This window comes from Echeneis naucrates, chromosome 16, assembly GCF_900963305.1.
Source record: "Echeneis naucrates chromosome 16, fEcheNa1.1, whole genome shotgun sequence".
Classification (NCBI taxonomy): domain Eukaryota; kingdom Metazoa; phylum Chordata; class Actinopteri; order Carangiformes; family Echeneidae; genus Echeneis; species Echeneis naucrates.
This window is the reverse complement of record NC_042526.1, coordinates 2,390,404-2,462,492: the sequence shown is the minus strand read 5'-3', so window position 1 is coordinate 2,462,492 and position 72,089 is coordinate 2,390,404. Positions and strand designations below refer to the sequence as shown.

General features: G+C 44.2%; 1 protein-coding gene across 1 annotated transcript; it reads right to left on the bottom strand.

Annotated features, from left to right (window-relative positions):
* Window positions 1-14,996: 14,996 nt before the first annotated feature.
* mgat4c (mgat4 family member C) lies at window positions 14,997-64,449 on the bottom strand. The gene is made up of 5 exons (XM_029523558.1): window positions 64,378-64,449; window positions 55,153-55,224; window positions 17,249-17,400; window positions 16,523-16,670; window positions 14,997-16,330 (listed from the first exon to the last, which is right to left on the bottom strand). The coding sequence occupies exons 3-5, from the start codon at window positions 17,375-17,377 to the stop codon at window positions 15,174-15,176; spliced, it is 1,434 nt and encodes a 477-aa protein (XP_029379418.1). The 5' UTR covers window positions 17,378-17,400; window positions 55,153-55,224; window positions 64,378-64,449; the 3' UTR covers window positions 14,997-15,173.
* Between the last annotated feature and the right edge of the window lie 7,640 nt (window positions 64,450-72,089).

Below are 72,089 nucleotides of genomic sequence, written 5' to 3'. Positions count from 1 at the left end.
ACATAGACATCTTCAGGCGTTCCCCTCGATCATCTGCTTCTCCTCGATACGACTGTTGCATGTGAAAAAAATCCATCCAGCAGATTTTCAACAAAGCAATCACCAAACGGGCAGATCACAATCTTGGCTCGTGCCTCAACGCTGATTTATTGATGTTTAAAGTCGTGTCTGCTCTTTGAAGTATGAACTCGGTTGAACATTTTTCAACAGTCCCAAATTTTGACTCGGGTGTTTTGGTGTCATCTTCAACCCTGAAAACTAGAAACTCACTTTGAGCCTTCCAGTCTTACCCTTCAGATTTCTGATTCATTGTCAAGTATTGCTTTACAAATTAAACAGCACCTGCTGTTTATTCCGTTGGCCAGAGAACCGGTTTGATTTCTGTTTTTAAGAAAAGAATAAGCATTTGAGTATGTTTCATGAAAGCGATTCCTTTTTTTTTTTTTGCTTTTGGATGATCTGTGTGAGCTCATCCCTCCCTGAAGCTGATTAGCTACAAATAACTTTGTTTGTTCCACACACAAAGCTTCGGCAACACTTGTCGAGATGTGCGAGGTGGCAACCCAACAGGCACGAAAAAAAAAAAAATCTGTATTTCACTCACGCTGCGACCCAAATTTAAAAGTGGTCGAGCTCACTCACCAGTCTGAGCACAGTGTGACTGTTTTGTACGCCTTACATCTGTATGTTTTTAGCTATCGATAGTTTTGTCCGCTCAGCCAAATGAAACTTTAATTAGACTGTACTTCTGAGGCCTAACTAGAGCGACAAATTAAAAACCCAGCACATTAACTCCACATCCTCCAACCTGAACGACCCTGCAGGTCCGATTTGACCTTTAGTGTGAGTCTTGTCATCATAGCCACGACGATGAGCCGCGGCCTTAACTACTTTCATCACCATGGTTACTGTGGTCAAGGCGATGGCGTGCTAAAGCAGTCACTTCCTCAGCATCGGGTGACTTTTACGATAATAACCACGGCGTGGTTGTGTTTTGTTTGCGGCGCTCATCCATCCCGATGCTTTCCCAGGCTCGTCACTCAGGAGTACGCTCCACTGGAGCCGTGACGCCGCTTCCTGTTTTATTTTGGCACTCATGTTCTGACTTCCTGTTCCCCGCTCCTTGGCCTAATGTGCCTCACCTGTGTCTGCCTAATCACCTTCCTTTGTCTGCGTGTGCCTGTTCTTTCATCGTTGCAGCACGCCTCACGCTGCAGCACTCTTTGTCTCTCCTGTTTGGATTTTTTGGACAGTCCGTTTGTGTTTCTGCCGTGCGGACTGAGTTCTGTGGACCGACCCACTGCTGCCGCTTTGGTAACGTTGATTAAGATTTGGACTGACTGCTTGAACACAGAGAGTCAGAGGGACATACTGCTGTCTCCCTGCCTGTTCTTCACAAGAACTAAAAACGCAGAAACGAGAGAATAATAGTATTAAGCATCATCATTAGATTTTATTCTCTTTCAGGAAGGCCAGTGGGGTTTTAAATGAACTGTGTTGAGTCAGAGATGAAAAGCCTCTGACATTTTCTTCGTTGTGTAGGTGTCAGGGATATTTTAGAGTGAGCAGTAAAATGTCTTAATTACAGTGTTAGATCACAGAAGAAGCAGCAGTAAAGTGGCGTTTTGTGCTTTGCTTAGGCCTTTTTTAAAGATCAACTTCAGCTACAAAAGCCACTACATTCATCTCAAACAGCCAGCACGATGAAAGACCAAAAGCGTTTTTTCTTTTGGAGATGATATCAAGCCAAACCAATATTTTGGCTCTTATTGGGGTGCTGAGGTTTCTCGTCTTACTCCAGTTACTGGCGATGAACCGCAGGCCTCGCTGCGAACACGTTTCAGCGGCGCTATTTCTTTGGATGAGAAAGGTTACGATGAAAACTTCAAATGTAATTTTTCTATTTATTTATTTATTTTTCAGATGGAGAAATGAAAATTGCAGCCACCTCCCTCCCGTCGGGGTGACGGCCCGAGATCTCAGAAGGCAGACAACTCCGAGCACCCGCAGGTGAAACTTAATCTATCTGCCTCTCTAGATACCTTTTTTGAATTTCATGAGTTTCAACCTTTTTAATATATAAAAAAAAAAATTAACTTTAAGTAAGCTTTCGAGTGACTGTGTCAAATCAATCAACTCTGTTTTCCCAGGAATATTAAGCAAAAAGCAAAGGCATCAGAGACACAGAGATATTCAGGTCTGCAGGTGTCGACACACTTAAATCATATCTCATTTAATCTCTGCAGGCTGAAAAATCGTCTGTAACCATCAGAGCTCGTCTTGCCTTTTATTCGTTGCAGGCATGAATGTATTCATACAGTCATTGTGGGGGAGAAAAAGCAAAGCTGCTGTTTAAACTTCCCCTCGGGTGCGTGTTTTTAAGTCAGAAGCTGCAGGAAGCTTTGGATGACTCCAGCTGAAGCTGTCAAATTGTTCATGTGTAAAGAAAAGGGCAAATTTTGCATAAATAAAGGTAAAAAAGAGGGAAAAAAAAACTCCATAGGCAGCCTCCACTTGTTATTCGCCTCATGGACGTGACCTCTGACCCCTCCCCCTACAGTGCATGTGCTCATGACAGGCAGCGGATGGCAGTGTTGTTTAACTAGTCCGGTGGACCTGATCTACAGTGTGACTGACTGCGAGATGTCAGGACAAATACGTTTCCCCCTGCAGGGAGGAGAAGGAGCTTACTGAGGGAAGAAAACAGCCAGAGAATGGCTCAAGCCCTCAGGAAACCTCTTCCACCGGCTCCACAAAATGAGGACTTGTTACCTTTGGTCCCGCTTCAATGTCAACAAATGATTTCAAAAAGCCAAAAAAAAAAAAAAAATCTTATCCATCTGCAATTTTTCTGCTTGAAAGTACACCAGTTTAAGTTTCCTCTGGAGGGAGCGCACTGCTACAACAGACTGTCTGTGTTTGGCTGAATTTTCCTGTTCTGTTAACTTTTAGGGATTTGATGACCGTGAGAGGAAACTTTGGGCAAACTTATCACAGTCAGGTCGACTTAGCTACAGTTTGTGGCACCAGGAGAAGATGTTAGACTTTAGATTTTTGCAGATAAGTTTCAGTATTTGTTTCCCATTTTGCAGTGAGCCAACACTGATTTCGAAAGCATGTTCATCCACCAATGATGCCGGTGAAAAGGTCACTGTAATCTGTAGCTGTATGTTTGACCTTTGACTGCGAACACATTAAAATTCCTCAGACCTTTTTAGAATCAATTACTTGTGTGCATGTTTAATTAGAAACAAAGCAGATTTGTGGACTACGATCATTTTTGTGACGTTTCCACTGTGAAACCTCAGAACTCTTGAGGTGCATCCTACTTCTGAAAGCTGGCTGAACTACACGCCCGTTTAACGTCCAAATGTTAATTAAAAAAAAAAAATCTGGAGAAAAATAGGTTATGTCCTTGTGGAACAACAACAGCAGCAGCAGAAGGAAAATTATTAGCAGGGAGCGTTTTTGTTTCGGAGCTCGTCGTTAACCAGCCAAAGGCGCCACAAGTTTTGATGATTCTCAAAAAAGCCTGAAGGTCGAGTTAAAGGTGAGCAGTCTGTCAAATCTCAACTAGGAGATTCTTGTTTTTAATAATTGTAACCCAGACTGTCCAAAAGGACTGAGTCATGGCTGGGACAACAGATCCTTGTGGCAGCAGATGTTGGCGGTTTGAATACTCCTAAATGTTTGTGGTCCAAAAAGAAATGACCATGTGGTGAAGTATTACTTTCATAAAGAACCTCCCTGACACCTTTTTCAGGAGCAGGACGCCCCCCCTTTTTCAAACACCTAACCTTTGCTCTAACCTGTGTCACACCAGCAGGTGGCATTGCAGTACAAAACTAATCCAAAATTTGGTTGAAAAGTCAAAAGAGCCCAAAAAAAAAAAAAAACAGCAGGTCTTCCAGGAAGAACTTTTTTTTTTTTACTGTTGCACCAAAATAAAACTGAATCGTCTTTGTGTTCTGCATGTACAATATTCAGACAACTTCCTTTTTTTTTTTCCCCTCTTCCTCAGTGTTTTCCTCAACTAGATCATTTTAACCACGTTCTGCAGCCTGACATATTCAGACAGTCCATAAATGTGACACGGCGAGGCTTCAGTCTATTTCCGTTCGACTACAGTGTCGGGGAGAAATACAGTACGTTTGCATTGGATCGGGCCCAAAGCAATGAGCTCTGGCTCTGACGCTTCACTGTTATGCTTGCAGACTGCGCAGAAAACGGCTAAAATAATCAAACCTCTAATGGACGGGCCACTTTGTTCCCATAAGTAACTTTGGCTTTATATTTCTGTGAATAAATATAGCAGGAGATTGTTGGGTCATGAATAAATGACCTGAGGTCATACTCCACGTTATCGGACTTTAAAGGTCCTATTATGTGTTTTTCTGGTGTTTTATTTTGATAGGATTAATTTGGGGTTTTAAGCAGCAAAAATGCTCTCTCCTGATTGGCTGACTCTCCCCGAGTGACTGAATAAAAGCATAGCAGATTCACGTAAACACTCGCAGACCACCCAGACGGTGGGGCTTGGGGGAGGGGGCGTGGCTACAGGTGTTTTGTTGTGACATCACAAAGTGCCAGAACACCAGTTTCTGAACGCAGACTGTTTCATTGGATACTTTGATAGTTTCACTGCATTAATCTACACCAGATTTTTTTAAAACACAAAAGCAGAGATGGAAATCTCCTTTCATACAACATAAGACTTTAAAATTACTCTTCTCGGGGTGTCGGATGAAATGGAAACCCACCAGAGCAGGAGGATTTTAGCTTTGCCCTTTACAGCAGCCCTGAACCTGCTGTCACTCCCGAACAGGCTGTCATAAGCCGACTTAAGGAAACAGCGACTTTAAGAATTTATTTCATTGATACTGCAGACTTTAGTGGGTTTTTAGTGGCAGCCAATTTAAAACAGGACAGCTATGACACACTGCTGAATACTAGAAATGACGTTTCAGTGTGATTGTCGGGCTACGCCAGCGTTAGCTAGCAAGAATATGCTATTAAAAGGCCCTTAAATCAATTGTCGTGATAAAATCTGCAGGACAACAGAACATCAGATCGTCTCCTCGGAGAAAAACAGACTTTAACACTCTGCCTTTGCAGAGTAAAGGCCAAACATGTGAGGACACAACAGGCCACACATGAGGGGAATGCAATTCATCATTATCTGAACATCAGAGCAGATCTGTCAGTTTTTGCAAATTCGCAGGCCGCCTCAGCAGATGTCTATCAATATAACGACTCCTGTGACCCTGAAAAAGTTCAGCCTTAGTACGCCGCCCACATCCACAGGACAAATTACACCCTGCGTGAATTAATTCAACTCCATTAAAAACCTTCATCGACATCTGCCGCTGCAGCCATGCTTGGGCCCGCTTGTCTTGGCCTTTCTCCAGCCATACGCCTCTTCAATTTAACTCCAATTTGGAGTTGGTGGATGTTGGCTGACAGTTTGAAACTTCTCAGAGGGATGAGCGCCTTCGCTCCCGCTAAAGGAAAGTCATTCTCTCATCTGGACAGCGTTGCAAATTGCGTAAAAAGCCGCTCCGATCAAGATAATGGCTTGTGAAGGAATGAGATTAGCTCCCTTTGTGAGAAATCTGATTGTGTGGATGGGACAGTGGCATAACAAGTGTGACCTTGTTGCAGGGGCTGACCAGGAAAGTAATTAGGCCTCGCATATGGGGAGCGTTACCGTAGCCTTCAGCGGTGGCAGTGAAGGGACAGGCCGTGTCCGAGCTGTTTATTGTCACAGGTAGGACTGTCATTGTCAGCTGTGAATAATGGCCCGCGGTTACCAAGTTAGACAGCAGATAGAGACAAAGAGGAGCCATTCTGTTCACTCAGGCTGTTTTAATTCCAAAATGGCAGCAGCGCTTTGTGATGTCTGCTGATAGCGCCGCCGCTCACCAGCTTAACCACGGCGTTACCGAAAAACAGACCTGGATCTCTGCAGTTTTTACAGATTCAACAGAACTGAGGTCACGACTGTTGGTGGTATTAAAGTGGAATTTGATTTCAGCGCAGCCACTTCCTGTCCCGTTTTAAATGGACATGATATATATACTTTTTTACCATTTTGAACTGAAATCGATTGTGTACAGGCACGGATTCAGATCTGTTCTTAATGAGTGCTGGTGGTGTTGTATCAGAACCTCTGGTGGTGGGATCAGCACCTTTTTCTTTACGGAGACATTACGCGGCCTCAGAATTGCTGCGTGGTGATTTGATGATGGGTATATCCACCACCGAAGTACAAATCCCAAATAATGATGCTCTTAAAACTTGACCCTCTTAAAGACATGGCTCTCATCCCGTCTGATGATATTGTCCTTTACTGGCTTCATTCCAAAACAAATGTTACTCGTTCTAATCCTGGAGCTTTTAAAGAGCCGATGTTTTACACTTTTTTTGTGTTATATTTGAAGTTTAGATACTCATAAGAAGAAGAACAACTCAGTGAGATGGCCTAACTGTTTTCCAAGATATCAAATAAAAAAAATATATATACACAGAAAGCCAATTGGATGACATAGTAGTTGCTACTGCTTGTGACTGTGACGTCACAAAGTTACAGAAGTCCTGACAGATCACCTTAAAGTAGTTTCTGAATGTGTGTTTCTCTGTGGAACGATTTTGATACCGCTATTAATATAGATAATTGAAAAAGAATTGGAAAGGTGGAACCTCTCATGTTTGGGAGCCTGAGGGGCAGTTTTTTTTTTATTTTTTTTAGCTTTGATCATGGGCTGTGAGAATAACACAATACCTCGGCCAAGCATGTGCAGTCTCAAATTAATCGTCATGATTATTTGTCTGGAGTTAATTAAACACAGCCCTGCTTTTGTTTCTTTGTTAATTGTCGGTGTCAAAGCAGTGATGATGTCCTCCGAGGCATCTTGATACAGAAAAACAATTAACCTGGGCGGGGAGGGGGGGGGGACTCATCTTGCAGAAGGGAAATCATCGCATCATCTCCTGTTTTCCCCACATCATGACATTGTGTCACGTTATCGCAAATGAAACAGGCGAAACGTGACTGTGTGCGCTCTGACTGCCGTCCCTGCGCACGCCGGACTAAGTTGCTGCTGACTCGGCCTCGCTATCGACTAAAGATAGCATCAGTCCTGCCTGACATGTTGATCACTATTGAAGAAGGGAAAAATCAATCCCCCTCACCCCCCCCACTACAGAAAGGAGCTAACAAGAAGGCAACGCCAGACGGAATCAATGTCTGCAACTGCCATTCGCTCTCTGAATCAAGGTAGATATTTGCTCTCACGGAAGCAGCCCCAGCAATGATGGGTCATTTTGGCTCCTGAATGTAAAGCGAATAAAACAACATTCACCCCAGGGGTGCGTGTCCCTGTGTCTGTTGTCTACTATCCTGCTGGATGTTGCAGCGTGTGCTTGTTTTCAACTACTGCACGCAAGCTTCTTTCATATTTGCTACTTTACAAATCCCGCAATATTGCCAACTTTCATACCGTCAAAGTTTCCTCATTCTTATTACGCTGGGTCTAAATGTGGGGGCTGATGTGCCTGAGGTTTTTTATTTCTTTTTTTATCCTCCAAATGAGAAATTAAAACAACCTTGACTTGCTGCGAAGAAGAATTTTTGTTTTGTGTTTGCAAAGAAACCAACAAGCCGACATAACGCCGCCAGAGTCGCTGGGCTTTTCAAAACGCTGATAAAACGAGTTTGCACGTCCGCGGGCGCGCATGAATGAAGCCAGTAGGTCCACGCTGTGCATTCACACTTTCACCTTGTGTCGTACGCTTGCACAGCGCAGGGCTGATTGGCAGACACGCCACGGCGTGCCCTGACATTATAAACGGGCTTCCAGAAGAAGGCGAGCCTCGGTAATGGTTGTGAGGGGAGGAGGGACAAGTTGACGGTGCAGCCGGGGCCTTCAACTGGCTGATTGTGTCTCTTTGCATGCCTGTGATAATTAAAATGACTCAACTCCCCCTTACCCTCCTCATACACACACACACACATGCAAACTCTTTTGCAGTCACAGCGGTGGCATTGCAATAACAACAGCAAGAGCAGGAGGTGTTATTACTTGTCCTTCAGCTGGAAGGATCCTTCAGCTGGAAGGTTTTTGTTCTGAAAGCTGAAAAATCAGCTGTCCAGCCTGGGTGGTTTTTTAGCAATGCCCCCTGGGAGATGAGGTAACTCAGCAGCACATGAAGACACCCTGACATGACTCTTTAATTAAGGCCTTTACAATTTTGGATGACATGCCCGGGAGTCTGAGAATTACTGGAGGGGATAGATACGACACAGGGCCAGGCAACATATTGTATCTTGTGGTGAGCTCATTTTGTCTCATCAAATTCAAGGCTTCCTTGATCTGCCAAGACATTGCCTGGCTTTTCTTTTTCGGCTGTTTCAGTTTGCCTGATCACAAGACTCAGTGTAAGGTAAGCGTGGCATTTAGAGGTTTATTTTTAAAGTCTTTCTCTTCTGAGAGAAAAAGATAATAATCCCTGGAGGTAACAGTAAGGAAACGCGTTCACTGTGGCTGCTTTGTTTCCCGCACAATGAACCAGATTGCTATTTGTTCCGCTGTTGTTGATGAGAGGACTTTTTGTTGTTGTTGTTGTTGCCGTTGTTGTTTAACTGTTTGTCTGAACATATCAAGGTGACTTCACACATTCTCATATTTCTTCACTTCTTTTGGGTAATTTGTTGCGGATGCCTCGTAGAAAGAGCCAAGTGGTGAACCTGCCGGTGCAGCCAAACTGCAGCTGAAGCTTCTCTTGTGTTGTGACAGCTGCTGCCTGTGTGATGTTCCACAAAAAGCCCCCCGAGACACAACCTGTTTCAGTCTGGCTGAAGATTCCCAAGAAACAAGACAAAATGAGACTTGGCGAATTGTTTTGATTACTCATTCCTCCTCTGTTCCCAGGCTGGGTGAGGGAATGCCGAATTGAAACTGGAGGTGGGGGGGGTAGCAACACTTCTCCCTGTGGCAACAATAAGGGACAGATGGGAGGGTGGTGGTGATGGTGGTGCTGGTGGTGACAGGGGAAGGGAGGAGGTTTGCGTATGTGCGCGCGGGGAGGGGGGTCACACCTTTTGTGAGGCAAAGCAATTGGGAGCGATTAAACCCTCATTCGCCGCAGGGACGCTCCACTTTGAGGCGGGAGCCAGCTCCAGCAGCGCCGCAGCACCGCTCCTTTTATCTCCACTTCTCATGAAGACCCTGTAAATGCCAGGGGAGTAGTTAAAGTGAAGCACACCGCGTTCTGCCGGGATGCTTCACTGTTCGCCGTCGAATATCAAGACGTGCAAATGAAAAGAATTTCTTGGGCTGTCTGGATCATCAGTGCAGCTTAACCCACCTAATTAAACTCCTGACCTACAAAATGACACTTCATCCCTTTTTCCTTTTTTTTTTTTTTTTTTAACCAAGTGCAGCCACGCTCCTCTTCCCACAGCTTCGGGTTGCCACCAAACAAACGATGACTGAACGCTCCACAGAGCTCTCATCCTCCTCACCCTCGGCTGTTTTCACCCTAGATTTGGCAGATAAGAATATATCCTGTTCCTTTCCAATCATGATGCCGGTTCCATACCCAGCGGCCCAGACCGGCCCAGGCCTCTCTGTATTTGCTGTAACTGGCTACTCATCAGCCTGAGAGCTCCTGAACAGCGGAGGCGGCCCCCCTCTCCATCACTGGTAGACACACAATCACAGGTTCCTAACCAGGTTATTACAGCTCATTCATCACCTGCGCCTGCCCTGTTGTTTTCCTGCCGTCAGCTCAGCTTCAATACTTTTACATCCCTGTTCTTAGCCACTCGTCTGATCATTGCACTTCTTCCTATCTCCACCAATATGTAGTTTATCCCCCTGCCCCCCCCCCCCCCCCCCATCCCCATTCCCTCCAGCCTGGCTTTGATGTTGCTCTCGTGTTTGCTTGAAAACATACTTCACCTGTACTGTAAGAGAAGATGGCCCCCCCCCCCAAAAAAAAAAAAAAAAAAAAATCAAACAAGCCATGCCTGTTGTTCTTTTGATTTTCTGTTCACAGTCCTGCTGCTTCCTAATGGACAGACGGTGGATGTGAGGTGGAATTAAACCCAGATTCTCAGAGGAAATCCACACAATCCCCATCAGCCTGACATCATGTGGTGGTTCGTCCTCGTGCGTAGGTACGGGCCAGCAGCACCATGGCAACCAGAGTAATTGATTGGCCGACCCCCTTGCTGTGCTCAGTGCAGGTGTCATTATGTTGGAAATCATTTTTTTTGTCTGTAGTTGTTACCCCACACCTTTCGTACTGTGCATCCGCCGAGGTCTCCTCAGATACCCGCTGCACCCTCCCTTCGGTTCTGGATGACTTTGAAGGACGAGGTGGGCACGACTGTGACAAAACACTTCAACTCCCTGAAACGATGTTGGAGCTTTGAAAGGCTGAAACCGAGTATGAAGCTCAGCTCCATTTTTTTTTTTTTTTTTTTTATCAAAGCAGTCACTGCAATGACTGTAATTTAGCTTTTAAAGTGTTTACACGTTAATTCAACATTTCCTTCTGTCGCTGTTGTTAAGTTGCAGTATGCCTGATGTGCTTCATCAAGCGCTCGGTCGGTCACATCCATCCTTTAAACCAACGGATGGTTCCTGCATTTGTAGACTGTTGAATGAAGTTGAAAGCTCCAAAAAAAAAAAAAAAAAAAAGCCATTTTGGAGCTTGTTTTGTAACATACAGTGTGTCATTTACTGTTACTTTAATATTTCATATTCAGAGCTGCTAGGCTGCATGTTTGAAATGCTCAGAGGTCTCAGGGGAAGTTCATCAGTCGGCGTAGCAACACTGCATTTCGTGCCAACTGACGCACAAAGACTAAACACTATAACTCCAATTTTGTTCGGCGTAAAGATTTAAAATGGAATAACTGCTTGTGCGGATTCATTGTGTGTCAAACTTTTTGCCTGTACTCTGAGTAGAATGAATGTTGTTCAGGTTGAGCCAGTCATAGTAAATGTTGTGAGACACCTTTTTTTTCTGTGTCATAAAGCTTTATGCATTTCACATTGTGTGAAAAGAAAATTTGACAAATGTCAGGTGTGTGAATTAATAATGAATGTCGTGGGAGATCAAATACGGCATTGATGCACTATTACCTGCCCCGGTGCCAAAAAAGACCGGCTGTCACTTGAGAACTGTTTATTTATTTACACCCCAACTTGCATTGAATAACCTGCTTTATCACCTACACTCCTTTTTCTTTTTTTTTCTCCAGAATCGTCTGTTTTCGTCGACAGCCGCGTTCCCAGGTGTCTTACTCTGCACTCAAGGTGAGAAAATATATGACCCCTCTCGACAAACACGCAAGGAGCACGGAGCATTAAACAGTAGAGCATCCCCCTAAGCATCATCCCCACACTTTTATTTAGTATGCGGTAAAAAAAAAAAGAAATAGAAAGCATATGAATGGTGAGATGAATAATGTATGGCTTTGGCTTTGGGCTGTAACAAGATCAGAGTGAAACAGGCCTGCAAGTTTCAAGGAACTGCTAATGTCAGTTATCTTTTTTCTTTTTTCATCTGAAAGTCGTAGTATAATTGTATGTTCTAAAAATATTTGGAACGATGGTACAAATTAATATTCAGATGAAGGAAAAGAAGTGCTTTTTTTTTTTTTTTTTTGGATTTGGGAGGGAGGGGGGGGGTCATGTAAATAATGTTTTGTTTTCCTCCAGGCATCGAAGCCAATATTCAAGGCCTGACACCACAGACAGAAACTCAATATTTCCCTCACGTTCCCCTCTCAGCAGTCAACACTCGGCACAGTTGGCATTCGTTCGTTTAATTTCATTTAAAGTACAATATATACAATACGTTTTTGAAATGATACATGTAAAAAAATATATGTCATCTTACAATACAGTACCATTTAGAGAACGATGGAAAGTAAAACAGACACAGGAACAACATTGTAACACGCTCGCTCCACTTGACAATATACAGCACGTGTGAACCTGTAAGAAAGGTAGTATCGGTTGGCTTCTACGTACGAACCCGGTACAATTTCATTAGCAGAAGCTGAAAAAGAATTCATAGATCCTGATTTACAAAGGAAGAAGAAGAAGGAAAAAAAAAAAAGGAGTTGGTTTAGCCATTGAAAATGCTTTTTGATCATGCACTTTGTACATGCTCCACTAGAAGACAGCTCACATTTCAAAGAACTCAGATCATATTCACATCTATCACTTGAACTTTGACCCCCACAGCTGATATAATTACACAAACTTAGACATTTACTTGCCTTCGAGCGGCCCGAAAAATTGTTAGCTAAATTTTTTTGTCACGGGGGGTTAGGAGGGATGCTGCGAGCTTTGATTCTTAATAAATGGACAGGTGGACAGATGACGATGGCTGTTTACGATCTGTAAGTGCTTGACGGGAGGCTGGACACAGAGAATTTTATGCAGCTCTGGCTGTTGTTATCCTCAAGATGTAAATCTGCCCACAATTCTGCAGCGTGCAGCTAGTTTTTGGCCCGGCGTCTTGTTTTAAATAAAGACCCCAGAGTCCTCCAGGAATATTGGCCTGACTCACAACAGTTGCTCCACTCGGACGTGAAGCGTATCAAAGCCATCCATTACACTTGTAAAGCAGCTAACTGCCCTGCAGTGACATCATGTGTTTATAGCTCATAAGCAGGCAATACTTGGATGAATTGGCACCGCGGCAGGCGTCATAAGGAATATAACACACGCAGCCCAATGCAGATTTTTTTTTTTTTTTTTTTTTTACCATGAGCATCGTCCATTCAAGCAAACACAACCCTCCTCCCCCACCACACACACACACACACACACACCCCCACCCCCGGAGGACCTGATCCATGCAGGTCACGCAATCATTCACCAAAATGAATTGCCACATTCCAAGGGAAATGCTGAGGAAAAACAATAAGCCACATTGTGAGGATGGCGGGCATTCTAATTTCATTTCAGACAGCACAGGGGAGATTTGCTGAGGAAGGCGTTCAAGGTGGTGCTACAAGCCAATCTGCTGAAGGTCTCGATCCGTGGCACCGAACAAGACCTCAGAGAGAAAACAGAACAGGTGGCTATTGCAACAAAGCTTTCCAAAACGGCCGCCGAATGCTTAATCTGTTTCCACCTCCCGTTCCTCGGGAACGTCAGAACGTTATGTAAACATTTACCTCTTTATTGCGTTGTTGAGAGACTCGTCTGCCCTGCAACAGATTGTAATTACACGAATGTGGGAAGGGATGAGATGATTTTTTTTTTTCCGAAGCACAGCTTTGACTCACTCTGAACTCCGGTCGGCGATGTAGAGTTCACCTTAATTCGAATGTTTAATGTTCTAATGTGCAAATGTTTGCTGTTTTCCAACAGAACCACGTGTGAAATTTGAACAAGGATCAAGGAGCCAAAGCAGAGTTTCCTCAAAAGCAGCAGCGGCGGCAGCATCAGTCTGTATGAACCAAGAATGAAGATCACAAAGAGGCAAACGTATAGGAGCAGAAACATCGGAGTCGTGAGAGCGCAGCGCTGGGGAAAGAACGAATTGAGATCCTATAGCTCCAGGGGAGATGTTGTTTTGCTGGTGTAGAGAGTGAGGCAAACACAGACCAATTTACTCTGGGAAAATTGTACTGTGGTGGGAAAAAGAGAGACCTAAGATCAGACCTGGCCCATTCTTCTCCGTGCAATCTAATCTCAGCTCTTGGAGAGGATGGGTGAAAACAAACATTGTTCTCCTGTCAGCAGCCTGGCCAGAACATACAGTGCTGGTAAAAGAGCCCGGCCCACTCAATACACCCACCTCTACCACGACGGAGAAGATAATTACAGTGGGAAGGAATATTTCAAACCAAAAAAGGAAAAAAAAAAAAAGGTTAGGCGCAACATGACGGATTTCCAAGGTAGCAATGACAGCTAATAATTTTTTTGATGAGGGGGATAATCAGGAGCCACACGGGAACATTCTCGTACAGAAATCCCATTTTGGCAGGTTTAATATCAATCCTGAAAAGCTAGTTTCAAGGAGAGACTGTTTTGATCAAGTAGATTTAGTCGCGCTTCGTTGCAGCTGTCCTGCATTCCCTCATTTATAAATAATTCAAAGTGAAATTATCTAGAAAAGCATGAATTATTATGACGTTAACAAATTAAGTATAAATCAGCAGAATGCTTTCTGAGGAGCCTTCAAAAACGACCGTTCATCACATCACCTGTTTCATTTCGGGCTGGGCGACGGAGGTGAAACAACCGTTGTGGCATTGCTAAGATAAATTTGACACGGATGCATCAGAATGTGATAAATTCATGCAAAAAACAAGCGTGAGAAATGAACTTGATGTTTAACTTTGTTGTTATTCTTTGGGCAAAATTAGAAGGGCTTCGTTGGGCTGACTCCACATGCACTTGAGAATGCTAACAAATCACCATGAAAAAGACCACAACAACCTCGTCTTCACTGTCTGAGCGCCCAGCACAGTCTGCGGCGCTCAATTCTCTCAGCGAAGACGTAAATCTTTACAGATGTGTTACGAAGCATCGTATAGTACAGTGTTGGATTATTGTTTTCACTGAAACAGCTGGACGCTGAACTTTTAGCAAACTTTACAAGAAACTGGACAATAGGGAGTATTTATTCGGGGCTATTTCCAGCTGTGGATTAACACACATTTGGTTCTCTAAGAGAATATTTACTGAAACAGGACGGTGTGGCGACTCAAAACGAAGAATGAAGAATGAATATGATTCTTCAGCTTTTGGGATTTGGGTCTTTTGTAGAACTTGTTAATGGGGCGACAGAATATTGTGAGGTGTTTTACGGACTGAAGGAGATGATGCTGAATCATCATCAGCCCTGTGTTAAGGATGGATTTAAAAGACAGAAAACAATAAAGGCCAAAGGGAAACTAATGAAAATATGTGCTCATGAACACTGAGGTTATTTGAACAGTCCTTAAGGGGATTGGGAAGATGCTCCGCTAAGGTTACAACTTGCACGTATAAAAAACTATAGATTGATTTTGGCAATCAAAATGAGTATCAATAAATACATACAAAATGAATAAATAAACCCAGAAATACTTACTTAACAAATAATAATAAAAACCTTCACCTCTATGACATACTAAGAGTCTTTGTGTTTAGTCCTCATTGGCTGGGAGGTTGTGTAGTCCATAAACTTATACTTCTAATAATAAGCCACTCTTTCTGGCTGGCTGTGACAACAATGCGTACACACTCAATTTCAAAGGCAATCTTGTGGTCGACGTCTTGAACCTCGATGTTGCCATTTTTAAACTCCCCTAAGGTGATGTAGGACGAACACTGTTTCCCTTTCTTGGTCCCGACCAGCTTCTCTCCGACTTCCAGAGCTCCGTGGTGAAGAATGTCATTCTGCCTGTCGTCGGAGCCCGTGGCAATCTTAATTTTGCTGATTTTGGTAGATTTGTTAAAGACTATGACAAAGAAGTCTCCGGTGGAAGGAGGCTTCCCCCAGAAGTATTCGTCCACCGTGCTGTAAGCCTTGGCGGCGTCGTAGTTCTCAAAGACGTTGATGTTTGTGTAAAGGCTGGCCGGAGGGTTGTCGGGAATGTCTATGGAGTCTTCCTCAAAGTCGTCGTCCTTCAGTTTGTTCTCTGCCCCTTTGTAAGAGGAGTAGTAGCCCATGTGCTGGAACAGCGAGGGCTTGAAGCGGATGACATCCTTCTGGGCCAGGAGGCCCCGGAAGTGGATGAGGAGCCAGTCGCAGGGCATTTCCTGGTAGAACATGAGGAGGAAATGAGCCAGACGTGGCAAGTCTCTGGCGTGGTACAGCTTCCCGATGTAGCCCAGCTTGGAAAACTCGAGCATCACCCAGTAGGAACCGTCCCTGGAGGTGATCACCTTCTTGAGCGCCGTCAGGAAGTTCCTGGAGCAGCGCACGTCGTCCTCCAACATCATGTAGAAGTGGGAGAGGTTTGTACAGAAGTTGAGGAGGAAGGCGTAGTCGACGTTCTGCTTAGAACGGAAACGGACCCGGTCCTCCGGGTCGTTGTAGTTCCTTTTCAAACCATCCAGAGACGGGTAATACTCCTCCGGCGCCTGGATCACCAGCAGGCGTCCGGCAATGATGTGGTGAGCAAACTTCCTGGTGATTTCCTGCACCAGGTTCTCACACCAGACCAGGTCAAAGTCTGCCAGGTGGACCACGACAACAATCTCTTTCAGTTCCTCGTAACTCGACTGATCGAAGATGGATTTGATCGTCTCCAGGAGGTAGTTCCCTCTTTTTCTTTTGACTGACGACAGTCCGATGGTGAGATACTCTGTGAAGAAAATAGAATCATTTACTTAATTTATGTTCATGCTCTAAATCTCAACATCACAGATTTTAAGTCTTAGTTCATATTCCTCGCTGTCGTGACTTACTGTAAGTCCCCCGAGTTCAAGGAAGAAAGAAAGGGGGAAAAAAAAATATTGTCAGTGTAAATTCCTCTTGAAAGAAGTACTAAACTTACTCTTGCGGCTCAGCGGGGTTCCAGCGAGATAACGATACGTGACATTAATGGTTCCAGAGAAATTACTCAGGTCTCTGAAGGTGTGAACGTATCGCTCCGAGCTCGGAGGGTGGACTGACGTTTCCCTGAGCTGCCTTTTATCCTCCTCCTGGAACACAACGTTGGAAAAAAATAAATAAAAACACCAGAGAGATAAGAAGTCATTTTGAAAATTATGATTTCGACTGAATAATTCAGGCAGAGGGAAAACCGAGGCTTTTTGTTTTCTTAAACGTGTCATTAATGTCGTGTACAAACTCAGCAGTATGCGTTTTGAAGCGGCTGAGCTAACTCTCGACGTTCAGAGACAAAAGGAAATCTGGAAACCCCTTCAGGCGGTTTACACAACCACGTGAACGGACTTGAGAGGAGCAGCCGAGAGACGAAAATGTGAACTGCCTCTCAATAATTTAAATAACAAACACGGATAATGTACTGTGTTCACCAAGTTTTGATGCCATCATGAATAAGAAATAAATCATCTGGATGATTTCAACTTGGGTCCACGTCATGAAATTTTAAAAGTGTTTCTTTTAAAAAACAAGTAATTATAAAAGGGACAACATGGGTGGAATGAACAAATACAAGAACACATTTGGTCAAATTTGTTTTTCTGACGGCGAGAGGGCCTTCAGATTCGGAAAAACAAACAATTAAAGGAAGGCCGGGGAAAGGCAGCTCACTGACCAGCACATAGCCGTCTTCGATGTAGAGGTTGAGGAAGAGGAGGAAGGTGATGAGGAAGCCGAGGAAGGGGATGGTGGAGCGTTTCCTCAGACACCTCATCTTGTCCAGGGATTTCCACACCAGCCTCATGCTGAGCGCCCTCTCACTGGGATCTGCATGAACAGGAGAGAGGACACATCGCTCTGAATGCTGCATGCCTATAATTTGCCTTTTTATCGAGCATCAACAGATTGTAAGAGGTATGGTGGGGGGGGGGGATTAATTTTAGGGACGGTACGACCACGTATGACATGATTATATTCCAGGAGGATAATCATTTATCTTCAGCAGATTTTCTAATGGTGTGTGGAAGATAATGAACCTGAGAGGGAGGTGGACCAAATCACACTGATTGGAAAATCACGAGAGAGAAAAAGTGAAGGCGCTACAGGACATAAAGGATATTGATGTGCTCAACAATGGATTACTGATGCGAATCAAATGTGTTTCTTTGCTAATAACAATGGAAACATTCATCAATCGCTCGCTGAATTTGTTCAGCAAATCCACCCCCATCCCGAAGCCCCCCCTGCCTCCAACCCCTACTGGTATTTTAAGCTGTTTGGTAATGAAGGCTGGTTTATGGGGGCTCTGAATTCGTCAGAAAGAGACACTTCTGCCGGCTCTTATCAGCCTCCTCTTTGTTGTTGAAATGTTACTTTTCCTGTTTGTAGATTACAGGCCACCATCAAGCCTCAAGGGATGAAAGTAAATTGCATTTTCAATTCAGTTCACTTTATTTCAGATTTATGGTCCATACGGGGGGAAAAAAAAAAAAAGATAAAGGAGATAAAAGGCAAAAGATGAGAAGATGCAGATATGCAACAGACTAAAATCTGGTGTCAGCAGTGTAGTTTGGTCCGTGCTCATTAATGCCTTCGCATATAAGGCGGATCTTAAAAGCTAAGCCTTTAAAAGCTGCGGTTATATCGGTTATGATCCAACAACACACGAGCACTTCAGCCTCGTGGGTGATGGAGGACATGGGGGGCAGGATGCTTTACAGAATCTTCCTTGGTAAACAACTCAATGATGGCTTGATCACTTAAAAAAAAAAAAAAAGTGAAAGCCACTCAGAGAACACAGAGAACTCCACCCAGGCCACGACAGAGCAACATACACCCCTCATTAGAAAAAAAAAAAAAAAGTGAAAGATCTGGGTTTCTTCCCGGCGCCATGACCTGTCCAGTCCCTCCGCCAGCTTCAGAGCAAATCAGCTCACTGCTTTCTAATCTAATCTTGCCGACAAATAAACAAACCAACAAGCGGGCACGGGTAAAAAAAAAAAACAACAAACAAACAAAAAAAACACATCTGCCTACGTGGAGGTAATAACAAAGGTCAGGAGCTGTGAGTTGTGTCGACGGAGTGAACACAATATCTGTCCATTGTTCACTGTAACAATGAAACACAATCCAACATCATGCATTATATTGAATCTGTGGGCCGGAGATGTCTTCACTGAGAAATGCATATTATTATGATAATTATCTTTATTATAAGTTAGAATTACTTTGCATTGGGAATGAGGCACATCTCCTTCACAGATTCATTCACACAGCCTTAAAAAGACGCACACAATCAAATCGAACTTCCCTCCACCTTCAGCAGAGAAGGTGAGATTTGCAGGTCCAAGCTGTTGTGCGATGGAAAGGTATTAATTATATGCCCATTCCGGTGTATATATATTCCTTTATTCTATTAATAAATTATCTCCATCCCAACACAGATAAAACCAATAAATCACAGAGCTTATCTGACGCTGACAGCCGAACATACCAGGAGGCTTATTAGCAGCAATGAAAGGCACGCCGTTTCCAGACAGAACAGATTTATGTATGGGGGCTCAGTCACAACAGGATTGGAGTCTCCTCATAACAGTACGGGGAAAAAAAAAAAGCCCATGAGCAGCCGCAGCAGCAGCAGCAGCAGCAGCGACCTACACTGGCATTGGTCTTTTCTTTGCCAGCAATTACTGTAGGCATCAGCGTGTGCTTTTGTTCCACTGCTGCAATGCCCTGGAGACACCTAATAGAATACAAACTACCTCTAAGCTCAGTTCAATGACCACACACGCATCAATCTCTCGCACCAGGAGTTGGCCTCATCTGGGATTCACCGAGTCAATACCTCTTTGTGCACACTTGAAAACTGAAATTAACATATCCATTCACTGCAGCCCATTCTGTGCAATTTTCGACTCATTGTGTTTTAATATGAAAGGCAATTATCAGTGATTTTGACATTTTGAGCAGTTTTTTTTTTTTTTTTTTTTCTTTTTAAGCAACACAACAAAGCAAATAGGCTTAACTGCCTGGAGCATATGAACAAATTAACTTTAGTTGTGAAATGGTGAGCTGTTGCAGTTTTCTTGTAGAATACATCAATTATAAATTTTACTATTTAAAGCGTTAGTTGTCCCTGTGTCTGGTGGAAATCTTTAGTTTTAGCATGCTCTTTTCTGAACAAAACTTTTGCATGTTCTCCAGATGGTTGACCAGTTCTGTTTGTTCGGGCTTCAGTTTAGTTTTCAGGAGTGTTTTGTCTACTTCCTGTTTTATTTTGAAGTCTCGCTGTGTGTCACCTGCGTCTCGTTGTCCGCTCCTTTGTGTGTGTATATAAGTTGTGCTGCCTGTTCCTCCTGTGCCAGATTTCTTGATGTGACTGTCAGCGTTGCAGCATCTTTGTTCCAGCTTCCTCACTTCCTCACATCTCTGCCCCCTCCTGCTTGGACTGTCAGTTAGACTTCATCTCTTCATTCTTATGTCCACCTGCATGTGCTGGTAAGAATGATAAAGTGCCATCAGATAATGATGTGGTGCTATACAAATAAACTTAAATGGATTTTGAAGCCTCAGATCTACACACCCAGCACCTCTTTATTCCTTCCTGGAGTCTTTATATACAGTCTGGGGACAAAGGAGGATATAAAGGAAGAAAGCCAAGACAGCTACTGACAGAGTTTTCTCCTTAGATATATACGGATCCATTCAGAGCTCAGAGAATCTTATTAAGCTGTCAGGAATGGCCTGAATATCATACATGTGCAAACGAAGCAAGCCACGCAAACTTACTTCTACTTTTTTTACAACTTCTGCCAAGGCAGAATATGCCACGTTGTTCCCATCGTATGCGTGGCATGCCCCCCATCCCCCAAAAATAAACTGCAGATTTCCGTTGGAGAAAGTTGAGCCGAGAGTCATCAGAGCACCTCCGGAGGAATCGCAGCTGATGCCTACGAGCGCGAGTGTGCTCGTGACGCCACGGTTCTGCTTCCTCTTGCTTCTCAGTGCTCTTTCCCTCTGCTTCAGCCACAGCCATGTCGAGGCCGCTGACCTCCAATTACCTTCAAGTGATCCGATGGGAGAGTGTCAGTTACAACTTTTCTGCTTCTTGTTGGGGGGAAGGGGGTTGCTCTCTCATATTGCAGCCAGGGGTGTCTATAATGATGATACGAGACAAAGTGAGGCGCCTCTCTTGTTTGAATAATTCAGAATGAACAGAGAGCTGGAGAGAGGATGCGATGGTTATCCTGCTGAAGGTGTAGCTGGGAAACATGTTTGCTTCTGTTACCCCAGATTCAACTGTGACTAAGATTGCACAGCGGTAAAAGCAAACTCATGCGAGGTCCTATGTGACTTCATACAGGATGAATCCACTGCTAACATCCATTTAACAAGAGGAGAGCTTATGTGTATTGTTGTGTTCACTCCTTTGGCACGAATCCAGCGACAAACTGTAGCAGTGAAATGAAGCAAAGTGTATTTTAATGGGTGTGTCATCTCGGCAGTCACACGCTCCCTCAGATATCCCCAGCGCCATTTCAGGACACAGTGCACTTCCAGCAGGCCGGGGCTGTTAAATATCCATTATGCACTGTGTGTGTGTGAGCTGGACCAAATAAACCACAGCGACGCCTCTCTCCTCAGCCTCGCAGCAGCATGTTGCGCACTTAACTCGCATCAACCGTCTGTCCCGAACTCCTTCTGAAAAGCGTGGCCCAGAGTAGACGGTTAAATTCCCGTTAGAGCGGCACGAAGGGGCAACAAAACTGTGACAAGGGTGGAGCGGGCGAGCCGGGAAAAATCCTACGAGTTCAATAACATTTTCATTCTTGTGGCTCAAACGTTCAATTTGATCAACATTTCTCCAGCCTTGCAATTTTTTAAGTCAACAAACTGCTATTTTCTTGTCATTTTCCTCCATTTTGGCTGAAGGAAACCCACAATTCCTTTTGATTGTTACCGCATTTGCTCCTGGGAGAGATAATATACACTCGCAAAAAAATCCTCCAAGGAAATTATCACTTGGTTGTATCACGGTGTGACAAGTGCCTCGAGGTCTGGAAATAGCTTTCAGCTGGAAGCATCTTGCCCATCAGCCGCCGACGTCACAGCACGCTGAGGGTTATTATCTCGCCACCCAGGAGGACGAGGACACAAGGGAGTGAGAACGAGAAACAAAGGGATAGCAAAAGTTTGCGTGAAGAGCTCCGGTCTCAAGACGAAGATGAAAAATTAATGCTGCAAAAAGGGGCCTCATGCAATCAAGAAGAAGTTTGAGGGAACTCGTGTTGCACCATCGCCCAGATTTATCCTGCAGCCAGAGAGGTTTTATGTAAATGTTTTCAGAGCCGCTTCTGTTTAATCATTTAGTCTAGACGGAGTGAAAAATGACCGTCGCCGAGCGGCGTGGTCGGAGCGCTTGTTATGCCAGACTAACAGTCCAAAAAGGAATTTACATTTTATTCCCACATTCGATGAATAAATAATGGCCCCGTCAGTATCTGTGAGAAAGTAGGACCTCGTTTTTATACATACGTTCTCTCTTCCTTGTCTTTTTCTTTGGTAAAATCCCAGGTCTTGTGTGTTCCAGGCAGAAATTACCTTGGCAAGCTATCTCATCGTCAATGTCATCCATGCTTCTCTGGCGGCCCATATGAGATGAGTGATCCAGGAATTGTCTTCCTTTCCCCAGCTACAGCGATGATGCCCCCCCCCCCCCCTTCCACTACACTACACTTGCCGCCTAATGGTGAAATCTGTCGGAGCCAGACTTGAAATGGAAAACAAGAAGCTCCCCAGTGAGGAGAAGGCAATTATGGTCTGGCCCGATGCGCAGCCTAATGCCAAGAATTCTATATCACACCAAAAACAAAACAAAAGGCCTTCCCTTCCCCTTTCCCTCCGTAATGGTTTGATTGCAGCTGAGCGTAAGGAGTCCTCCAGCCTGCCAACAATACCTCCTTTTTTTGTCACGAGCTGTGAGAGGGAAGCGAAGAGAAAATGGGGGAGGAAATAAAATGTATAGGGCTGAACAGAGTGGCACTGACACGCCACAGACACGAGTGGAGCTGCACAGCAATTTCACATTCCATCTTCCTAAGGTTGCTCTTTTAAAGTCGTCTCTGCAGAAGTGAAACCCAAGTGTCAAGGCACCTCAGAGAGCATGTGGCTCAGCTGAGGACTAACTGTAAACTGTAGAGGAAAAAAAAAATGAATATATTGCTTCAAAAAACGTTTGTATCAGCATAATGAATTCATTCCTTTGAATGCCGGAAAGGAAGCAAGAGAGGCGGAATAATGAGGGCGAGATTTGAAAATAAAATGCTCTCCACAGGGAGATTCAGGTACACACAATATTGAGTCCCTCCACGTGTCATTCACAAATCAGAATAGCCTCTTAACATACAATTTTCTCAGCGGCTTGAATCAACTCTCAACTTCCAATTGAAGCCCACGCTGCTTTTAAAATGTGAAGCCACGCTTCCTGTAATGGGGACAAAAAAAAAAAAAAAAAACAAACCTGGGAATGGGGAGCTCATTGTGAATAAGAAAAAGGGAAAAAAGATTAATAAAATGGCCAGCAGAAAGCAATTCTCCCACATTTCATCTTGTTATCTGTTTTACATTATTTCCCCAGGGTATCCTGCACCTTGCAGATATACAGCTCTGCACAAATAATCAATTAAGCCTGCAGATTTGTGGGGATTCAGCAGTTGCTTTGTGTCAGGCCTTCAGCCATTTTCAATGGATTTTCCTCCTCGATAAAAAGCCGTAAGTAACAGCGGCTTTTGTTGATAACGAAATTGTCGCGCTTGGTGGATAATAAATCCCTTTATTACGAAACGGCTGTTTTGTTAATAATTCAAATTGGTCAAACAGTTTACTAATTACTACATTCTTACAGACCGCCACACAAAAGAATCTGTCATCTACAAAGACTTGGCAGCCCTTGTTAGACATCCACGCCCTTTTACAGAAACACGCAAATGATCTCAATTATCGTGACGCGTTTGGGAATTGTCAATGAGAGCCTTATCAATGTGCGGCTTGCTAAATTAAAGCCTGAAAGCCACATTACTGGGAGATCCACCGCCATGTAGTTCCCGTAAATCCTACGTGTCAGCCAATCATGTTCGAGGTTGATGACATTTCATTTCCCGCAAAGGTAATCTTCCAAACAGAGTCCTTGCGCTATTTCAGACGACGGCACAAGCTCAACTTATTTTGCTCCGTTTTCTGGTCATAAAATGGTCGCAGACGTGCCTTGCTTTACCAATCCTGGCTGCATCAGGACCCCCCCCCACCCCAAACTCCATCGCCTCCCCGCAGCGGGCCTGTCACCGCTGTCAGCAGCTCAGGCTCACTCACTCTAATGGGAGGAGGAGGTGTGTGTGTGCTGAATGTGATGCGCTCCCCAGTGACACGCTGTCCAAGCAGCGCTAGCTTCCCCTCCACCAACGCCAGCGCCACCGACTGCCACAACCGCCCCCGCCGCAGTGGCCCTCGAGGGAGAAACAAGCACTCCAGTGTGTTCCAGCTGTTCTCCCTTAAGAAAGCGGTTTGCCAGAGAAGCCGCTTGCAGAAGAAAGAAAAAAATCCCAAAACAGTTAGTCGGTATCCAACATCCAAATATTTGCGAGCGCCACCAAACAGCCTTTATATTCCGGTCCCAGCGTGCTCGGTAGTATAAGCTCACACTGCGGGGACATGAGCGCCTTGTTCTCATTCCAGGATGCGTTGGAGACATCAACAAAGCTTTTCACTTCATCAGCATCAAGGCTTGCTTTTTTTGTGTTTTTTTGTTTTTTTCAGAGCAGCGTTGGCACAGGTGGAGCACAAGCTCATGAAATACTGAGCACACACCACCTATTGATGCTCTCTTCAGAGCAATCAAGCATCAAAACACTCGGCTCTGGCACTTTCTTGACTGTTGTATAATCATCCAGATCCGGCCCGCAATTGAAATGCGACGGTGAAGAGCTTCCTCAGATCACTCCATATTTTCCACCCTATTTGATTTCTACTTACTTGGCCAGAGAGGAGAAGGTCTCGTATCTTTTATGGCTGCGAATGGAGCCTTGCCATTTATGGACGGCTGGCCCTTTGCTGCATCGCTGATATGAAAAGGAGACTGCATTTATCACGAAACACAAACTAAGTGTAATCAAAGGGCACAATGCGCTTATGATGTGGCAACGACCGCGGCCCCCGCCTCATCACGGAACGCCTGCTGAGGGGCTCACAGCGAATGTGTCTGAGGACAATGATGATGATGTTGTTGCCGCTGAGGCTCGGTCGGCTGATGGACTCTCAAGGAATTGTCAGGATGTCTACGTTTGAGGTCGGAGGAAAATATAACGAACCCTTTGCGGGGAAACGGCCGCGGTGGGCGTAATGAGGACGATAGCATTCACATGTGAGCGAGCCTCTCCCAGGCCCTTCCAAGCAGTTAGTCCTTTGACCCAGATTAGCGCTATGCCAGAGGTGCTATCTGTGACGGACGGCGATGGAGGACTGCTCGTTTCCGCAAGAAGACACACTCGACATGTGTACACAGAACGCACAGCCTCCACCTCTTCCCCCATCCCTGGTGTGCGGTTGGGAAGATGCAGGTGGTGATATAAATTATCGCCTACATCTTAGATTCCACAACATTAGTATTTGAATATTGTGAAGTACTCTCATGGGCAAATACATTCAATTAGTCTTTTGTTAATTCACATTCAGCTAATGGACCCTGACTTCGAGCTACCTGACTGCCCTCCGTGCCTGACGTCATGTGTCGAAAACATATGCTGCCGCTCCCCCACGGCCACTTTCCACATTAAAAGCACAGAATTAGCAGACAACAGCCCGTCATCATGTCTACTCTCTCTCTGTAGACGATAGGAGGAAAAAAAGAAGGGCAGGAAGTCCATTGAAGGAAAATCCAGAAAGAAATCCCCTCTCCATCTTACTCTCTCTCTCTCTGTCCCCTTTTGTGATAAAAGGGGGAAAAAAAGGAAGAGGAGACTTGACTCGGCCTTAAAAGCACTTAAAAAGCCAAGGTCACCTCCTGGTCGAATCTGTGAAATGAGAAAATGGCTGAGAGGGCAATAGGCCAGTGGCAGATAACATGAGAATGCACTATCTCCTCCATACACATTTAGTGCAGAAGAGGACGGGGCTTTTCAGAAGGCTCGGTGTTGAAGTGAGCACTGGGGAACACAATAAGATGGCCCAGTTTCACCCAGTATGACAGCGCATACATTGAAGTGCTCTTAAGGAATGAGCTTTTTCGGGCAAGCCGAGCGGACGGCCAAAGAACTGACTGCGGGCTCACAAAAGTGGATTCTGCATTTAATCACATAAAGAAGTACTCAGGTAGATTTAAAAATGCAGCGTCCCGCTTGATTTGAAGTTACGATATTTTACTGCCTTCAAGTAAAAACGATTCGCAAAACTGACTTGAGACTGAGCCAGTCCAAAGATACCAACTCTCTGGGTGGGACGCTAAAACTCTGAATGATGAATGAATGGATGTCGTCAGGTGGCAGTGTTTGGAGGTGGTCCATCAAGGCTGAATTATCTCTCACTCTGGGCTCATATTTTTTTGTGAGATATATCCTTCTATTTAAATGATGGGCTTGCAGCTGTGACCCATAAAATGTGCCCATAACCTACCGGCCCCGTGCACACAGAGGAACAGCATCACCTGGGGTCCCACTGCGATTTGCAATAACTGCAGATGGACGTCTTGGTTTTAAAAACGTGCAACTCACGCCATGTTCTTGATTTGTAGTAGAAAAATTCAGCCTCGTGTCATCCTGAAGAATTGAGCCGTCGTCACATCCGTCTTGTGTCTCAGTAATCTCAGATTTATTTATTTTTTGGTTTTTACTGCTTAAAATTCTGCTGGGGAGAGAAGGAAGGAACGCAGTGACACAAATCACACATACAGGTGTGTTTCTGACTAAAGTGCATCAAAGCGAACAACAAAAGCTCAAGATACGTGTTGGCAACATTTAGTTTGGTTGCAACAAATGAGTGTGAAGTCGTGACTTGAGCTACCTAAAGTGACGGAAACTGTCTTTGTGAAAAAGTATTTCATGTGAATTTTGATATTTTTTCATGACCAGCACAACAACCAGCTCTGTTGACATCAACCTTTATCCATCTGTGACTGTTTGATAGCAGATTATACAACAAAGCCACTTCAGAAGATGAAAGTGTGTGTTAGCTCGTTCTTGACTTCTACTGATGCCCCCAAAATGTGATTAATGCCGTGTTTAATGATATCAGTGTCCCAGGGTGATGGTCGCGTTGTGCAGTGGCAGCAGGCAGCAGGAAGCCTTTCCTCATTATTCACTGTCTGTGGAAGAAGTTTGCAGATGATGCTTATCGCAGCAATTTTCGGTGTTATGCTGAAATTTTGCTTTCTACTAGAAGGAATCTATGGGGGTGTTTCAATAATATCAGCCAACGGATACAATTTAAAACAAACAAATTTGGTTCAAACAAGAATCAAAAAGTAGTTCACATTGAAAAACTCAACACGGTAAAAGATCCCAGAGGCAAAATAATCACTAGAAAGCAAAATAAAGCCGTCAGCATTACTGAGTTCAGTGCTGTTCACAATTAAAAATCGAGAAATCTGTAATCTTTACAGGATTATACTTCAAAAGCAACTCCTACAATCCTAGAGATTCCACACTGAACGCAGGAGAGGGAGGAAGGAGCAGAGATTGAGGCGCGCAGCCGCCGGCCATCCCCGCAGTTCTCCCAGGTCTGCAGCTGAACACCACTGAATATTTGATGAGGGCCGTGTGGGAAAGCCAATCACTGAAAGACATTTATCTCCAGTACCCTCAGTGAGACGCTCCTTTGTTGATCAAAAACAAAACGCTCTGCGGATGAAAAAAGCCCTTTGCTGTGAATGCATCAGGCTTCAATATCCGATACGTGATGCCAGGCACATTCCGTTCTTTTAATTTTACATCCCTGTTTCCCGCCGCCCTCACCAGCTTTGTCGTAGATCTTCGCCTGCCTGGGCTTGTTGTGTTCGGCGTGCTCTACATTAATTAGCTATTCTGGGACTTAAGCCTGTACTTATTCAACCTTAACGACCCCGCTCCCGCCACAGCAGCATTACGGCGTGTTCAGCAAATTTCGGTGGTCTTTCCTCAGACCTTGAGTTTTCCATCATCAGCCTATTATTTTCTGACCTTGATAACAAAAAAAAAAAAAAAAAACAGAAACAAACAAACACCACCACTGTGGCTTGTGTGATGACAGAAAATTGCCTGCCTGTCCTGATAAAAAGGCCCGTTCTAATTCCCGAGCTGTGGAGACACTATTTCAATGTTGAGGCTGGAAAAGCAGCTAAAGTTTCTATATTTTAATAATTCACTGGACACACTTTTTGGTTTTAAATACCAAAAATTACCTCGATGAGGTTTTAAATCTTGTTTCTGCTGCAGCACGATTAAATGTATCAGCTTTAAATCAAACACAGAAAAGCCAACGGCGGGTCAAGGTGGGCGGGGACTGCTTAGTTGTGACATCACATGCTACATCGCATGTCTGTCTGTGATTTCCGGCTGCCGTTGCCTTGATGCTGTCAGATCTAGACCTGCTTCATAATCAGACGACACATAAATCTGCCTTGAAACCATACAGGACCTTTAAATGTTAAAAGGTTGTGACTTTTAAAGGCTACACGTTGAATCAATTAGTGCGCTACTGTGCCAGTTACCTCCTCGTTACTCCTGCAGATGCACGATGATGATTTCACGCTGCGGGGCAACACAGCTCTGTGCAGGGCTTTGGTTTTTGTGGACCACGAGCAGCTGCCCTGTGTAAGGCAGTCTCATTAGATTTATGGCTGGATAATAACACAAAGCTTTCACTCAGCGTCTACAGCACATAGCTCTTTTCTGTCACTTGTATGAGAACCGGCAGTGGCAGTTTATTGCCATAATCAGAGAGAACTAAATGAGGCACCGAACCAACTGCAACACAATTACAAACTTTAATTAACGAGTCTTTTACTGTTCAGTGACATTTATGCTCAGAGCTGAAGACTAAGGATGTCTGCACAAAAAAATGACACCGACTAATTTTCCAGGTCGGGTTCTCTTCTTCTTCTTCTTCTTCTTTTTTTTTCCCATCCTCGGAAAATCAATTAGGATCAAACGCTGTAACGTGCTTCTCTGGATTATTTTCTGTCATGCCAGCACGTAAACATGTCAATTAGTCCACTTTACTAACTAAAACATATACAGGCGCCTCTTTAACTTTTTCACCAGTGATGATGGATCCTTTATGCACCCCGTTAAGGATAATTAAGGCTCCGTGTTGTACAGCACAGTCAATTATGTCTCTTGTTTTGGGATGTTTAGCCAAAGGGACTGTTTGCCTCCAATTGTCTTAAGGTGGATCTCTGGTTGTCAGTTTGAGATGCTGACAAAGGATGCCCTTTGCCTTTGAAGTCCTTCATCTTGCCTCAGGTAAAAGAGTCCATAACTTGGCAAAAAGGAAAACTTTTTGTTTAGTTCCCAGCCTCAGGCTGGCTTTCAAGCCCAGTGAGCTCCTCTGATGTTGAAATACACACATTACACATACAAAATAGTGCGTCAAAGAAAAAAGGCAGAATCTTTGCGACTCATTTCATTAAAGTGCAACTAGACCACTTTATCTGGAGAGTGTGCTGCACATTTCCTTCTGCCTTTTGAAATAGCAAATCAGGATCCAGTAAAAGCTTGTCTGTGTGCATTATTAATGCCGCTGGCGTGAAAGATGTAGCCAAGAATACGCCTCGCATCCAAAGCATTACCTGCATGGAAATCAAAACCACATATGTCCCGTTCCTCGTTTGGAGCGTGAAGGTATTTCAGTATTATCTTGATGTTTTTAACTGTAATTCTCATTAAGAGACAACCTGGACCTCGTACTAATTAACTTCGAATCTTCAGTGAAGGTGAGAGGAGTGTTTTCAGCTGGTCTCCAAATGTATTCCACCGACACAGGCGCTCGCTTTCACCTCCAGCGTAAAGGCCCGTGTTTATTATTCAGCCTAAGTCGGCACACCAGCCCGGCTCCACCTTTGGCTCATTTCCGAACAATTTTCAAGCTTCCTGTAAAATGAATATGCATTGCCTTTTTGTACTGGATCCATTTGCAAGACAGAATGATAATGAAGAGAAAGTACTAAAAAAAAAAAAAAAAAAAAATCCAATTAATCTCATGTAAAACGGCTGCTCAATGCTTCTAATGAGATGCCATTTTAATAAGCGGGTATGTTGTACAACAAAGCCATTTGGTACGCATTGCTGTTTATTTGTTTGATGACATGCAGGCTATGGAACAGACTGGATTTTATGAAAAAATAACAATGTAAAAAAAGAAAATGCACTTTTTAAGCTGTGATGCGGAGCCGCCATTATACAGAACTTATTGTTACACAATCTGAAGTGCACCGGGTGCATTCGCATGTGTTTTGTTTCTCTGTAGGTTATACAAAGCTGCATTAACATTAAATAGCTTCTTATTGAAAATAACCTTGAGCGCTGAGAAGTCTCAAGTGCATGCAATGAATATTACAGTAACTCAAGAAAATCAAGTTTGTCTCCACAGGAGAAAGCTGCTCTGAAATTGACACCAATTTAGATGGAAAATATTTATGGGAAGCTCATAAAGAGAAGCTCGGCACAGGCGCAACCTAATTTCTTTTTTATTACACCATGAAATACACCTTTCAGTGGCTCCTGCTTGGACGTGGCGGAGGAAGGGAAGGGAGGAGAGAGTGTGGTCGGACGAGGAGCCTGGGTGAGTCGAAGCTCGGTGAAAACTGTCGAGAGATGGATCAAATTTGAGGGGTAATCGGTAGGGTGTAAACAACGCAGCTTTCAGCAAAAAACAAATCTACTTGTTATCGACTCAAAGCTGGCAGACTGCATCTCTGCCTGGTTGAATGTGTTTACTTATTCATCAAAAGGTGGAGAGGGCCAACTACTTTGTTCAAGCTCCTGGTCGGGGCAGTTATCCTCTTCCTGATGTCGGACAGGAGGGGCAGGCCTGATGAAAGATGCACGGTGACCACTGAGTTGAGGTTAAACTTCTCCAAGCTTTTGTGCTGCAGATGTCAAATATTCATGAGCTCCGCTGCGTGTGCCGTCTGTGGCGCACGTTGCTGTATGTGCATCTGCGTGCTCGGCAGCTCATTTCCGATTCAGAAAGTCAGGGGAGGATGGATGTGTGGCAGAGCAAACGGAGGCTTTGGGGGCGGGGGTGGGGGTGTCTGTGCATTATCCCAGCATGGGGGTTGCTCCACAACTACAGAAAGTGGGGCAGAGATCTAATTGGGCATTACCCCGTGGCGAGGTAGCTCCATGTTGTGCTGTCTGACCTGCACCATCCACAGATTGCTTGGTATTCAGGGAGACATTCACAGAATGAGAGGTAATAAGAGACGGCTGGAACAGATGCATGGAGATGAACTGAAAAGGTCTCACTTGGTATGAGCCATCCAGTCTTAGAAATCAGCTCTGGGTTGGATCAATTTAAATGGGCTTTTGGTTGAAATCTGATCTCAGAGCGGCTGCATACATGAACTCGTCTCGGCTGCAGATGAATACATGTTTTTGGGACAGAAGCGGCAAAAAGTGCAGGACTGTGTTTTTGTTCATTTCCAGCTGGTTGTCAGCGTTCGTTGCTTTATTTATTTCTATTTTATTTAACGTTTATTTAATCAGGTAAAACAGATTAAGAACAATTCCTCATTTGCAACTGCGGTAAGTCAAGTTAAACATTTACAACGACACGGCAACATCACTGCGTGCGAGCGTGAAGCAAACGTTTTAGCTCTTTTAGATCTAAATATTCCTTTTCGCTCACTACTTCAGTCTTGGCTTCTGGATTCTGCGCCACACTGCTGGTTATCGGTAAAGAACTTTAGTAACAGCCTATTCTATATCAGCTAATAGAGTTAAAGAAGCTAAGTTGTTAAATACACATCAGGTGTAATTTATGGCTGACGGCTCGACGGGGGGGTCTTTCTGAGGCAACTCGTAGTTTCCATTTCTTCCTGTTTTTCTGCTCGGCCGTGCAGGTCAAACACATCCCAACTCTGCACTTAATGAAGACAGATGCCGTGTGTTTTAAAAACCCTTTTAAATGTTGGTAGCGGTTCAGCGCCTCCCAATCTTTTAGAGCTCACGGCCTCCTTGAAAATCAGAAAAATGTTGGCAGCCCACATCCAACCCCGTGATAACGGGGAGGTTAAATGATTATATTCTCAGAGCATATTTTATTTTAACGGCAGAACATTTAGGTGTTAAAAGGAAGAAGAAGTCAAACATGTGGGAACGGCTTCTTCTTTCTTTCCCTGGATGACTCAGCATCTGTCTTTTGACTTCTCCTTTTAGTATTTCCTTTTGCCGACTAACTATTCTTTATAAAACTTGAGTTTTCGCCACGGATGGATGTCGTCTGAGCGGGACAGCAAACACATCTACGACATACGTAAGAGGCTGATTACTGCCTGTTCTGGAGGAGCAACAATGAGCACTGAGCCGTGACCTGACACTGGCTGTGAAATACACACGGATAAAACGTGAGGCAGCGCCGCCCGCGATGGATGTTTTCAGGTTTTTACATCGTTTTATTTTTCCATCCTGCATTTTCTTCACCAAAACTGAACCAGTTAGAAAACAATTAATCTTCCCACTTGCAGCACCTTCAGGATGGAAACCACAGCGCTACATGACATGCACTTATTTGCGTATGTTCAACAAGTCGGCCGGAAGGTCGTGCGGTTGAATTCATGAAACATGACTGTGACTCATAATTACGTGCTTCCACAGATGATGACTTCTTGTGTCTGCATGTGCGGTCAATATGCAACAACTGTGGTAAAATATAGATTGACTGAGTTCATTTCCTGAAAACAATATTAAACTTAACACTAAATGAGGCGTTTGAGTATTGGTGCTGGTTTCTAAATGTATGACGGTAAGATTGTGGAAAAGCCAGTACAAATATATATATACATAAATATAAAGGGCAGGTTTGCCTTCAATAAATGTATCCATGATATTTCTGTAACACAGAAATGTATTTGTCATGTATCATGTGGAAGGAGATGATTTATTCTTTCATTGAAGGCATCTCTCCCCATTCATATTCTTTCTGCCATAGCAATGATGATCTCTTCCTGGTCTTTTGCCATCATTGTGATGTATTTATATTTGGTATGAAGAGAGTCAAAGCGTTCCAGTCCGGCTAATAAGCCATCAAAGAGAGTCTAAAAATATGCAATAAGCCTCTTCTCTCCGCTCCATTCACGACTCAAAGGGAAATCTGACAAATGGCAGTCAAATCTCACTGTAACGGCTTTAAGGAGCTTCCAGTCTGACACCACGCTTCATCCCGCTGTACTCGCTTCCTTGATCTCCTGACTCTGTGATTGCGTCACTCTTCGTCTTCAGCATGTTGCTGGACTTGACTGCCCTTGACGTAAAAAGGTACAGTTTTTCCTGATTTAAAACAACAACAACAACAACAACGCAGTGATGCTGAATGCGTCAGGCATGTCATTGAGCGTCCTTTCGCACTCTCTCCCCCTGCATTGGTGCCCTGGTGCTCATTTTCTCACCTTGTTTTATACGCAGCTCGGATCGGAGACGCATGGCCGATTATTGCCTCGTGTTCAGGGAGAGTGACAGCGAGCGCTGAGCCGTGGCCTGCTCCGTGTCTCGTTTGTGTCTCACTGGCTGTGAAATACACCCCCAAATGAACAAAATGAGAGGCGTCGCCGCCGTTGATGGATGCTTTCAAGGTTTATGTGAAGCCCCAGTACGTTTTTAGATGGGTTATAACAACGCAGCAGAGATATGCAAACAGATTAAGTTTCTGCAAAATACAGTATCAAGAGCATAAGGACAAAAAAAAAAAGATGGAGGAGAATAATTTTAATGGTGTAGTAAACATTGTCCTTTGCAGTTTCAGCTGACCAGGCTTTACATTAGTTTTCAAAAAGCTGTTTTTATTATGATGCCCCACTTATCAAACTGGGACAGAGTACCTCTCCCACTGTACGGTCACTACTCCTGTGAAATCATAAAGCAGAAAATCACCATCCATCTGACATTTTTCACTGGGGAAATAGTGGTGATAACTCCTGACTGAGTTGGCATTTGGAAGTTGGACGTTTGCGCCTCAGGGACAGGACAGGAGTTGTGGGTTGGGAGTCAAGAGGGAGCAGAGAAAAAGTTTTTTTTGTTGTTGTTGTTTTTTTTTCCCTCCCCTCGCTCTCTCTCTTGTGGAGAGGATCCGCTTTATCAGTCACAGCTGCTGCGAGGCCGGCCCTGGTGGGCACAGACGTTCAGTAAAACACCCCACATTTCATTCCGCGCAACACACAGCATGGAGCGTCTCAAAATAGAAGACAATAATATGCATGGTGAGCTCTTCAAGGAGGAAATGAAATACACCATATGGGGGTTGGAGCATGCAAAACATTGAAACATTGCTTTAGACACAGTAGTCTGATGCTGCTGATAGCTTTCAGTCTCTGAAATCCTCAGAGGCATTCTTCGACAACATCAGTCGGTTCTGCTCGTGCACATCAGATGACAGGTATGTTTTATTTAAAGCTCAGACTGCGATATTGATTCATTATAATCAAGAAATCAATCTTTTGTTCTCACCAATTCCAACACAATTCCTCAACTGTAATAATGGTTCTTCTGGATCTGATCACACTTTCATGTAATCAAGGATGCCGCGTGTTTATTGGTCGACTGCCACTGATTAGATTTTCTCTTTTGCTCCTTCGGTATCGAATGGTAAGCTCAATTCTTGCATGAGTAGCTCAGTACATCAGTTTGTTCAGCATGTAGTTTTGAGAATTAAAAAAAAAAAAAAAAAAAAATGTGGAATAAATAGCAACCTAAAAAGACAACAACAGCAGACCTGATGAGAAGTGGTGAAAAATAAAAAGGCTCGCTTGTATGTTTTACCTCTAATCAATGGTGATTAAACACGGTTAGCATGAGGTCCAATAGTCAAGCGCCTGAAACGTGAGCAGGGGTTGTAAATGTCACTATTCCCTAAATCATCTGCAGAAACAATAAGATTCAGACTGCACTTTTACACTAATTATTATCTGACGTTCACCAACAATTCTTGGCTTAAATGTTAGAAATGGAGCAGATCAGTTGGAATGGACACTCCTGAGAGACAGCACGACAGACTCACAACATTGTGAGTCAACTGCTGTGCAGTTTTACCTTCAGCGGACTTTAGAAATGATTTCAGATCAGACAAAGGAGCTTCTTAATCTTAAAAATCCACAACAAGGAGACTTTGCTTCACCTGAAGGAGATCAGAAACTAGGATGGTTCGCAGAACATAATTTTCCTTTGCATGAAATGAAACGTTTGCTATTGATGTACAACACTAAGTCACGTTAGTATTAACTCAAAGGCTCTCACTCCTTTTTGGCCTAACCTTTGTGCTATTTGTAGCCACAATCGAATAAATGGCCTTGCACGCTGAGGTAACTAAATTGTTTAGTCATGCTCCCCCTGACATCCGGTGTAATTCATTCTCTCTCTATTTTGTGCACCCTGTCCCCGAAGATGTTAAATCAGATTAACATCTGAGCTTTGGGTAGGCTAAAGAAATGGACATTGATCCACTTAACCTTGTCCACACCCCTCCCCTTTCCATTACGCAGCTCCTTCTCCTTTCAATCCTCCCGTCCCAGTGAATTATCACGAAGCAGACCTCGTGTTCGATGTGATTGAGGCTTGTCTCCACCAGAGAAATTAGCCTTGCGTACATCTGAAGCTCGACGCGCAGGCAGGAAAACAAGACAAGTGGTTTCCCTTGGTGACATGTAGAAATTTTAGTCTTGTCAACAAAAAGGCAGACTGTTCAATTAGTCGCCAAGCTCCCTCCTGCAGGCATGTAGCGAAGCACCGATCCAATCAGGAGGGGAGCTGGCTGGTTAATATGGCCCGTCACGTCTGAGCTCCCTTATCTCTCGGTAATGCTGCTCAACGCCAAAGGGGCCTCGCAGCCAACTCATTCTGATTGATTTAGTGAGCGTCAAGAAGTCGCCCTCTTTCACGAAAGGGAATACCAGCCTGGTGGAGGCACTCGATGGCGGAGAGGTGGCTTTCATCCATCCCTCATGTTTCAAAATGCCGACATGGCTTTGAGACATTAACTGCTGGCATTTAACAAAAACAACAATGTGACCTCCGGGGCTCCTTTCAGAACAGAAAGGTCAAAAACTGGACTTGTGCTCCCACAGGCTGGGAGCGCACAAAACCAACTGTGAAGAGTATTCGTTAAATGTTGATGCTAGTTATGTAATTGAAGCCTTTTGCTCTCCCGCTACCACTGCAGTGCAGAGGCAGGGGGAAAAAAAAAAAGAAAGAAAAAGCCAATGAATGACAAGGCATTCGCTCGGATGCCGCCCGTTCTCCCGGAGTCACCCTATAATTATTAGGCTTTTACACGGAGCCGCTGACATTTACATTCTGTCTTTTTACGGCATGTTTACGAAGAGGCCATTTCACTGGCGGAAAAACAGAGCTTCTGGAACCTTGAACTGTACCCGCGGCTCCGTCAGACATGAATAAATCATGCGTCGCTATCGTGATGAAGGAGTCGGCATCTCCCACTCATCGTGCAAAGGGCCTGACGCGCTGTCTGTTGAGCCAGTGTCCCAGCATTGACTGCCGATTGTAATTCTCTCAAGAGATTGGAGCTGACAATCTTTGGCTTGCCAGACACAAAATCCTGTTTATCTGTCAAGACGAGCGGCTGTAGCCCACCATTCTCTCCCAGCTCTGCCTGTAAGCTCTCCGGGCAGACAAAGTCTTAGACGACACGAAGACAGAAAGACAGGCCTGATAGCGAAACTGGCTGCAGCATCGACACTCCAGACGGCGAGAGGTTCGATCAGTCGTGGCTTACCCACGACTGCAGAGACTCAAACTGGGGAGAGCAGATTTGACTTTCATGTTCTTTTGAAAGAAATGCTTGAGGTTAAGTTGGAGTTTCTTCGCCTGTAATAAACTGAAGTGCTCCTAACTTATCAAACTGCATTCTGAAAAAGTTTTGGATGGAGTTTCGCCTTCTTAGGCCCCACTACCTTCGCAAAATGCAGACATTTCTTTTCTACATTACATTATCCGACCTCCGGGAAGAGTAAACGAAGCGTTTAGAAGCTCAAGAGAATCAAAGTGTGTTAACAAAAGGTCTTGGGGGGCTTTTTGAAAGATCTGTTTCTTTCTGGTGGAGTGGCTTACACGCAGCTTGTTCGTGTAAGGGGAACCGGAGACAGACGGATTACAGAGCATCAAACATGGCCGAAGAGGACAAATGTGCAACTAGGAGGGAGATGGCAGCTGTGGCACGCTCGTGAGCCAAAGGTGCCAGTGCAGACTGAGCGAGGAGTGTTGATGGGCTTGCTGGGTGGAAAGGAGCGATGTGAGGCTAAGGTCGGGCAGATGGTGGCCGATAATGAGGGTGTCGAGGTATGTGTGTGTGTGTGTGAGGGGGGGCGATGGATTGGGTGGGGGAGCCATGCTGCTCTCATGTCTGAACTCCAGCAACAAAGGCCCTGCCGCACAGAGCCGAGGACCAGAGAGACTGCGAGAAAAAGGAGTGGGGGAGGTGGAAGGAAGAACACGTGATGAGGGCGAGCCCAGCAGCTCTGCGACACCTTTAACCTTTAACAAGCTCACCCATCATCCCAAGATGTCCACGCTCGGATAAACCGGCCACTCACCAAATGGGAGAAATATTTCATCTGAAATTCTTCAGCTCCGGTGGGGTACGTTCACTCCAGGCATCTTTCTGTCCTGACCTTGCCTTCATTAGTGGGTTGACATTAGTGCATAATTAATGAGGAACAAATGGGTTTATGCTAATAAACCAGGTAGAAACCGTTTTGTGGTTTTTGTGGCTAAGAGGGCCACGTACTCCCCACGTACACACCATCAGATATTTTCTACACCCAAAGTATGTTTTGTATGACAGATGGAGATGATGATGATAGGACCGTGACCAGACGGGTGGAAACAAAAATAATACAAATTCAGTCGTCAGAGGCAATTTTATTTTACACCACTATCATCTAATCACTGTACCGTCAAAGCCTTTTACTGAGCTATCCTAAAAATGTGAGCACAAGAAAAAAGGAAGTCAGGAAATCAAGTAAAGTAATGAAAGGATGCGTCCTAATCCATTTTAGATGTCATAATTTGCGTTGGCAGAAATATGTGTGCTTTGGCATTTTTACATTGTCTTGACAGCGCTCTTTGCTAATTCTAAAAAAAAAAAAAAAAAAAAACAGCGCATTTTCATTTATTTCATTTAATTTTTTTTTTAAACAAACACTCTGATTAGGCTTCATGTTTGAGAAAAAGAGAAACTTGTGCCCTATTTTTCATCTCCTCCTCCTCGCTCTCTCCCGTCTCTGCCTCGTTTGATCACGATGACAGTTGACAAGCCGTGCTGATTTTTTTCATTAACAGCTCACACCGTCACCAAAGCATCGGCGGCTAACAGGAAATTAGCGCTCATATCAGTATTCCGGATGACATCTCAAACACAACGGTGTTAGCTATCGATCAACCCACATTATCATTATCGATCAGGGGAGGATCACAACCAGTCACTACTTAACTTCATCTCTCCATAGGAAAATACCCGAGGCTCCCCGTGCCCCCGAAGAGCCGCCGCGAGCTGCCGGAGACCGTGATAAGATTTCATATTTTCATCATCTGAGACATTTCATCATCTCATCTGTGCTCTCACTGGAGAGTCGCAGCTTGGCAATAGAAAATGTAATTATAACGGTCATCCACAGGGCGCGTCATTTGGCTTTCCTTTAGGATAGTGTAAGGGAGAGCTAACAGGAAGGTTGATCTTCATTTATGACACAGTATCTGATACACTGGCATGCACCCGGGGCATCTGAGTCAATACCTGTATCAGTTTAAAGCCTTTCATTAAGGGAGGTATAACACTTCAGTGGCTAGCTTATTTTCTCCTTTATCTTAGTGGCTGGAAGGAGGAAATAAAGCACAAGCGAAAGTCTCGGCTCCACGCAGGATAAAATCTATTCTCTATTATTGCACTGCCTTTGCTTGAGGGCTGTCAAGCTAAAGGTAATGGCATTCCCTGTGATAAATTTATGGCCGAGCTGCTTCATGTTCCATGAAGGATATAACAGGGCTGCGAATGACCCAGATTGTTGGAGTCACAACTAAAATGACAAATGATCCTCCGCTGACAAATCAACAACGCCGTTTACAGCGCAGTTCAGATGACTAAATGCAGTCTAATGGCAATCAACGCATTGTATATTTACACATAGTTGTGTGGACGGACAGTGGGCACATAGAGCTGTCAAACTGCCGCTGATGGGGTAAATAACACATTTCGACAGACAGGCAATGATGGGACGGCCGGTCCGCCGAACTCGCAGGTGAAAGAGGTCCCCGAGGCTTTGCTGCGGGCTGCGTGCACCCCGTCTGAAGACTTCGGTCTGAATCCTGTTCGTTATAGCTGCCCCCGAGGTTTTTATTCTTCTAATTCCATTCGTTCTCTCTTTCTCGCCAACCCAGACAGTCTGACTGCTCCGTGCCAATTAATCAATACTTGCGGTTGAAGCAAGTTGGCAATGTTTCAGCAGAGCTAAGCTAATAGGGCACTAAAATGTCCCCACATTTCCATCTTTTATAGGGCATAAGACTGTCTATTAAAGCAGGACATGGCTCCTCTAGGACCCTACTTTTGTCATCACGTACTAAATAATAATTGGTTTACCAAAGGTTAATTGCTCAATAGATACTAGGCCATTTGAATTTAATTGTGCTGTTAAATGCCTCAGTTGTAGCCCCGTGCTTTTTGGAGGAGCTCATTTGACGAGGAATGAACGGAAAAACCATTTGGATCCCAGGTGATCGCTAAAAGTTGCTAACTGCTGCAGCGAGTCTGTTCCCATTTGACCCGCCGCGTATCAGCGGTCGAACCTGTAAATAATATTTTTGGTTAAGATAAAAAGTCTTCTTGTTATTAATTAAGCCCTTTCTGTGGTTTTCTGTCTCAGCCCGCCAGTCGAAGTCCCTCCATCTACTTCTATCATTGGTAGATAAACAGTAGTCAGCAGGATCAGCTGCATGTGGGAGCTGAATCTCCCTCAGCAGATAATGGGAACATTAAAATGCCAATCTGGGATTTTGTGAGCGCATCAGTTACGCATATTAATTCTTATATTTCTCAACAGCATAGGTTATACTGTAGATATATATATATATATATAAAAAACATGTTATCTGTTCGCTGGAAGTAATTTAATAGACATTTATCACAGCTAAATTTCTCCAGTATTTGCCAAGAAGGTGCAAATAAGTCATCCAACTCAACGACAGATAAAGACCTCCTGCTCTCAGTGAATTAGTGGCTGACTAATTCATTTTGGGAGTGAAATATATCCACTTCTAGTATCCTTCTGTTTTGTTGTTTTTAGATTACGGTTCAGATTTTCAACTTTAAATTTACATATTTAACCTTAGAATCTGTTTTGGGCTTCTGGGTCAGGGCCAAGGAAACAGTTTCCGAAGCACATCCTCTGAAGTACACAAACGAACGGAAGCTTTATGAATTAGGAGAACAACGTGCAGCCCCTGCTATCAGCTCATGTCAGAGCGGAGGCTGGTGAGGCAGAGCTGTATCAAATGAACCTGGAGCAGACGTCTCATTGCTGTTTATCAAACCTCCCCTGGCAGGTCCGCTGGAATAGCAGCCTATCAAGTCGACTAAAGCATAATTGCCTTGTTTATGTTCTTCCTCTGCCCTGCCTCTAAGGGCGGATGTGACCCAATTATGACAACTGAGTGACAACTGATCTGCTGACATTTTGCTGATACCTTCCATGCGACACTGACCTGACTAAGTGGCGTTACTGCACAGTGCTTCGGCCAGTTTTCAACCATACAGGATACCTAATTGTTTTCCGCAATATGTGACACTATTTATTTGTTGTTGTACTTTGCTCATAATTGAGATAGTTATCTGACTTACAGGCTTAGACTGCAATTTTTTTAAATGCCATTTCAGATTTCATGTAAAATGTTCAAAACGTCATGTCTCATGAAAAGGTGCAATGCATACCAAGCAATGAAATCAGCAGTAACAAACATTATTATTGACAGTTTTTTGAGCATCTGGGGCTTGAAAAGCAGTTATGACGAGCATGTTAGCTCAAGGCTGACTATATTTACACATCCAGCAGAATCCGAGCGATGCTGTCATCTGTAATCTAAAAGTGTAACACTCACTCTTTGTTTTGTTTACCCACCACTCTTGAGAACATTGTCTTTGTGAGAGCATGAGCCTGAACCAAACTGCAAATGAGACCATAAAGCTCTTCAGAGCGGCAGGCTGGGAATAATCCTTTGGAGAGTCTCACCGTTTTCCTGTTTCGATTAATTAATTAAAAAAAACAAATATCGATTGATGTCACGTTAAGTAGAAAAACAAAAGAAGCAAGAAGCATGACTTCTTGAAAATCACCCCAGAACTGAAGGGACGAAAGTGCTGCCCGACTGTTTCTCTTCAGTTTAGACAGTTCTTACACGTAGAAGTCGTGCAATAATCGGACTGACATCTCTGAGTGCAGGTTGCCACCGGCACTGATGGTACTTTTCTTTATGAAGCTGATGTATTCTGCTTTAAGTGACACGTGTCACGACTCTCCTTCGCTCTCTGTACTCTTCTGCTTGCGATGCTGCAATGATAAAAGTAATTTCCTCTGTGGCGTCTACACAGTCTGACACGCAGAAGTGATAGATCGAGGTGATTTTTTTTTTTTTCATTTCGCTATATACCTCTATATTACTCCGAAGGTTTCCCCGCCTCAAAGAAACCCCACCCGAGCACACAGCGAAGCCCAGGCTTCTGTCTACATACCCTCTAATGTGTTGCTGAGGAAAAACAATCCCCCCGAGGCCACGCATGTGATTGGGGCTGGTGAAATGAGAGTAACCGTCAACATCCAACTGTGTTTGTTGTGAGAGATGCTGCTGCCAAACGTTTGACAGGAATGTCACAGGGAAACCCGCCGCCACTTCGGCGGAGCTGCCAGTCTCGGCATCTGACCCCTCGGTGCGTCCGAGCAGCTACAAGTGCTTTCCATCTCCTCCGACTGCTCAACCTGTCAATCTGACTATTCAAAGGTTTCCCCTTTCCCCGGGAAAAGCTCATTTTCCCTTCCCCTCGGCCCAGTCAGTGAGTGTCACTTCAGTTTAGATTTCACTGCCTCCCTGCAGCCCTGCACTAAAGCTCCTGTGGAGGAGGTTGTGTCTGCTGCTGTGGACCTGCTGTCCAATTAACACGGCGATGGGACGGGGGAGTAGCTGTGCCTGTGGACCTCACCAACATCCACAACCAGCAGCAACACCGACTTCATGATAAGGACTGTAGGGAAAGAAGGATATCGCCGAAAAACACATACTGCCCATTAGGGACACCATGAAGAAGCACAGTCAAGAGTTTCAACAACAACGCACCAATCCGGATGTTGAGAAGTTTGTCTGTTTTTTTTTTTTTTTTTTTTTTTTCCTCCACCATCAGCAGCAGCACAAGAGACAGACGAGGCAATTAAACCGGTAGAAAGGCAGAATAACGCAGTATCACTTTAAAAATGGGTTTCACTTACACAGTTTGGCAGAAACAGAGCGTCTCCTGAATGGATGGGAGCTGAGCTGAGCTGAGCTGCCAGACATTTTGTTGGCTTGAGAACTTCCAGTTAAAATACATAGTTGAAATTGACCGAGGTATAAAAAGTGCATCTTGTCATAAAACTGGATCCAAAGTTGACACCAACGGATGCACGGAGGGGATTTAACGTCCACATTACAGCTTTAGGACTGTTATTTTTTTTCTACAACAAGTTCTCTCACTTTCCATGTTTGAATATGCAAATGAGAAATTATCCAATTAAAAATCGTATTTGCATAAACTTTCAGAGCAGAAATGTGACATTAAATAAAGTCAGATTCAGTGTTTTCATTGTATTTTTTTCGACTGAGGCGAGAGTTTTTCCTTCGAGAATAAATCAGAAAGTAAGGCTTTCAATTTTTTTTTTTTTTTGCTTTTGCTGAGCACAAATACTCTTTTCCATCACCGGCCCTCTTGACATACCGCAAAACATCTATCTATATCACAAACACATTTATTAGTGCGTGCTGCCTGACTCTGCTATTTGGCCACCGACAGCAGAGAAAAAGCTAAACCATGACAAACATGTGCAGAAGCTGAAGATACAAACCACAGGTTTCACCGAGCGCATTTTTGTGCCTGAAATGTCCTTATTTCCATTCACACAAAAGGGACTTTGAAACATGACAGCTATTTTAAAGCAAGAAGTAATATCTTCTTGAGATCAACTGAATGCATGTGCCTGTATTATGTATGATATATGTGCGAGAAAGGAAAAAGGAAGACAGTGGAAAGAGGTGGGAGAGCTCTCTGGCTGAGCTTTTATCATCCTTAAATGTACCAAAATGAGTCTTGGGGAAAAGGAAGCCGCCTGGCTTTTGAAGAATTAATAAGCTTGTCTCATTTGGATGTGTCTAGCGTCTCGGACAGCGTGAGGAAGCCCCAGTTCCACAATTCCCTGACAGCGCCTTTGATGATCACTGATAGTACAGCGACACCCAGGGAGCAGAGGCATCCAACAATGAGAGGAGAGTCAGCGGAGACCGACTTCCACTGATCCTGACTGAGCTTTACTATCTGGCCGCTCTCCAGCAAAGCAGTGCATCCGATATTCCTGAGACAAAGCATTCGGGACAGGTTGTGTCTCCGTTGTGTCTGTTCTTTTTTTTTTTTTTTTTGTCAAGGAAATCCACTGATGAAGGTCATTTCGTCCGCCGCCTTCACGTCGGCTGCGTTGCAGAAGACGCGAGGTGAACGGTGGGATGATATTCACGAAGAAACGTCGAATTTGACAGTTTTGTCGTTGGTTGTATTTAGCAACACAGTCCGAATTAGGACCAAATTATTATTCACATCCACTTTTCAGAATCCCCACCTGCCACTTCGTCTCTCCTCTTTCCTCGGTGCTACGGAAATGCAGCGCCGAGGAAAGAATTGTGCAATCGTGATAAAAGCTGCCATCTAGAAAACTCTGGTAAATCACGGGCCTGTAGATGGGCCACAGCAAACACAGTAATCAGGCAGAGGTGGCAGAGAAGCACGTAAGTAACTGCAATCCTGTGCCAGGCCATTATCTTCTCAGCTGGTCCTATCCTACAGGAAATGACAAAAAAAGGCTTTGGCTGCCTTTGTTGAGGACAATTTAGTGATTATGGGGTTGATGGCTACATTCTGCCATTTGATAGCAGGCACATCTGCCCTTTTAAGGGTTCTGCTGGCCAGCTCTTTTTGTACAAAATGTCACTCCCAAAAGTATCCCACATCCTCTCATCCCACAAATGACAGATTTTTTCAGTTCAGGGAAGTAAATGTTAGCCAGAGGACAAAGAGTTGAAAGTTGTGATATCCATGCATCTATCTATCTATCTGTCTGTCTGTCTGTCTGTCTGTCTGTCTGTCTTTTCAGAAAATTAGGTAAAAAACGAATGTTCCTGTTGGAGGAGATGCTCTCAAACTAACTTTTTTGAGCCTGGACTAAAAATATTCCCCCCTCGAATTTAATGAAAGTGTCAGCAGTTTATTTGTTGATGCAGTCAGATATTAAGCCTTATCATTCCCAATTCTGGTGGGAGTTTCTTCTTCATATGTCTCTCCCTCACCTGAAATGTTCCTGTTGCATCAAAACTAAAATTTGACAGGGGCCCTCGGAGAAAGCTAGCCCACGACCCTGTTCTAATACTTTGCCTCGGGCATTTTCTCTGCTGCAATAACGCACTCTCACTCACTGACACCGGCAACCTGACAACATAATGCAAAGGCCAAGGAAAAATTGAGCACACTGACATAATGCTGGGAGACATCCACAGAAAGACAGAAGCCCTTGAGGGACATTCTTCAAGAGGGAATTTTTTTTTTTTTTTTAATTGTCTGCACGATAAGGGGGCTGAAAATTGGCTTGAGAAGCTGTTTGTTGGATAGTTTGGCACATAGGATGCGATTGCCAAACATAATTACGTGCCATCCCGCGCCTTGATAGCTGTCGAGGTTGTTAGCAATGGTAACCCGAGTAAAACTGCTAAAAACAAAAACAAATGGATGATGAGAAGCGGCAAGTAAAGCCTGAACGAAAGCGAACCATGAGCAGGATATCGACGCGGAGAGCAGAATTAGAATTGATTTGCAGAGAAAAGGGGGCTGGAGTGTTGTAAGCGGGGTGAGCTCGGGGGTAGCCGCCTTGCAGAGGCAGCGGCTCCTGTGAATTCCTAATCCAGCGGTCTTTCAGGAAATCTCTGTGGTAGAACCAGTCTCTCATTACTCTCACAGACAGCCAAGCAATCTGTTGCAGATTGGGAGCTCGACAAGCATCAGGCCGTATTAAGATTCAACCCTTCTGTGATGTTGGCAGACCACAGGCCTAACAGGATTTTTGTAAACAGGCATCCTGCCAGAAGATGTCAGGCTATTGTGCATTTAAAACAGAGGAGAAAAAAAAATAAATAGATAATTCGATTTCAATCAACACGCCATGAGAATCTGTCCACATGAATGGCCAGAGATATTGCTCTGCTTGCTTTCTGCTTTGTCTCAAGGTTTTCAGGAATATTTTGTCTGTTTGTTAAATGGGCTGTTGTTGTTTTGTTATGTTTCCTGAATGTCTCTTTTCAGCTGCTTCTTTCTGCCCGATACAAACACATCGTCTTTACAATACCTGAGATAGGAAAATAACCTCCAAATTGATTTGAGCTCATATCGTGATCTCAAATTTAACATTTTTTGGAATTTTAGGATCCATTTTCTCAGAACCTGCGCCGGAAATCTAAATCTCACTGAGTGCAAGAAAGAAAGAAATTTTATCCGTTTGCTCCTAAAACTAGAAAGTTGACATGCGAGAAAGAGAGAGAGAGAGACGTGGTTCTTAATTCTGCAAAAATGAAGCAGCCAATTTCTCTCCAGATAACGCAAAAGCTGTTTCACTAACATAAAATGGAAGCGCAGACAATGAGAGCTGTTTTAATGGGAGGGAACAGAGCAGGACAAAGCCTGGAAATTCATTAAACCCCCCCCGCCTTTTTTTTTTTTCTTGCATTGCCGCACGATTGCTGTGCATTGGATTAAATGTGGAACATCAAAAGCTTTAATTATCTTAATTACCTCTACATTTGCAAGCAGGGAAGCTCCTTGAAACCAAAGGAAGATGCAAGTGTTTCTGTGGCACAACTACTTGTTAAAATGCACATAATTTGAATGTTATATGAGAACCTTAATTGGTGAATTCATGGTTATCAAGGGGCCTCCTTCATTACAATTCAAGAGGCTCCTTCACGGTGGCCATATTTCCACATAATGAATGTGATCCTCTTCCTCCCTCAGTGCAATAACTAATTGCACAGACCGGCTGATTGCCCCACGCACCCAAAATTACTACGGCAAGCTCTTTGTTTACAACTGAAAACTTGACTTGCGAAAACTATATTCACCGATGACAAAGATAAAGTGGGTGCACAAAGTTCAGGCGTCATTGAAATTCACTCTAATAAGAGATTAATAACATCTTAATGTGATTTCACTTGTTTTCCTTTCCATCACCAATTTGACCTAAATATCCAGAAGAGAGTGGAGCAAACAAAGAGCGGGAAAATGAAGTGGAGGATGTTTGTTTTTACTCGATAAGTGTAAAGTTTTCCTCCCTAATTCACACACAAAAAGCTGAGCTATGCTGCACAAATCATCCAGGACACAAAGAGACAATGGAAAAACAAAGAAATGGGGTGTCTGATGTTTTAACCTTTCTTTTGACCAAACATAATTCCCCTCATCTGTTACCTTCGCATAACAAGTGGACACGAAAGTACTCGCAGCTCCTGTGCTAACCACGACGCTGCGTAGAAACAAACAACACCTCCGATAATATCCCTTCACTGTCTGCGCTGCTGATTGCCAATTACACTAAGAAGGCTGCCAGCAAATATATTTCTTGAAAATGCACAAACCTGAAATAAATAAGAATACATAAGGATAACTTAACACTTGGCTGAAAGCGTTCAATGATGTTGTGGCTGTGATGTTTTTGAATGGTAAAAATGAGAATCCGCACAGAGAAAAGAGGTCGGGGCCAACGTTGTTATTTGTATATATAAAGCCGATGTGTAATGACATAATGTGTAATGTGAAGACTGGCAGCCAAGGGGCATCTCTGGCAACACAGTCTTAGTTAGTGTATCACAATGTTTGTGTAATCATCTTAATCACAGCAAAGAATGTAATCTGCAGCTAACAGAGGAACCTGATGGGACTGTTTTGGTGCATTTGTTTACACAAACGGCAACAAAAGAGGTAACAACAAAAATAAAATAAATCACTGCATCGTATTATTGATTTGCAGCAGTGCTGTAAAAATAATTGCTCTTTGAATAATCCTTTTAAAAGATACATACAACCAACAACAGAAGAGACACCGCCTTTCGTATCGTTGCTCATTTTCAGATTCTCTACCTTGATCGGAAAATGACACATTGGGGCGATTCAAAGGCCAAACTCCGGCCCACATACTTCCACATCTGGCGGGGCTCCGACTGCTTGTTTACAGCCACAACATTTTTTGGCTGTAATGAAGCCGTAGTCCTAACTAACAAGACCTTAATCTTCCAAAAGCCTCAGATGTGGTCGTGGCGCTGACCATCAGCTGGATATGGGCCAGACCTGGGCCAGAGGAAGCACCAGCATGTCTACTGACTTGGTATTAATAATGATGATACATTTTATTGTTACAGAGAGAACAAGAGACTCTATAAACTGAAAATGCTGTCTTGAATCAATAACAGCGAGGTTGGGCGACTATTCTCTGTCTCTTGTGAGAGTCAAGGAGAAATTCAAATCTGCACATTAAATTTTACGCTCAACAGTCAGTTCAAAAATATATTTATTCCATTTATTGACATCACTAATGTCTTTGTGATGTATGTGTGTTTGTGTGTGCCACTAAACGGTGAACCTGACCTTGAGCCGAACGCACACCCGATAAAGTTGACAGTCGCGGTCCACAATCTCATTCCCCTTTAAAGAAGATAAAGAAGGATTATTTGCATTAATTTACATTTACATGGATCTTAAGTGTATCCGTTTTCTGAAATATTTCATGAACCAGCGGCAGTGTTAGGAAGTGCCATGCCCTCTCGTCTCCGGAGTGCGTTGGATAATGCGGTAGGTCTCGCCCCTGAGGTGTGGAGGATCTGGCTACAGGGCCAGATGATACCGGAGCAGGTCGGCTCTTTCGGGCAGAAAGCCCAGCTGACTTGTTCAGCAGAGCTAAGCCAGTAGCGGCTGCCAGGGGGTTAGAGGTTAGCGTAAGCTGCTCTGGGCCACCGCAGCCCACTGACTCTGAACAACGGGGTTATCCGAGGGGGCCGCCCGACCCTTCTGGAAGTTAAATGACTGAAAGGAAAGCACGGCAACACCACAATCGTGACAAGACGACGAAGGGAGGAAGAAAAATCTAAAAATCTACTTGGCCGTTTAAGATTTTCAGGTTTTCAAAGGCGCCGTTTGTTTGACCGGAGCTACACAGTCGAATCACTGGTGAAGAATATGATTGAATATAGATTTATAAGAATATAAATTGGAATAAATGCAGCAAAATCAGCACACAGAATTGCTCTTATTGTTCTTTTTCCAGGACTGTGTGCGCTGACTGTTGACAAGCATGTGCTGTGCTCAGGCACCAAATCAGATGACGTCCTGTTAGTGCTGCCAGTATGCACATCATTTGCATATCTGTGCAGCGACTGCAGAAATACATCATAAAAATCAAGAGAACACATGTTTGCCCACCAAAGAGCGAGAGAGGCAACGCCGATGCATCTCTTTAGCCCCGAGCACACGAATAGCGGTGTCAGTTTCTTGACTGAGTCCCTCAAGGCCGCCAGAACAGAAGATACTTCAGTTTGAAGAGCGGTGGCGGCGGCGGCGGCGGCGGTGGGGGTTGGAGGGCTCCTCCCTCTTCGCAGGAAAAGATAATTGTCTCCTCCTTACCCACAGACATGGGTGTATTTCCATGACCTATACGAGGTACCACCCCTCTCTCTCTCCCGCACGGACCGAGATGTCATAGTGGTTTGCCATAATTACTTTTGCTGATAGAGGTGAAAGAGGACATTTGCATCAGATGAGATGCCCAGCAGTTCAGGCGCGCCCCCCCCACCCCCCACCATGTGCAGCTTTTAATGTCACTGTAATCTCTAAAGGTTAGCAGGAGCTGCTTCACTGTATATCTTCACAACTCGCTGAATCGGTAGTTTCGGAATAGGTTTGACATTGAGTTTGTGTAAACGCGAGAACACACACAAACACAACAGCATTTCCACTCTATCAGTTTTGTTTTTGTTTTTTTTTTGTACTTGGGAGTAAGATTGGCAAGGTCGGACCTCTCTTTAGAAGCTCTGCATGCTAGCAAGATAAACAAGTGAAGCAAGTATTCCTTCCACCCTTTTCTTTTTGTTCTCAGACTCTCCAACAGGTCCCAGGTTATTTATGGAGGGAAGGAATTTGTGGCATTTCACTTAAAATATATTTAAGGTAGTTAAAAAAAAAAAAAAAAAATCAGATTAAAGCCCCCTTACGGTCATTAGGGATGTTTTGGTGTCAGTGTTACTGTCTGCAGCCACAAAATGATGAGGGAGGATTAAATGTATCTGACAAGATTCAAATATATTACATTTGTCCAAGTAGATTTTACCTTCTGAAGAAATGTTTGGGTGATTTCATGCATTTTGCTGCATGCAAAGCGTGTTTGATGCTACAGTAAGTGCTCCCTTCAGTGGCTCTGAGCTAAAGCAGAAACGATTGGTTCACAGTACAATCGAAGCTGGGGCAACTAAAAAACACTTTGATGATGCGAACCAGGCACCGTTTGGGCAGACCTGGACTTGAATGATGGCCTAGAAACAAACAGCAAATCAAATATTTAATGTTCAGGCTAGTAATGAAATGCAATAGTGAACGAGGACTGAAAAAAATCTGAAGGCTACGATGCAGAAACGTCCTTGAACTCACTCATCGGCCGTACAGTGATGCTGAAGCAGTGAAGACTGTACGCTGTTCCTCTTCCTCCCCGTCTCCCACACCTCCTCATCACACTTTCACCATTCGCTTCTTCTTGTGTTTCTTTTCTCTCTCTCTCTTTTTTTTTTTTTTTGTTGTTGCTGGGATTTTGGTGACATTTCAAAAGGAGCCAGATCCTTGCCTTGAGACAATGTGTGCGTGCCCACACCTCTGAAATACACACAAATACACAGTCACGGAGAGCAGATAGACTCGCTGCTCGCCTGGAGCTGGGCCCCTCTGTGCTCGTCTACCTCAGAGAAGCTGGAGCTTGGCACAGAAAGGAGGCTCCAGTGGATTCTGTGCTCCGCCTGCCAATGTTGCTCTTTTGATCCGCAGCCAGATGATGACAGATCTACATTAAGCTTATAGTCTTTCTCCCTTTCGCTGGCGCTTCTCCTCTCCTCTTCCCCGACGCCAGGGCGAAATGTTACTGTAAGTCCGCCGGCGATTGGTGGGAACAGACATCCCGTGGGGTTGGCACCGCCAGCCCTCATCTCGCACCAAACCGAGAGAAATATAGAATGCTGAGCGGGTTTCCAGCGAGCAGAGAAATACCATGTGGGTGTAAGCCAAAGATAGCGGCGTCCGACAATTCAGGGGGAAGCTTTGCCCATCTCTCATGTGCACATGATGGAAAAATCCTCCCTTTAATATGCTCCGAAACTGAGATGCTGTTTTGGTTTTTTTTTTGTTGTTGTTGCTTGTTTTTAAACTTCCATTTTAGTTTGAAATTTCCTCAGATGGCCTTCTATAACCTTGAGCGTCCCATCTCTGTGTGACATCTGGCAACATGTCCATGCATTCAGATTTTTCGGAGAAGTAACTTGAGGCTACAATTAGTGTGAAAACATTTCTGCCCCGCTTGTGATGGTTTTGCTTTACGTGCGACGTTTGAACGTGTGCTGACGAGTTCGGACGGATGCTGTTGGTCTCTCTGAGTGTCTGACACCTAAAACCAGACGCCGACAGCACACGATGTTTCAGCAGCAGGGAAAAGAAAAGTATTAGGTTGTATTTTCACTGAGAGTCTTCTCCTGCGGTACCACTTTAGGTAGAGAACAGGGATTTATAAATGTTTACTATTCCAGCGGCGAACACAATAAAATCCTAAATAATCAGTTATAAACAAGTTATAAGACCGTTTTCATGTATCGTTTCATTAATTATAGGAGTATTTACCATTCTAATAGAATGAGGCCGTATTTTTTATGGCTATTTGGTGGAGAAAACAAATGAAACTGAGTAACTAGTGAATCCTGGCAGTACAGATAAAATGTGGGCTCACTATTTAGCAAGCAACAGGTCACTCTTTGACCTTCCCTTTATTTCTTATCTAATCTGTTATTACAGCTTATGGAAGCATTGCCAAGCTAAACAAACTAGGTACATTTATAACCGTCTATAGATTCTTGGAATGACCTACTCCCGTAAAGTAATTTCAGATGATGCAAAATGCAGCATCTATCAAAATTCCTCTCACAGTATGTCGCTCTCGCAGCAGCGGGGTTGGTGGGGGGGCACTCCCAGAAACCCCAACCTTGATCGAAACTGCTGGTGTTTTCCAGCTGACCGCTTCTCAGCAAGCGTCTCTCAAAGCAGATGCACATAAATCGTACTCCGCACCCCCCCACCCCCCCCCGTCAGTGTTTGTGTTATGGTGCGTTTATGCCACTCGAGTGCAGGTGGAGGGGAAAAAAAGGCACTACAACAGAGAGAGGCAGTGCAATTACACACAGGATGCATAGCTAACAGCTGCTGATGAAGGAGGAGTGATGGGCAGAGATGAAGCCTCGCCATTAGAAAAAAAACACAGCCAGCTGTTATTTCTAAAGGGGATCATCTGCTTATTACGTCGATATCAGACAGGAATAGCTCGCCGTGGCGTTTTAATAGCGTCGAAGAAGCCAGCCGTATTCAGCAGAGGTGTGACTTTGTGTTGATTGGTGAAAACAGCGGCTCTAATGCTTCAGACGCTTTCTCCTCCAGGAAGTGCGACTGAGAGTATAATTTTGAAAAGAAAGCCAAAGATAGAGCGGAGAGAAAAAGAACAACGTGCGACTGGAGCTCTCCGTGTTGTTTGTGTTTGTTATCACAGAGCTGCTTTTTGTCTGGGCTGTAAATTGTCATTCAGCCTGTCACATTACCATTCAAATGGTCACTGTAAAGCTCCCGTTGGGGTGGGGGGGTCATGCCCTGTCTCAGCAGCGGAGAGACAACACTGCTGTGCGCCACACTCCGACTTTCTGGAGGCTTGGAGAGCATCACGGTGCACGCCTCGCACGTTTCCATCCAATTTTTTTAATGCAGCATACATGGTAGTATTTAACAAGCCTCCTGGAGGAGGAGGAGGAAGATGATGAGAAGAGACGTGAAAAAGCAGGAAGGACAAATGTCACAGCAAACAGGGGGAGAGTGCATGTTGGGGGGGAGGGGGGCGTGCAGCTCTTACTGTACCTGATGCACATAACTCCACCTAGCTGCACTCAGGGGATTGCACAGCTGGAAAATATCATCACTGCATCTGATGTTAAATATCCTACAAATGTCAGCTTGAGTGCTTTTTCCTCCAAGTCTGCTCATCCTGCTGCCTTTGATAAGGTTACATGAGGAAGCTGCTTTGACCAAAAGCCCAAAGGTGTTCTATTTTCTCGCCCACAGCTGTTATTTGCAATTCTGCCTCTGAGTTTTATGAGCCGCATTACCAGCTTCCCCCCACTTTTTTTTTTTTTTTTTTCCACGCTACAAACATGCGTTAATTTCTGACCCTGCGCGGCACACAACACTATTTCAAAGCCGGCTTTCCTGATATGAAATCGGAGCACGCATTCTTCCTCCGTGCCATGCTGTCCTGTAGAAGCAACAGCTGTTTGCATGAATCTTTAATGCACGCCCACACGAGCACGCCATCGAAGCAGATGAGAATGTGGAGGATCACATCAATACCTGATTTAAAAATGCTTCAAGTCTCTGCCATTCAGAATGTCAAACATCCCATTCACTGGAATGAAACGCTTAAAAGATGTTATAGGTCAGAAAAACAGAAGCCGTTCCAGCAGTTGAGCCGGGTTAGGGCTCCTTAATCAGCACAGCACAGGAAGCTATTAAGAGCAGAAGAAGGGCTAGACTGTACACTCCAAGGAAATATGGATCAGGAGGTAGAGCAGGTCCTTCATTACTTGGACTATGAAAACATATTCTGAGTATTTTTGGTGTGATATTATGACACGCAATTCCAGCTGGAACGACATTTAACTCAGTCACTATTCAGTCATGTTCCCTTGAGTCTGGAAAAGACGACCTTTGGAATCACAGCTACACAATTCAGCTTTATCAAGAAATTAGCAGCTCCTCCCATTTGAATATGATCCTTTGTGATGTTGTGATTCCCATTAAATTTCTCCCAGCCACAGAGGATACCGGTGAGAACAGAACTACATGAACATGTCTATGAATGGGTGATTGCCACATCGTCACTGTGGTCTCATCGATAAAGCCACTAGTGGAAATTTTGCTATGAATAAAAAGCTAGCCAGCATTTAGAGGAAGTGTTGTTCCTGCATCAGACTTTATTCTTTTTTTTTTTTTTTTTTTTTTTAACTCCACCAACAGCTGTCTTCAAACATGGAAAACGCCGTGTCTTTCCCACTGGAGGCTGAAGGTAGCATGCTAACTAGCTCGACCCCGGCTCGTTTCGTCTCTTCATGTCAGTGAGCCAGCCGCTGTAGGATCCAATCTGCCCCGACAGCGCAGCGCTGCTCAGAGGACGTGCTGCGACCTCGTGTGTTATAGACAGTAATGGCCGAAACAATCAACATCACACGCTCCCGGCAAGAAATCACATTTGGCGGAGAAACATTCAAAGAACCTCTGTAAGTAACAGTAATGAAATGGTTGAAAAAGCCTGAGAGCTACGAGTTTGGCCAAAAAAAAAAAAAGGTTCCTCTGTCAAGGATGGACAACTGAAAAAAGTCAAACTGAAGAAGACCACCCAAAGGTGGAAAGAGCACAAAACAGAAGGACGTGCAAAATCACATAAAATAAGTTTTTAAATGTGCTATTTTTGTGACGTAACAAACAAAACTGAAGTTAGGAATTCTCTAAATTGTGCTTGGAATCAGTGAAAAGGTAAGACGGTCCGAGCACAACGTCGCAATCTTGTCCACTTTGAGAAAATCACTGGCAGAAATGACTATTTGTTTGGGTTGCCTCCTGAGCGATCGGCACAAGCAACAATTACCTGTCACTTCTCACTTTTAGCGGCAGGTAAACGCCGAAGTAAGATATTTATATGAGCTCATAATTGCAACAGAGATTCTCGCGAGCTGCAGTGATAGGCAATTTCTGAGAGCTGCCCTCTCATATTGAGGTGATGAACCGACTTGAACTGTACGCTAACAAAGAATCCCAGAGGCCTGCTGAAGAAGTGAGATGCTACAGCATACACATATATATTAAAAAAAAAGTTGTACACACAAGCTGCTGCTGCTCTGTCATTCACTTAGAGAGAAATTTAGAAGCCCCTCTGGGTTTCTTTTCCATCTCACCTAAACATTAACTACTTTCCTTTCTTCTTCAATTGTTCCTACCCTTTTTTTTTTTTTTTTTGTCTGCAGAAAGGAGTTCACTGAAATGAACTAAAAAGTAAACACAATAAGCTGGATACGCTACCCTGCACAGAAGAGCAAGGCGACCGTCAATATGGCTTCGGCATTTTACAATTGTTGCGCTTGGCGATTGCTGTCTGTCTCACACAAGTGTGAAAAGCAATAACGCCACCAAAGTGCAACTGTTGGCGGTCAATATTTTCTCTTCCTGATAAACCCTCTGGGCAGGAGCATTCCTTCATCTAGCCAACACAAACGCAGCTTTTCAGTTTCAATCTGTCGTAGTGACTGAATATTGAGCCAGAGAGGACAAACAAATAAATACATATGTATACACACTTTCCTATTCCCATTCATTCACAGTGTGTCCAAACTTTTGACTGGTACTGTATATATACACAGTAATAAGTCTTGTATTGCCAATCTGCATTCTCATTTTTGCAGAAGTATCATCTAAATATGAAATTTAAAAGGAATGCAGAGGGAAAAGTCACACACAAATAACTTCCTGCCACAAGCAAATTATTCCTCACTGCTGCTGCGCTGTGACTTTGATTTGGTTTACCTTTTCTAATGTCACTTCTCCGCAGGAGCAAGCAATCTGAGACAGCTGCTCTGAGCCAGACACATAAGGCATAATTTAACACAAAACATGTGCTGCACTGAAGCAGAAGTAAAAAATAAAAATAAAAAGGTGAGAGAGAAAGAATACCTTGTTAAATTCAGATGTGTTTGCGCAGATCGTCCTGGACGGGATACGTGAACACGTCTTCCTCGGCTGAATCTGGGAAACAAAAGAGAGACGTGTTATTTCACAGCTGCGAGGCTTTTCGGTGCAGATTCGATGACCAAATGTACGCACACATTGGCCTGCAGGCGGCCCGCTTCGACAGCACTGGGGTGCAAGCTCAAGAGCTCGTGGGAAAACGTGGGATTCACAAAGTTAACTCGCCCGCGTTGTGCTCACACACAGCCACAGATGCACACATTTGCATCAACACGCAATAAACAAGGCTGCAATTCCCAAAGTGGCCGTAGAGTATTTCACTGAGTGGCTCACTTTTCAAGATGGATCTCCTGAGCTAAGCAGCGACACTGACTTTCCCTCCACACGCAGACGCTGAAGAATGTGACTGGCAGGTAATTGGCCAGCGATGATGGGCCATAAACGTACATCACTGCGGCGATGAAGAGCTTACCAACGCTCTCCTCCTACTGCGTGACTCGCCAGCTGTCGCTCCTTCCCTCGATATTCATGCTCTTTGAACACGTGGACCGGCCCGCCATTATTATTACAACAGAGCAAGTAAAGAGCCCGCCGCGGCCGCCGCCTTCATTCCATCCGTCACTATGAAAAACTAAGATGGCACGCAGCGTAAACTCAGCCTGGACCTTTTTGCACATTTCCTTGGCATCATGACCGTAACCTGGAGGACGCTGCCTCCCGCCATTATCATGCAGTCATATATAACAGGCACTAGCCATTCAAAATGCATCATCACCATAACAGATAGGATGCCCTCTCTTTCACCATTACTACCACCACACAGCGGCGGATAATAGGCTATCCGTTCCCGCCGTGCTATCGCTGCGGTGCAGACTTTGCTTCCATTACCATAACACTTCTGTCATAATAAGCAGGGAGAGCCTCCCAGTCATGACCACGGCGCTCAGAGAGGAGGTCAGTCGTGCCAGGCTGTGTGCTCACACGCTGGTAATTGGGAGAAATAAGGCTGCGCGAGGAACTGGCAACTGGAGCTCCTCCCTTTGTTCCTAGTGGTGTTTCTTTTTCTTTGCTCTGATCCAGTCATGCTGCTGAGCCATTTGACGTGCTTTAAAAAAAAAAGAAAAAGGAAATAATAAGTGATATGGAAAATGGTGCCAATTAATTTGGCTCACACAACTATAGCCGTCTGCAGCGATGCTCAATCATGACGGAGATTTCCTCAGATACAGGAAGGCCTGCTCTGCATTCTCTAATACCGTGACATGGGATGAAGATCTCATCAATAAAATCCACTTCATTCATCTAATCCTCTTTCCTATTTCTTGCTTTTCCAGATTTAGTTTGAAAGCTCTTGCATGCCCACTTTTTTTTTTTTTTTTTTTTCCTCCAGATACCGCTTCATCCTTTCAGCAGACTGGAACTTCAAGGGGGAGAGAGGAAACGGTGGCAGGGAGTAGGAGGGACCAGGTTGGGGGAGTTGGGGTCCAGGCAATACGCTCATTATTCAGGAAGACACTCGAGGCCACAGGAAATAGCACACTTCATTTTTCTTGTCAAACTCTGGCTGGCTTAATGGCGTGTTCACAGCTAGTGATGAGACAAAGGGACGTCGTGGCCAGGCTGCCGACGTGGAGGGGGTGCCGATCGAGGCGGGGGCCCCGTCGTCACGGAGCGGGCTACCCTACGTCAACCTCGAAGGCGGACCACCTGAGCCGCTAAGACTCCAGAAGGCATCACCGTGGCACATAAATACGTCTCATTTTTTAGGGAAGCAGACAGCGAGGATTGTGTGACCGGCTTTCAAGGAAGAAAATGAAATATGGTCTCAATTATACTTTAACTGGAGAGAGGCACAGATGTTCCTATTGTTCCTCCCATTCCACGTCCTCCTAAACCTTCTCTCATTACCGCCTTCATTACCGGTGCCATCGATACACTGTGTGGCTGCCAGAAAACCCGGATGTATTCACAACTCATCATCAAAAAAGCAATTAATCATCTGCCTAGCTATTACACAGCACACCTTCGGTTGATTTTGAACGCCTCTCCTACAACATCCATGAAGCAGCGGCTCCTGTGAGCGTGGCGGCGGCGAGCTGCAGGCCGTGCAAAAGCAATCATCCCCCTGTTCTATATACCTGCTGGGCTGGAACTGTGTTGTGATCAGAGAGATGTTGTGGCGTTGCTTCACCTTCAGGAAGGTAGCCTCATCCCATCGCCTCCCCATCTACGGGCGATGGCAGCGGATGGCGGTTTCAGACAGCCGGCTTCGTGCGACTCCTAATTGGGGTAATTTATTGTCCTAACAGGCAGAGCAGCTGTGGCTTTACTGCACAGCAACAATTAAATCCAGATGCTGGGATGAAAAGATGGGGCTGAACGTGACTTGGGGACCAATCGCTGATATCAAATCGGATCTCGGTGAGACGACTGTGACGAGAGATTCTCCTCAACGCCTCACCAATGCTGAAAATGTGCACTTGGGATGAGCATTCATGAAAAAACAATCGCAGGTAGATCTCCAACAGACGCTACGCATCATTTCTAATAATGGATACAATCATCTGCCAGATTAAACGCTGAAATTAAAATTCACGGGGGGACACCTGACAGGCCTGATAACAGGACTCCTGCTCCATTTTTGCTTCTGTTGAATTTTTTTTTTTTTTCTCCCTTCAACGAAATGACTGACAGAGGATCAGGTGAATACGAGTGGAAGATCTGGGGAATACTCAGAGAAAAAATGTAATAATAAAAAAAAAAAAATCAGGCCGCTTGGAAGAGTCCTCCAGGGCAGGGCTAACCCCGCCATACTGTGCTTGGCCTGCCTGCCTCTTCGGTCTGGGCTCTTTAGACGAAGAGCCCCGGGGACGGACACAAATGTGAGTAACTCCGAGGATGGAGGCCGCTCCGATGTCGCCGCCTCTGAGCTGCAGCTGAAGGACACACAGCGACTCCTTTGGCTCAAAAATTTAACCAGACAGCCCAGTGGAGGCCCTTTTTGTTGTTGTTGTTGTTGTTGTTGCTGTTGTTCATTACTCTTCTCTGTGATGTTTTAATGAAGTGTTTGCCACTATTTATTTTAAATGGGAAGTGTTCCCACCATGACAACACAAACATCTCCCGGACATATATTGCTGTAATTTTTTATAATTTTTTTCCCCCCGTACAGTGACATGCTGCTTTGAACGTAGTGTCTATTTCATTTTAATTCATTAAGTGCTGTTAATGTGTAGCGACTGACGGTGCAGTAGAGAATACTAAGGAGGCAGACGACAGGGCTCCTGCTGCCTGTGGACAGGAATTAATGCGCCTTAAACATGTGTACAAAATTAAAAACTGACCGAGGCACAGACGCTTACATAAGTCAGAGTTAGTTATTTGTGCTTAACTGTTCTAAAAACCCATTAATTCACTCAGTTAGGCAAATGAATGAGGTTGATGATTAACTAATTCATTTTTTTATGCATGTATTGATATAAAAACGTGCTATGATACTCAGAAGAGGCTGTGAAGTGAAGCAGCCACGTCATTTTTATATTTCCATGTCTATGTCACAACGGAGGTTATTTCAGGGCACTTTTCATCTTTCGCAGGTGTCGATCATCTCTTTTTATGATTATTTTATTACATAGAGGTAGAAAGATTGAGAGGAACTGGACCTGAGTGAGTGAGAGCAGTTGGAAGATAATAATGTCTACAGTGACAGCAGAAATATTAACTATAATTACCGCCATTATCATTCTACTACTAACTAACTATTATTACTGTAAATTTAGCTGCGAGTGTCGAAAAGATGGACAAATACTGTCCGGCTGGCTGTGCATCGTGTGTCCAGGTTCTGTTGGGGAGCTGCGAGACAATGAAATGATTTTTTTATTGTGTGTGAGCAGAATGAGCTGGCGGTTGGAGTAAATATCAACAGGTTGTTAAAAAAAAATAAAGAAATAAAAATATCAATACAACTTTGGCGTCTCCCGGTAGAACGCATACCAAGAAGGCTTTGACCCGACCGCATCCGCCCCTCACCCCCCCCGAGGATCTTTGCTGATGTTCTTTCAACTAAAGGTGAGAGAAAGAAAATCCCCAAATAATATTTAAATCTATCCAACTCAGAGTTTCAGCAGATCAAAATCACCGTCATCACAAATATTACACTATTTACAAATACTAACATTATTAGGGCAGTTTTGTTCTTTGCTCATCTTCGTGATAAATGTTACGAGCACAGAAGAAAGCCACTCATACAATGTTAAACTAATAAGAGATGAGGTCATCTCAGTCTGACAGCACAATACGCTTTGATTTACGGTTATGAAGTAAAATGTTGAAACTAAAACCTGCAGAGTTTCGCAGCTGCTGGATGGATCCCGTAAAAAGTAGATTTTATGCATCGCTCTGTTTCAAAGGCGGAATAGAAGGTAGCAGCCACTGCAGAGGGTGAACATGGCGCTGATATGATACATCACCTCCCTCCTCTCCTGTGACACTGACTCTTTATACCGTAAGGTGAGGAGGCAAAGAGGGCTTGTGTGATGGGAGTTTGATACGACGGCGGTGGGATTGTGTTCACACTCAGCGTCAACATGTGGTTGAACGATGCCCCCCCCCCCCCATTCCTCCCACTCATACTCTCTCTCTCTCTCGTCTGGAGATGAGAAATGGAAGAAGTTCACGGACTTGTACATCTCTGTGGCGCCGTCTTCTATTAGAATTCACACTCTGTGCGAAGCTGCTCTGAATCCCATTATTTTTCCTCACAGCGAGCCCAACTTCAAAATCTGAAGACAAAATAAAATACCCGTTTACCCTCACCTAGACAACAGTGTCGCCCCCCACGGCTTTCACTGTGACCTCACCCCCCCCAGAGTCGGAGCAGAGAGCCGTTAGCGGTCTGAGTGGACGGCAGGAGACATTGGTGCTTTATGAGAATGAGAATAAAGAGCTCTGACCCAATTAGCTGCTTTTGTTGAATAAAACTCCACTGGCCCTCATTTAACCCCCCCCCCCCAATAACACCACCACCCCCCCCCCTCCACTTCCCCCCGCTTGTGTTTTTACAGTACAAAGTGATTACAGATTTAATTAGCTGAGGACCTTGCTTCAGGGAGGCTCCTAAATCCATATTGATATTTCTGCAGAGTTTGGAGATAGAGGCCTCGACTCTGTGATGAGAACTTACGAGAGAGGCTGCAGAAAAATATAATGAAAAGATGATTTGCAGCAACCAACCCCCCCATACATACACACACACACACACACACACACACACACTCTTACTCCTGTTTGCCCCCCCCCGAGGCTAATCATTGGGTTGCAGGATGATGCAGAGAATTATGCAGAGCGCAGCGAGGAGCTGATCAATGCTGCCTTACAGCAAGAGCCTTGGATTTAAACGGGCCTGATGTCAAGAAAGGCTTTTTATTTTTTTTTTTTAAAGGAGGTATCTACCTGACCTGAGAAATCACTAAACTAATTTATTAAACGTATCCATAAATTATTTATTTGTATATCAGCTTGACAGGACCACAAAGCTGAAGTATCACATGTGCGAATACTGTAGCTGACGTAGTCTGACGTAGTCTGGGAGTTACAGCTGTGTCGTAACGTTATGTTTTGTATATTTGTGTGTGTTGGCTGGGTTCGAGGAGGTGGCTGTGGATGAGCTGTGGATGAGCTGTGGAGACTCCCGATATATCACGTCCAGGATGGCAGAGAGGCTGATCTATGCAACCGCGCCTCATCCTCCTCCTCCTTGTCAAACCTTCATAACGTCGTGCATCTGTTTTCTCCTGCGTGTTGTTCGTTGGGCGAGTTGGCGTCTCATGTTTGGTTCTTTTTGTTCTCCGTATTAGTCCGTTTCAGTTCGATTTCTTCCTCTTTGTTGTTTTGGCCTGAAGCCTGTCTCAGTTTATGATTGCTCGCATGTTAAATCAAACATCCTTTCCTTCTTTCCTGTCCTGGCGTAACACAGAGAAAGCTGGACATCGGCACCTCCTCTTGGTTCCATTTTCAAACTGAAGAAAATCGAACCAATGGCAGGAAACTTTAGCCAGCTGTTAAATGAACAAGTATTTATTATATGATGTTGGTTGGATGTGCAAGAAAATCAACTTCAAGTGATCGCTGCTAAAAGTTTAGTCTTCTGCGGTGCCTGCATTTCCTCCATTGTTGTGTCTCAGCACATCTGCTCAGAGATGGGGAAGTAAAGCACTTGGTGAAACGTTCCAGGCTAAAAAAAAAGTCCATCGAACAGCCATCCAATACTGATGTAACTGGGCTGATATGAGACTAACCACGCAAGCTTTTTTAATTCAATAATTCTTCCAACAAGATTTTTTTTTTTTTTTTTTTTTTACATTTTCCTCAAGGATACTTGTCCAAACAAGTCCAGTGAGGATGTTGTGTAAAGATGCAGAAATAGACCCACAATCTGTTCTGTGTTAGTGTGAAAAGAGGGCCGAAGAATTTTTCCTGAAGCCACCAACAAAAAAAACAAAAAAAAAATAAAGACCCACAGCAGAGGAGGCAGAAAAACAACCCCGCATTTTTAGTGTGAAGTCAAATTTCCTTTTCTCCCCCTCACAACAACACTGAGTCTTGTTGATACTCCTCTTATTCCTGTTATTATCATAGCATCCTCTGAAATCACACCAGGTACATGAAGTCTATCCGAGTTCGGCGAGGGATGCCGAAAGACACCCACACAAAAAAAATGCAGGTAATAAGTCACGTATGTTAGCCAAGGTTGGATTTTTCATTCATTTCAAATTCAGATTGAATGCGTGCCCATTCCAGCGGGGTGAGAGGAGCCTTAAAGAGCTGACTGTAAAGCCTTCAACAGAACACTGATAAAAGCTTTTCAGCCAACATCAGCCCGTGGATATGAATTGTTTTAGTTTAGTTTTATTTTTTTCTTCAACATTCTATCCTCTTAGGTATGGAAATGTAAAAGCAGCTCTCTGTGATTTTCTTTTCATTATGACTGAACTGAATATACAGTATGGAGCTGAAGGCGGGAGGAGTTGGGGTTGGGGTTGGGGTTGTGGAGGGGGGGGGCGCTGTGAGATAACGTGCTGAATGAAGCCGGAAAAGAAAATGGAAATGGGGCCGCTGTCAGAGCGGCTCGTCAAACTCACTGCGTGTTCCGTGAATATTTCACTCCTGACACAGTAGCTTTACACCCCGAACTGAACCTCCGGAGACAGGAAGACACCAAAAGATAGATGGATACATAGATGGATGGATGGATGGATGGATGGATGGAGTACACCCCTCGCCTCACACCACATGGGCACCTGTCTCAGCCTTCATCTCCCAGCCCGATATTTCTCAAGGTGAGGCTGACAGGAGGAGAGATCTCTGCAGCTGACATGCTGCCTCTCAGCAGCCCCGCCGCCGCCGCCGCCACCTCCAAGCTCACCCACCGCCAACGCACCAGAAAGGTAACGCCCAGGACCGACTGCTCTCAAACGCACAGCACAGGGCGCAGGCGTCAGGTGAGGGTTAGCGCCTTTTTGGTGCAGCGGTAATTACATTTCAGACAAACCAGACTAAGTGTCTTTGGCCGTGGCAGCTGAAATTGGACTGAGCACTTTACCTTGTTAACCTCCTTAGTTTAGCATGCTGGTGTGCAACATTTGGTAATTAGCCCTGAATACTAAACACTGCTGGGGCTCAGGGTGATGTCATTAGTCATTACATAGCAAAGGAGAGGAAAAATTTTATATTTGACTCTGAAAAGTTAAATGTCCACGAGTTTAAAACTTTTCCTGCGTTTCATTTGAGAAATATTTAACTAAAAAAACAAAACAAACAAAAAAAAACACCTCAATGTAGTTTCAGATCTTACTGAGACTTCTCTCTAGAGTAGCATCAGCAGCAACAACAGGCCAGTCAGCAGAAGAATATTCAGGATTATTCAGGATGCCAAACTCTCTCGGGCTTTTGTTGTGACATCACAAAGTCGCATTACATTCACATGGCTCGTTTTAAGGCTGAAGCTTCTGAAAGCAGAATGTGTGCAGACCTGCTTTACATTTCAGGAACGAATCTGTACATTTCTACAGAACGGGACCTTAAAGGAAGACAAATATGAACGTCAAATCGATCTTGAGGTATTTCAATGCGGACAGTTTCACTGGGAGCTTGTGTTACTTCCCGACTCAGGTTTCGACTTTTCCGCCCCTCTCCGTTCTACCTGCTGGCCCCGCCCCTCTCATCATCAGCGTGCTGCTCATCCAGCCAGTATATAAACCCCTCCAGCTCACTCAGTCTCTCCAGCACTCGTCTTCCAGATCGATTTTCTGTTGTCAGCTCTGCCCGTCCCCCGGTAACCAATCCCCGACTTTTATCCCTGCGTCCTCTGTTTGCCCGTGGCTGTGTCTTGGATTTTCTCCTGCTGGCGTCCTCGCCCCGTCTACACATCTGCTTGTCCCCTGCTGTTTTGTCTCCCAGATACGTTATCTCCTCGCCCCTCCCCCACCACTTCAGCTGTTGCCCTGGACTGAGCTGTTGTTTGTTTTCCTGCTCTGCTGTGTGTTTACTACGTGTGGCAATAAAGTCACGGCAAACTCGGCCAGTCTGTTTACATGCTGCATTGGAGTCCTACTGCTGCTCGTCACACATGATGTTCCACAAGTCCAAACCGCAATCTGCCCCTTCTGCCCCCCTTCACCCCAAACCACTGAAGCAATAATGCTTCAATTATCGAATAACTTTACCACCCTTGGGGGAAGAAATCACAAAGCAAATACTGTACCGGCTCACATTTTTAGCATTTGGTGCAACATATTTTGGAGTCACAACAACAGCAACAAGAACAACAACCAAAAAAAAAAGAGTTAAGGGTCAGCTTTTCTTTGAACAGATTGTTTCAGCTCCTTTTTGAAGCAGAGAGCTAACACTAAAGCAAAACAATGCTCCCGTCTGCTTTGAATATGATTCTCCAGAATCACCAAAGACAACTGCTAATTTAGGAGCGACTGGAGTCCAAAAATTAGTGATTAATTCCATGTTTCAGATTTGTAATGGACCTTCCTTTTATGGGTTGCAGAAAATAGATGGCTTCATTTTGGCTGCTGTGCGTTAAGTGCTGCGTTATGATTTAGAGATAGTTGTGTTGTGCTGATCAATACGTCCACATCGGATGAACAGAGGGGAGAAAGGTGGGTGGGTGCTAAGGTGGTAAATCAGAGCTGGAGCACTTACTTCCACTGCGTATCCTATGGGCCATTATTGGTGGGTGTGCTCACACATCAAAGTGGCAGGGGTCTTCCAGGCTAAAAAGGAAGAAGAAACAAAGGAGCATTAAATCACAGTCGGAGACCTGGCTTCGAGCAACACGAACAGGAACACACACACACAAACTAAAACACGGCGGTGGAGGGACTGTGAAGAGAGTTTAGGACCCGATGTGAGAGACGGGCAGAGAAAGGGAGCGCCACATTGATTTTTTTTTTTTTTTCCCCCTCTGAAGTGCCAGTTCATCATTCTGTGAGACACACTCTATCGATCCCACGCCTTTAGTTTGTTTGTAATTTTGGGGTCTCAAAACCGCTCACAAAGATAGATCCTCTTGCCTCTCAGATGAAGAATGGAGGGATCAAAGGATGTGTGAAGATGACCTCATTTTGCTCAGTGCTCCTCAGCCAGTTGGTTTTTTGTTGGTCCTGTTTAGAAAAGGGAGCTTCGGAGCGGCGAGTCCAGTCAGCTGAGGTCTTATTATTATACTACAAAGCCGGCATCTAACCGCTAGTTACCTTTTCACCTTTTCTCCATAATCTCTTTTCCTTTCCCCCTCTTATGTTCTCTGGAACGACGTGATCAGACAGACCAACACGACGATGCTGAGTGCAGCTTTGCTAAAAGCACATTACAGAACTTTTGGACAGTGAAATTCATCCTTTAAGCAATTACCTCCTGCTGCCATTTGGAGCTGGAGCCAATGTGCTAAAATGCCAAATGCAGTTTTCACTCAAAACCTCTAATGCCCCTCAAAAAGAAGAGCGTTACTGAGTCATTTCTTTTTTACTTGACTTTTTCAAGCAAATAATCTGTGTGGCGAAGGATGCATCACTGAAAGCTTCAGGGGAAAAAAACAACCTTCTCCTGTTAAAACGTTTAGTTGAAATCCTGCTTGCCGTTTTTACAACCGCGGTCTTTATCACTTCTGGCAAACCATTTATAAACCTCACACATTCACAAATATTTTCTTTTCTTCTCCTTATCATTGCAATATCATTGCACTTACAGATCTCAGCTAGTTGTGGAAATGTCTGTACCTGCAGATCCACGCTGCCTACACATTACACTTGGGTGCTGAAGGGGAACTATTTCAGGAGACTACTGTACGTTTTGTAACGCAGGATAGACACAAACAACACCGTTGGCTGGATTCCATACGCTTCTGCACCGAGGGTTTTCAGTTTCGACATCACAGCAGTGAGGAGCAGATTCTCCGCAGCTGGTTTTCCACTCTGACCTCGGTTTCTCTGAGGAAACGTCAACCTGTGAGACGCCCGCCCACGTACAGCCTTACCTTAACATCTCATCCGCACTGGCATCGTTCCCCACCTCCGACTCTTCCACACATTCACAGGCATCACCTAAAGAAACGTCAGAGGTGCCGAGAGACCATTTGAAGGTCGTCGTACTACAGCATACGATACAGCGACTCCAGGCAAACGCCCTTTAAATAGGGTACGAGGAAAAATGAAAGCCACCCACTCACAAAAAAAAAAAAAAAAAAAAGACAATTCAACAGAAGGGGTCCAAGCAAATAATTTCTCACACATGTTAATGTTCTTCAAAATTAAGCTACAGTTTTGTGACACAATTAATTACTTTGACATCAGCTAACGGGCTCCCACATTCCTCGACATGAGCACTGGCGGCATATTTTCTGATGGCTTCATTGTTTCCTGACTAAAATTACAAACCTTTGAACTTATTAAACACTGAAGACAAATAACGTTCACAAGAATAATATTTGTCAGCACACTGACACAGTAAACGCTGAATCTTTGTTGGCATGCTAAACAGATTAGCATGCCACACATACAAAATACTGAATATAGATATTCTTTGTAAACTTTTTTTTTTTGTTTGTTTATTCTTTTTGTTTAAGGGTCAATAACTGAACTATTACAATCAGCAAAAGATGTTCTGCTCTTTTAAGCCTTTCACAACAAGTCAGCTGATTTTATCCATAACTGTACGCTGACTAATCAAGCATAGCGTTCAATGATCTGCTGCATCGGGACCTTCTGGATCCTTGTGACTTAGTGACACGTGTTCTGAGAGCTGTTCTTTAAACAGAAGGAAATAAAGCCATCTGGTGCATTGCAGCCACACCAAAGAAACATTTGCATTGTGACGTTAACACTGAGTCATCATCGGTGCAGAAGCAGTTGCATCCTTCATGACCGCCGTGTCGTGTGATCGATTCTTCGAGAGAACGAGAAGATTCGTCGAAGGTAGAAATATGTCCACAAAAAGCAGACGGACAGAGGTTTGGAGATGTTTAGGTCGTCCGTGTGAACTGAGATCAGCCCCACAGATGGTCTATCTGGGGTGCTTCTTCTTTGACTTACTTCCCGGGTTTTTAAAATATCATTTATGTCTAATGGCTGTGCTCATTAGCCGCATCTGAAAAACACACTCTGGTCATTACCAGCTGCATTTGCAGTCAGGCTTCATGCCGAATTTCTCTTGTTTGAGTCATCTGTCACAGCCCAGTTCTTTGGCAGTTTGCTCCACAAATGACGCAAAGCGCAAATCTTGTAATTATCGGCAAGTATCTTTATCTGCCTACATTGGTAGCGAATGTGTTTTGACAAGGCTGCTTTATCAGTGCAGCAGGAAACTCGATTTGAAACAACATCCATCATGCCGAGGCTGCCAAGGCCACTTGGGGAGCTGTACAGGCAGCAGTGCGCTAGGAACTGCACTTTACCTTGAGACGATCCTCTTGTGTATGGGTGAAGTGGGAGAAGCGAAGGCTGTGCGTGAGCGCCACTGCAATGGAGACAATAGCACTCAACTTTCTTTCATTATTTACTTGGAGCAGTGTCAGACATGGACAAATATTACATGAAAACTTTGGCATGCTGGGGGAAAGATTTCCCCAACGCGCTCCCCCAAAAGAAGGCTCATACACGGAAACCAAATTCAACAAAGCAACAGAACCGCTTTTGTCACTGTCAGATCTGCTTGGAACGGATGAACGGCTTGCTTTTTCTCCCCAAATACTGCAAAATAAATTACTGCTTTAAAACCAGAGCGGCACACTTTTTTAGATCGTGCATATTTCTTTAGAGGAGAGTTGTGTGGGTGTGCAGCAGCCTGTCCAAGTAAGAAATAGAGAGAGAGGGAGAGTGTGGGGGGTGGGGGGTGCTGGCTATCCTTTGTCAACTGCTCAGTGCCATTTAATGGCCTGTAAACCCCTTTTGCTGGAGAAAGAACAGGCAATTAGCATAGTGAGTGGATTACAAGATTGCTCTGACTCCTGGATTAATGTGTGCACTTAATCTTCTCTTTGCCGAGCGATTCTTGGATATACAGCTGTTCGAGGGGAACAAATTTCAATCGACCCTCCAAAACATGACATGAAGAGCGATTTCTTCAACGTTTAATTGACAGTAGTTACTTTTATGTTTTGCCGAGCTCGAGCTGGTTTACATCGTAATGAGCTGCTCCTGTGTTAACTTTTATGTTGATGTCACATCAGAGGGGAAGTTAAGTGGCTCCACTGGTCAGGTAGCATGACCCCCCCCCCCCCAAACAGAATCTAAGACAACTGGAAATGTGTACTGCTCTTTGTGGCCAACGACCCCTGAACTTAAAATGGAAGGAGGTGCCCATTATTCATTTTTACCTTTTCCCCTCAGGGACTGTGTGCCTGTGGACGCTTTCTTCTGCCATCACCCCACTTAGAATCTGCTATTTTTTTTGTGTGACTGGCCCACAACTATGCCGCACGCCACACCGTACTCTTTATGATAAACTCGGGATTGCGCTCCATATTGCCACGAACTTCGGCTTCTTCTGTTATCTCTCCCATCGCTCCTGAATCACTATCCCTATTCGCCTGCTTTGATATGATCTTTAATCTGCGGCTCCCCCACCTCACCTCCAAATCTTTCACCCGGTCTGTCAGGCTCCAGAAATGAAAAGAGCTGATAACTTTGCATGACTGTTTCTCAGCCCAAGAGGCAGAGTGACTTAAAAAACCGGCAACCTCAGCTTCACACACGGCCCATTTTCAGGGACGCGCACAAAAAGTGTGCACCCAGATTCACTCATCAGGTATTCGTCCGATAAACTCTCTGTACTTCCAAATGCTGATGCTTACTTCTAATATCTGGCAGGTGGTACCCATATGCCAATGAACCACCATGTTGTAAACAATTTTCAGAAACAGCTTAGGACAGCTTTACTTTCCTCACAGAATCTGGGTGAAAATGGTCTCAGGAGCAATAACAGAATGCATCGCTCCCTTCCTTTTAAATATCAGCACAGATTACCATCTTTGCAACGATGCTCTCTCTCCACCCTTGCGGATAAAAAGCCTTTCATACTCTCTCGCCTCAAAATAAACTGAAGAGCTGATTCACTTCATTCTGTCAAAATGAAACAGATGGTTGAGGCATTCCTCTGCTGCCCAGTGAAGAGGAGTGTTCATGTCCCACCAGCTAGGCCACAGTGCCGACGCTGTGCTGGGCTTTTGTTGTGTGTCAGTTTTTTTTTTTTTTTTTTTTTTTTTTTTGTGGTGGCTGTCTCATTCCTGCACTGACTGTGTTCCTGCAGAATTTCAGAGGAAGAACGCCCGGATCCCTGGACACATTAGGAATGCCTTTCCTGCCTGGAAATCAATAATGTCTCCTCGCCTTGAAGATCACCAGGATCGCCATCACTTTTAATTTATTCACCCATTCTTCTCAATGAACTCGCTGCGGTGATCCGACGTTTTCCATCCCATCGCCGCTCCATCTCCCTCCCGGCGTTTCCCCCGGAGATGTTTCTTTTTAACTTGTTAAGATCTCCTCCGCTCCTCTAACAACGACATTTGTCTGAAAATTAGTGCACAGAGCGAGCCCTGCAGCCGGAGACCCTGGAGATGGCCGTGCTGGATCACCGGCAATGAGCTTCGACATGTGTATATTTCCCTCATCAGGACATGATTTGATATGCTGCACTGCATGATTATCCCCGCACACACACCCAGAGTCTTATTTTATGAAAGCACCAAGTTTAGATGACTTCTCCTCGCATCTGCCTCCAAGATGCCCTCCGACTCAGCAGGATTCAAAGCACCAGCTATTGCACATCAGTGACTTATATCTACTCACTTCCATTAAGTATGGTCGTTAGGCCCAGACAGAGGGAGCACACCGGTTCTCAGACAGCTCCATCAGTCCCTGGTCTCTTTCCAAAGAGCGAATGGAGGACGTGAAACATCTTTAGACATCGCAGACAGTGGCAAACACCTGACTGAGGGCTAAGCAGTCAACAAAAATTACAGATTGCAGGAGCAACCTTGGCGGATGGATGCGCGTTGCCAGATGTAGTTTTCAAAAAGCTGGCAGCGATAATATTTCCATCTTGACATGCTTGTTAAATACGGCTGTCAGATTCTTCTGTCTGAGCCATAAACTAATGAGATTCATCTGTTAGTCCTCACATGTGGACAGTTAAGACGTAAAGAGCAGACCTCCGTGTCCTCTTTTGATTTGAAAGAAAATGTAGAGTTGACGTCAGTGTCGTGAAATTATCACAGTACTCCTCCCACAAATAAAAAATTAAAGCTCATAGTCATTAAAACAAGACGTTAGCATTTCTGCCGCTTTGATGGCACAACGAAGAAGCCATCGGCCACGACTCACGCCCAGCCTGCCCACAAATATATTCCAGGCTGTCTAGACTCAAAACACTGAAAAAAAATAAATATAAGACCTTCACATTTTTTGATGACCAAATCCAGGTGACTGTCTGGGTTTATTATTATTATTATTATTGCTTGACGGATTATTAGAAAATTTGAAATTGCATGAAAGGTGCAAGTCAGTAAGTCTAAAGAAGCATGTAAGCGTGCAGGCCTCCGCTCGGACCACTTCTGCTGAGCGCAACAATAAAATATAGCTCAGTGTGAAGCGCTCGCTCAGCAACTTTAATGCTGGCACCGCGAACAAAGGGGTCAGAGCTAACAGTAATTTTTGTTCTCTGCACATCAATGTATGACGCGTCACCGGGCGGAACGAGATCCTGTCCGGAGCAATAAAAGGGACCCGTCCGTGCGAGGCGACCGAAGGAGCCGTCCCCGTGCACAACGGGCACCTTTTTCGACCCTCCCACGGCGAGGGGCCTGAAACGGTGGGCGCCTTAACGGGTCCGTTCAGACTTCCCTTGCAAAAACCACTAAAGTCAGCTCTGGCTCATTCCAGCTAATTGTACCATCTGCTTCCCGGGGTGGAAAATCATTAAATTATAGTGGAGATAAATCACACATCTCACGTCTGCAAGTGCTCAACCTGTTGGTGAAACATTTCAATAGATAGAAGATCACATAAGACATTACATCGCATTATTGGATGGATGTTTTTGGACCATGTTTAGATCAGAACCCTGGAGAGCCCGAGGATCGCACTCACCAACTTCATGAAATCAGAAATATTAACTTATCGCTTATGTATCTAATTCTAAAGACAATTAAATTCTCCATTAATGCCACCGTGCATTACAAGGACATATGTGTGTGGGTGTGCGAGCACAAAAAATAAACAGGGACTCAAGCACTTAATGTATTTCACATTAGACACCACAGACTGTAGGATAAATGGTAAAACTCCTTTTGTCATGATTTAATTCTTCAAAATACGGTGGTGTCAAAAAAAAAAAACAACAAACAAACAAAGAAATTAAACCAAAAAAAAAAAAAAAAAAAAAAAAGCGGGAGTTAATCATGTTTCTTAACGTCGGCTCATCTCGTTTCGAAATGAGTGGATAAATAATTCAAGAAGAACTGCCAGAGAAAACACATTAGTTTTAAACATACATTGCGCTGCAGCGTTCTGGTTCTTCAGAAAGACGATAAATAAACATCTTTTAAGTTCGGTCCCACAGCAGCACGATCGTGGAGCCGAGGAACGTCTCATCTGCTTTTGAGACTCATTCAGGTGCAACTGGCTGCAACTTTGTTTGCTCAAATGCTGCAATCAGCTTTTTATTTTTTATTTATTTTGTTCTGATAACTGGAAACATTCAAAATTAAGCTCGCCTTTGGACTAAATCGTATTCATTTCCTTGATGCTAATAATTTTTTTCCCTAAGCTTTCTTTTTTTTTTTTACATTTGTGCAGGTAATTCAGTTGCAGGAGGAAAAACAAAAGTTATGCAACATGAGTTGTTTGCTCACTTGCAGAACAAAGGTTACAACATAACAATGATGTTTCCACTTTGTTCAGACACATAAAAGCTAAACTTATATCCCCGAGCTGAGCTCACATCCACATCACATCAATGCACTCAGATCCCGAGAGGTCCTTTGGAGCGAAATGTTAGACATGATGCTGCAAGACTACAACATTTGTGCAACATATGAACAAGAGGCGAGCAGTGAACAGATTTTTCTCTCACTTTTCTCTCAGATGGGAGAAAAATTAGCTTGAAACTGACAGATAACTGTAGATGGACCAGAGGGACGTTTATATTTAAAAACTTTACTGCCCCTAACTAACTAACACCCCCCAACTTTGGATTTAATGAGTTAAAAAAGGAATACATTTTAAGGAACTGCTCATTTAGCACTCAGACTTCTGTAAATGGATGTTGTGGTACGATTATGAGTTCAGATTTAATCAGGACGTGTTTGTTTGTTTAGCGTTGTTCCAACAAATAAAGATTGACGCGGCCGGACTCTCTGA

Excerpts from the sequence above, each read along its gene's own strand:
- mgat4c (XM_029523558.1), bottom strand. The coding sequence starts at position 17,377 with ATGAGGCTGGTGTGGAAATCCCTGGACAAGATGAGGTGTCTGAGGAAA. Across the intron at positions 16,671-17,248 it reads TCGAAGACGGCTATGTGCTG|GAGGAGGATAAAAGGCAGCT; the intron begins GTCAGTGAGCTG and ends GTTGTGTTCCAG. Across the intron at positions 16,331-16,522 it reads AACCCCGCTGAGCCGCAAGA|AGTATCTCACCATCGGACTG; the intron begins GTAAGTTTAGTA and ends TTTTCTTCACAG.